Below are 72,089 nucleotides of genomic sequence, written 5' to 3' on the forward strand. Positions count from 1 at the left end.
ACACCGCACTCCACCATAAAGCCCCATTGTGCATGGCATGAAGAATTCAGTCAGGCACACATTTGCAACCACTGCAGCCGAGTCTGCACGTCTCGAATCGGCAGCAAGCCTACAGTCGACGTGGACAACATCCTTCATAATAATATCTTCGTTCGCAAAGTTAAGTCAAGAGCCAAGAAAACATTTAAATATTTGATTTATTTTCAATAAACATTTCAGCATTTATTTCAAAAGATTGATGAAGGTGTGTCCATCACTAAATGTTACCTATACAAAGTAAAATAAAATTCTGTACAACTTAAAACAGTTAGTGCCTTATTAAATTAATGTCACAAAAAGAGAAAAGATGACCATCATTCAACTACACACCAATGGTAAACCATTTGTCAGAAGTGTCTTTATAGTTTAAAATATTATACACAATAAGATGTAACAAACAGTTAAACCAACTTTTTTTCAATATTAACAATAATAAAATAAAATGTCATTACATAACTTATATATTTTAAAGCTTCTTTCTGGATTGTTTCCTTTTTTTAAAAAGTGGTAATAATTAAAATAGTGAAAACAGCTTCAAAATTGGTAATTTACAACAGGTAGTGTAAAGTTTTACAAAGAGCCTTAAATGAAGTAGTGCTACATAAACTTTAAAGAACGAAAGTGAAGCAAAGTAATTAATGCTCATCCAAATACAGTATCAAGTCACTGGCATTTTAATAATAATGCACTTCACATACTGATCCAATGTAAATACATTCATTTCCAAATCATTTCTTCTGTACGACAATTTAAAAACCACTCTTTACCAAAATGCAAATAGAATAGAAAGCTTAAGGAAGACTCTTGGATAAATATACACCAATCAGCCATAACATTAAAACCACATCCTCGTTTCTACACTCATTGTCTATTTTATCAGCTCCACTTATCATATAGAAGCACTTTGTAGTTCTGTTTCTCTGCATGCTTTGTTACCCCCCTTTCATGCTGTTCTTTAATGGTCAGGACTCTCCCAGGACCACTACAGAGCAAGTATTATTTGGGTGGTGGATAATTCTACGCACTGCAGTGACACTGACATGGTGATGGTGTGTTAGTGTGTGTTGTGCAGTAGCGCTGCTGTGTCTGATCTAGGGCTGAAACGATTCCTCGAGTAACTCGAGTAAATCGATTACTAAAAATCATCGATTCAAATTTTTTGCATCGAGGAATCGTTTAATCCGCACAACCATATAGGTACAGCTCACGGTGTTTTACACGGACGACTTTCACTTTTGCGCAGCGTGTTTAACGCTGTGTGCAGGTGACGTGAAGAATCTGAGGGCTGCGTCCCAAATATCTTAAACATAAACAGAACTTAACAGGACTTAATCCGGGTTCTTTTTGCGGACAGTTTAATGAACACTACGTATTTGGACACGTTCGCCGCTCCTGCGAACTGAACGTATCAGTTTAGGACGCAGCCGAGATTTGATAGCGCGGACTGCAAAATATAGAGAGAAAATAGCGAACAGGAGGAGACTGGACAGAGAAAACCACAGAAAGTTTGAGATCATTTTAAGCTGATAAAACTAAAACTCAGTATAACATCCACACCATCAGAGCGTCGTGTTTACTTTACTCATGTTTACTGACTTTACTTCGTTTCAACCACCACAGGCTTTTATGAAGATTTAGGCAAACACACACACACACACACACACCAGATCTACCTCATCTAGAGACACAATCCTGACAGATTTTTATCCCCCTACAAACACCACAAAACCTCCCAACAAAATATTAAAGCTTTATGTTCTGCATGAGCTGTAGCTGAAACTTTGAGTTTTGAAAGTTGCACAAATTACAGGCTTATGTTCATGTATTTTTGTTTATTATTATTTATGACTTGATGACCTGATGTTTCAGGTTGCCTGTTTACATTTTAAAAGTAAATTGATTTATTTTTGATTTATTTATTTATTTTTGCATTTAAAAAATGTTAAACTGTCCTGTATGCAAGGAATACAAATGTACAGTTTGGTTTAAGAAACATGTCTTATTTAATCTAATATGTATTTGTTTTTGCTCTTTGTTAAAGCAAAAGTATTTCTTATCCGATTACTCGATTAATCGCTGGAATAATCGATAGAATACTCGATTACAAAAATAATCGATAGTTGCAGCCCTAGTCTGATCAACTCATACCAGCACAACACACACACCACCACCATGTCAGTGTCACTGCAGTGCTGAGAATGATCCACCATCTAAATAATACCTGTTCTGTGGGGGTCCTGTGGTGGTCCTGACCACTGAAGAACAGGATGAAAGCAGGCTAAAAAAGAACTACAGTAGAACTACAAAGTGCTCCTATATGGTAAGTGGAGCTGATAAAATGGACCGTGAGTGTAGAAGCAAGGAGGTGATTTTAATGTTATGGCTGATCAGTGTATATCACTTATTATTTTGACAATTTGTCATTTTCCACAGATACATGCTCTAAATGGCAACATTTGTATTTGGAATTGGGAGAACTGGTAGTATGGTGGCGATTTGGTCGGAGGGTGGCTATAAGGTCCTGGGTTTGATTCCTAGGTGGAGTTTGCATGTTCTGAATTAACCAGACATGCAGTTAGGTCACTTGGTGGTGCTAAATTCTCTTTAGGTATGAATGTGTGATTGAATGTGTGTGTATGTTTGCTCTGTGATGGACTGGCGACCTGTTTGGGATGCTTCTTACCTTTCACCCAATGGACTGAACCCACTGCGACCCTGAGTAGGATGAAGCTGTGGTAAAACAGACAATGGATGAATGAATGAATGTTTATTTTACTCTATCCAACACTATCCAATAAATATTAAATCCAGAGGAACCAATAAGTCAGAGTTGTGTATATGCAACTATCCTGCTCTGGAGATGTTGTGTAACTTGGTTACTGTTATAGATCAGTATTGGTATTGGTCATATGTCATATACTGTAGAATCAATCAAACCATTTACAACGCATCCAGATTCCAAAAAACATTCCATTTGAATGGACATAACAAAACTGGTACAGTAATCAATAGTAACATGTATAATAATAAATGCTCCAGGATCTCAAGTTGTCGATCCTATAGAACTGGGGTTAAATGCTAAATACCTCAAAGACTGTGATTGTGAGTTTCTAAAATTGTTCATGCTCCCTTCGATTTCTCCCTTAGCGTCCCTCTGTCCGGTTCTCCCCTTGTTGGGCGAGTGCGCTCCTGTCCATGTGCTATGTCCTGTTAAAATCAGCTCAGGTGAGCGTTTCCCGTCTCGCCGATGCTCCCGACATCCCTTTTCTGAGCCGCATTCGCTCAACCCTAATTCCGACCCTCTCCTGCTGCTACTGCTGTTCTTTCTGGGCGACCCCTGATGCAGGTCGGTGCGTGACGTTTTGTGTTCTGAGGCCCGTCGTAGCGCCTGAGGCTCCCGCTCAAAATGCGTGAGGGGGAAATGTGGAAGCAGGATGATTTGGCGCTCCTGGGCGTCGGATACGAGCGAGAGAGCCGAGGCACGGCGCGGACTCCTGATGGGGCTGGCTAACGGCGTCTCGTCGATGAAGTTTATCACCTCGTCGCGGCTGAAGCAGCCCAGATCGTCCTCAGAGCATTGCGCGCGCGGGAAAGAGCGCGTGCCCTCGGAGCTCCTGCGCACGCACTGTGTACGACCGCTCTCCTCGTGACAGGAAGCCAGGCTGCTCCGCCGCCTCTCGTGGCGGTTCGAGGTGTAACGCGACACACCCATCATGTCCTCGGTGGAACCCCAGCGGTGCAGGTAGGATGGAATCGGGCCTGTGGTCCACATGTCGGTTTCGTCGTGGGAATATCTTCTTGTAGGAGGTACCTGACGTGGAGACACGCACACACAGACCACATGGTCCGTTTGTTATGCAGAATTATCATACACTGTTATATCACCGAAATACCAGGCTGCAAATGATATGCATGCTCTTAAAGCTGTATAATCTTATTAATGTTATATACATTCTTAAAATTTAGGGTTTTGTGGAAGGATACCATTAATGCCATTTTGGTTTCCTAAGGAACCCTATAGTACATTGTTGTTTTTCACAAAAACAATGGTAGAAATGGGTCGTTCGACAGGTACATGCACTATGAACTACAAAACAACAAATTTTATAGTTCCTTGAGGTGTCATAAAGTGTTTTATACACCGATACCTTAAGTGCCACTTGGTTTCCTAAGGAACCTTTTAGTACATTCTTCTTTTACACAAACACAATGGTAGAAATGGGTCTTTTAATAGGTAAATGAACTATAAACTAAAAAAAAAAGCAGCTTCTATAGTTCCTTGGTGGCACCAACCATCCAGTAATTAGTTCTTTAGAAAACCAAAAACAAACCAAAACAAACAAACTGCCAAAAAAGAGGTTCTTCAGGGCATCAGTCTGGAACTGATATTTTTTTTTAAATCTGACATAAGCCATAAGAGATACACAATTGTAAAAATTCAAATATAAATACAAAAAATATACAAAAATGAATAAAATATGATGAACCCTTTGAAATGACCCGGATTTCTGCAATAATTGCTCATATGATCTGATCAGATCTTCATTCATGTCATAATAATAGACAAATCCTATTTTTTTAACACTAACAGCTGTAATTTAAAGAAGTTCAGCCTAGTCTAAAGGTGTGGGTTGTAATTTTATTCATGTGACATAACCTGAAATAAAACACAATTTTAAAGCCCTAGAAAAAAACTCCAGACCCAAATCTAATTTAACTGTGAAGCATGGTGAAGGAAGCATCATGGTTCCGGGCTAACTGCTGACTCAGAACCTGCTTGCAATAACTAATCAGACATTATTTAACACATTCATATATATTCAACTAACTTTAACTGCTTAATTCTGATAAGGGTCACCCCCATAAACACTGGGTGCAATAACACCTAGCAATTGTGGGCACCTATTTTATTTGCACCTACATAGGGGCCTTTTAGAGCAGCAATTCCATTTGCATATTTTAGGGAGGAGAAACATAACTGCTCACAGCAGGATTGAAGATGAGATATGTCGGTGCCCAGGTAGCACACCAGCGCCGAGATTTTGAACTCCTTGGTTCGAAACTCGGCATTGCCATCAGTCGGTTGGGCGCCATCTGGCAGGCATTATTGGCAGTGCCTGCAGCAGATACTAATTGGCCACTGTATCTAAAGGGCAGGGACCGGACTATGTGTGTGTGGGATCCTGGACTATGTGTAAGGACCCTGATTGGCGGAAGAGACGCCTTTGCAGAACGCAGTGGCGAGAAGAAGAGGGCTGTGCATGTGTCGGAAGAGGCATGTACTGCGACATGCTCTCCTCCGATGCAATTGGGTATCCCTCAGCAGCGGAAGACAAATTGAGTGGGAGGAAAATGCAATAAAAAAAAAAAAAGATGAGATCCCCAGGGTTTGGTGCAGCACCCACACCATGTCACCCTTATTATTTACTCATCCATTTATTTATTAGAATTTTAATGTCATGTTTTACACACTATGGTTACATTCATGACATAAATGGTAGTAACGCGTTACACAAGGTTCATCACTTCACAAGTTTAATGTCAAACACAGTCATGGACAATTTAGTGTCTCCAGTTCACCTCACTTGCATGTCTTTGGACTGTGGGAGGAAACCGGCGCACCCAGAGGATTTTTCACCTGCACGATTCGAGTTTATAAACTTGACGTGCACGCCGCTCAGGTGGCGCAGCGGTAAAAAGAGACGCGCTGCAACCAGGGCTGTATTCTGAGAACGTGGTATCGAATCCAGCCTTGCTTTACCGGTTCGAAGCTGAGTGGCTATATGAGCAACGATTGGCCGGTTGCTCATATGGGGGGGTGGGACAAAGAACCGGATGTGGGTCTCTCTCTGTCAGAATGCGATTACGTTCTCTGCCGGCTGATTGGAGGCGCTTACACAGAGATGGGAGAGGGTGCCCTTAGGGTGTGTCTCTCCGCATGCAACGCTGGGTGGCGCCAAACTCGTCAATGTGTGGGTGGCAAAGATGCATCTGGCTGCTGCTCGTGTTTCGGAGGGGATATGGGTTAGCTTCAATCACCTCCGTTGGGGCAAGGTTCGGCATAGACAGAGAGGAAGCACGATGCTAATTGAACAATTAGATGCGCTAAAAAAAGGGGAGAAAAAGGGGTAAAAAAATAAATAAATTTGCAGGCGCCATCAGTCAGCCAGCAGGGGCCGCAGTCGCACCAGTTATGAGGACCTATGATCCGACTTTCTTACCCTCTAACCCTGAACAACAGCCAATCGTTGTTCATGCTGCCGCCCAGCCCAGTCGGAAAGGCAGAGCTGAGATTCGATATGATGTATTCGAAACCCCAACTCTGGTGAGCGGCTACCATCACTTCACAAGTTTAACGTCAAACAGTCATGGACAACTTTGTATCTCCAGTTCATCCTCACTTGCATGTCTTTGGACTGTGGGAGGAAACCAGAGCTCCCGGAGGAAACTCACGCAGTCATGGTGAGAACATGCAAACTCTACACAGAAAGGACCCAGACCCAAATAAAATTTTTATTGTATTAAGGATATCAGCCAATCTTAAAAGAGTTTAATAGAGGATGATGGAACAATACAATGGCCAAAACTAAAGTTTCCCCTCACAACTGTGCTCATCTTGAGATAAAATAGGTTTGACTAATGTTATTATAACATGAATGAAGACAATTAATGCAGATATCTAGATGCTTCCAAAGATTTCCCAAACTATGTTTTGCAGTTGTTTAGTCACAAGCTTTTATGAATCCATAATCGTTCACTCTATAAATGAATACTCACATTCCACATTGTTCTGAGTACTACACAAGAAAAAGAGAACTGTTTAGTATTGGTGAAAAGCTCTTTTGACCATGTTCTTGAAAACATAAATGCATGAAAAATGAGGGAGCAGCATTACAGATCTACTGTTGCCTTCTCACAGAATTAGTGTGCAAGCAAGTTGGAAAGGACTTTATCCAGCAGAGGGAAGCAAAGCATTGTTATATGAGCAATGGAGCAAAAATGCATTGCTTGGTTGAAGCAGCCAGAAGCAGCCGACAGGCTGAATGTGAGTGAGTTGATTTTATAGAGCCAGTTAAATAATACACAAGGTAAACAAATACCACAGTGTGGTAAACCAACTATTCAACCACTCTTGATTTGTTTGAGAGTATTTAAAATTCTTTAAGTGCTTGTTTCGGCCATGAGACTTTTGACACTGTCCATTGTATCAGCTCCACTTACCATATTAAAGCATTTTGTAGTTCTACAATTACTGACTGTTGTCCATCTGTGTCTCTGTATGCTTTGTTAGCCCCCATTCACGCTGTTCGTCAATGGTCAGGACCCCCACAGGAACCACCACAGAGCAGGTATTATTTAGGTTGTGGATCATTCTCAGCACTGCAGTGACACTGACATGGTGGTGCTATGTTTGAGTGTGTTGTGCCCGTATGAGTGGATCAGACACAGCAGCGCTGCTGGAGTTTTTAAACACCTCACTGTCACTGCTGGACTGAGAATAGTCCACCAACCAAAAATATCCAGCCAACAGCGCCCTGTGCGCAGTGTCCTGTGACCACTGATAAAGGTCTAGAAGATGACCGACTCAAACAGCAGTAATAGGTGAGCGATCGTCTCTGACTTTACATCTACAAGGTGGACCAACTAGGTAGGAGTGTCTAATAGAGTGGACAGTGAGTGGACACAGTATTTAAAAACTCCAGCAGTGATGCTGTGTCTGATCCACTCATACCAGCACAACACACACTACACCACCACCATGTCAGTGTTACAGCAGTGCTGAGAATGATCCACCACCTAAATAATACCTGATCTGTGGTGGTCCTGGGAGAGTCCTGACCATTGAAGAGCAGCATGTAAGGGGGCTAACAAAGCATGCAGAGAAACAGATAGACTACAGTCAGTAATTGTAGAACTACAAAGTGCTTCTGTATGTTAAGTGGAGCTGATAAAATGGACAGTGAGTGTAGAAACAAGGAGGTGATTTTAATGTTATGGCAGATCGGTGTACATTTATATTTACAAAATACAGTGAAGTTGGTCTGTTAAAACATTTAAGTTTTTTCTTTTCACCAGAATTTACAAACTACAGAATCTTGTTTGTCTTGCACTTTACAAAATGTACCAACTTTACATGATGGTATTAAATTATTATAACTTTATTTTATTGAATTACCTGGCTAATGTTTGTAACACTATTTAAACAACTGACAATGCATACTATTCTGCTGGCTCAATAGTACGTCAAAGCAATACAAGTTTGGGTTTGTTTCAAGTGCATCAGCATTTTATTGCAAAACGTCTCTGCTACAATATTTTTTTTAGTCTATTTTGCAATAAAACGAGATGTCACAATGGTAAAGCCACAAGTTCTCCATTTTAATGCTTCTAAAAAGATTTTAGCCCAGACTTCAAATCATCAGCCATGTGTGCATCTTCTGACTGCTGGTTACCTATAATGAATGGGTCATACTCCTATTAGTGAAACCGAGGCACACATGTAAAGAAACACAGTTACAGCATCAGGAGCATCTCACAGCTCTAAACATAAACATGTGGTTTCTTTCATTCCAAAATGTTTCAGTAGAGCGTCTCATTATAGCAACAAGACATGATTCAAGGGTCACCCTAGGTGTTGGTTTTTATAGATCAGCTTTTGTAACATATACAGTATCACCTTGTGTTCATTTTGAATCATAGTTGCTCAACAGCAGATGAGTATATATCAGTGGCTATGACAACAACAGAATATACAGCTGAAATCTAAAATGTACATACACACATATAAAACGTATGTCGTGGCAGTTTTGAGATTTTAATTCTTTTTGCAACTGTTCTTTTCAGTAATAAAGAAAAAAAGTGAGTGGGTCAAAATGTACATACAGAAAGTTTGATTATTAATGGAACTGATGCACTTTAATGCATTACAGTTTATATGCTGAATTTACTGTATTGTAAAATAATAAATGTGTCATAACATTTATACACGATTAATGTTTTTTTCCAACTTTCCTCCTAATCTAGTCGTATCCAATGACCCGATTGCATTACGCTTCCTCTCTACTGATGCTGATCTCCACATCTGATTGAGATGAGCGAGACTGACACACCCTGATCAGCGCATTATTCCCATCAATCAGCCAGCAGAGGTCGTAATTGCATCAGTTATGAGGTCCCCTCCGGCTCCCACCCTTTATGAACAACAAGCCAATCGTTGTTCATGTAGCCGCACAGCCCAGATGGATGGCAGAGCCAAGTTTCAAACCAACGAGTTCGAAATGTCAGCTTTTTTTTTTTTTTATTATTAATTATTGTATATTTTGCTACCATACATTAAAATGTCTAAAAAAAAATCTGCATAAGTTTGTTCTTTCCAAACCCTATTTTTTCCTACATTTTAATGTGTGCAGTCAAACATATTTACACAGATCAGCCATCTACACTCACTGTCCATTTTATCAGCCCTTTCATGCTTTTCTTCAATAGTCAGGACTCTCCCAGGACCACCACAGAGCAGGTATTATTTAGGTGGTGGATCATTCTCAGCACTGCAGTGACACTGACATGGTGGTGGTGTGTTAGTGTGTGTTGTGCTGGTATGAGTAGATTAGACACAGCAGCGCTGCTGGAGTTTTTAAACACCTCACTGTCACTGCTGGATTAAAAATAGTCCACCAACCAAAAATATATCCAGGCAACAGCGCCATGTGGGCAGCTTCCTATGATCACTGATGAAGGTCTAGAAAATGACCAGCACAAAGATCGTCTCTGACTTTACATGTACAAGGTGGACCAACTAGGTAGGAGTGTCTAATAGAGTGGACAGTGAGTGGACACGGTATTTAAAATCTCCAGCAGCGCTGCTGTGTCTGATCCACTCATACCAGCACAACACACACTAACACACCTCCACCATGACATTGTCATTGCAGTGCTGAGAATGATCCACCACCTAAATAATACCTGCTCTGTAGTGGCCCTGTGTGAAAGCAGGCTAACAAACACGCAGAGAAACAGATGGACTACAGTCAGTAATTGTAGAACTACAAAGTGCTTCTATATGGTAAGTGGAGCTGATAAAATGGACAGTGTGTGTAGAAACCAGGAGATGGTTTTAATGTTATGGCTGATCAGTGTATATGGACATAGAGATTAAACAAACAATAATCATAAGCACTAATAAGAAATGAATAGGCCATCATTTAATCATAGAAATGGACAGTTGCATAAATGAACGACTGTCAAAATACAGATGTTCTATATAATTGTATGTAATCTTTGACTTCAACTGTAGTCAAGAATTGTGGCCCACTGCCGCATGCAAAATGTTATCATGATACACTACATGACCAAAATGTGTGGACACCTGGCACCTTAACATCACATTAAAAACATACTGAGAAGGCGTTCAGCTGGCATTTCTGAGGTACTGTGGATAATGCTTTTACAGAGCTCCAGGGTCCAATTGTGGCATGCTTTTACGAATCCAGTCAGACAGTGGATCACAGCTCTGCTTTGTCAGAGCTCCAGGGTCCAGTTGTGGCATGCTTTTATCAATCCAGTCAGACAGTGGATCACAGCTCTGCTTTGTCAGAGCTCCAGGGTCCAATTGTGGCATGCTTTTACCAATCCAGTCAGACAGTGGATCACAGCTCTGCTTTTTCAGAGCTCCAGGGTCCAATTGTGGCATGCTTTTACCAATCCAGTCAGACAGTGGATAACAGCTCTGCTTTGTCAGAGCTCCAGGGTCCAATTGTGGCATGCTTTTACCAATCCAGTCAGACAGTGGATCACAGCTCTGCTTTGTCAGAGCTCCAGGGTCCAATTGTGGCATGCTTTTACCAATCCAGTCAGACAGTGGATAACAGCTCTGCTTTGTCAGAGCTCCAGGGTCCAATTGTGGCATGCTTTTACCAATCCAGTCAGACAGTGGATCACAGCTCTGCTTTGTCAGAGCTCCAGGGTCCAGTTGTGGCATGCTTTTACCAATCCAGTCAGACAGTGGATCACAGCTCTGCTTTGTCAGAGCTCCAGGGTCCAATTGTGGCATGCTTTTACCAATCCAGTCAGACAGTGGATCACAGCTCTGCTTTCTCAGAGCTCCAGGGTCCAATTGTGGCATGCTTTTACCAATCCAGTCAGACAGTGGATAACAGCTCTGCTTTGTCAGAGCTCCAGGGTCCAATTGTGGAATGCTTTCACCAATCCAGTCAGACAGTGGATCACAGCTCTGCTTTTTCAGAGCTCCAGGGTCCAATTGTGGCATGCTTGCACCAATCCAGTCAGACAGTGGATAACAGCTCTGCATTTTCAGAGCTCCAGGGTCCAATTGTGGAATGCTTTCACCAATCCAGTTAGACAGTGGATCACAGCTCTGCATTTTCAGAGCTCCAGGGTCCAATTGTGGCATGCTTTTACCAATCCAGTCAGACAGTGGATCACAGCTCTGCATTTTCAGAGCTCCAGGGTCCAACTGTGGCATGCTTTGTGGCATACCAATCCAGTCAGACAGTGGATAACAGCTCTGCTTTGTCAGAGCTCCAGGGTCCAATTGTGGCATGCTTTCACCAATCCAGTCAGACAGTGGATCACAGCTCTGCTTTTTCAGAGCTCCAGGGTCCAGTTGTGGCATGCTTTGTGGCATACCAATCCAGTCAGACAGTGAATCACAGCTCTGCTTTGTCAGAGCTCCACGGTCCAATTGTGGCATGCTTTTACCAATCCAGTCAGACAGTGGATCACAGCTCTGCTTTTTCAGAGCTTCAGGGTCCAATTGTGGAATGCTTTCACCAATCCAGTCAGACAGTGGATCACAGCTCTGCTTTTTCAGAGCTTCAGGGTCCAATTGTGGAATGCTTTCACCAATCCAGTCAGACAGTGGATCACAGCTCTGCTTTTTCAGAGCTCCAGGGTCCAATTGTGGCATGCTTTCACCAATCCAGTCAGACAGTGGTGATCTTAGGCTGGTGTGCAGATTCTAATGCTATTGCTTGGTGGTCTATCGCATCACAGCTCTCTACTAGATATTTGATACCTGACCAAGTTTGCCCTGGCAGAGCAGAATTTTGATGAACTGGCTTGTTGAATCAACTCTGAAAGTCAGTAAGCTTTTCAGTATGACCTTTCTACTGCCAGTGTTTGTCTAACGAGGTTGCAGTTCTGAATAGACAAGACTAAAATAGCTAAACTGACCCGTCAGATGAGGTATCTACATACGTTTGGCCATGTAGTGTATGTTTTAAAAAAAAGATTAGTTGATGAGGAATGGAAATATACCTGCAAATAGTGCATTTTATCTTCCTGAAGCTCCCTCAATGGATAACCCTGGGGGACCCCCCTTTCTAAGGTCGGGAATTTGTACTTGGCAATACGGTCTATCGTCATGATATCAGCAGCCGAGCTATAGTCATATGGTCTGTCATATATTAAGTCCGGATGAATGCCCCCATCCTGGCTGTTTTCTGCAAACGCAGAAAGCATATGTATCAGGATTAAAAAAGATGTGTTTAGATACACAGACAGACAGACAGACAAACGAATAGGTAGAAAGATACAATTTATGTTTAATTTTCCTGGGGGGCCCATGTTAAAATTTGAGTTTTGAGAGCATAATGGACTGGAATCATTAGCAATTTGAGATCTTTTAATGATAATATGATCGTTATTGATGTTTATTGAAGAAAAAATACTGTATGTAATGTGTGGCTCAAATCGCAAGCTTCCCTACAGACAATGAATAATTCGGACAGTCAGTTTACTTCAGGAGTAGCACATTAGTAATAGTTTTTACTAAAACTGGAAATAAACAGTTCTAACGCAGCGTAAAATGCAAATCTTAAGCAAATGTGGACTGTTTGCAGCATGAAGGATGGCATTAGCTATCAGCTCAGCATAGCACAGCATCAGCATGCAAAATAATGGCAAACAACAAGAAGAAACGACCCTTATACATACACCCAAGCTGTGTTATACGCGGCAAACCCTCTGAAAAGAAGCAGAAGCACTGATAATATCACATTACAGCAAAACGTATTTGTTGCAGATTTATACATAAACTAACCAGAAAGTACAGACATACAGGCAACAAAGTAACATTATACAGTTAACACCCTTCCATGCGCTGTGGCTTGTACATGAATGCTCAGCAGGACCAGCTGATCCTGATTTTGTATCAAGGTCAACAAGAAAACATTTAAGGATTCATCCACCCCCCTCCGTTCAAAAACAATTCTGGGACCCCCTTGAGCTGTAAGCAAGGATGACAAAAGCTATTGTGTTCTTGCTTATGGGAAATTCAATGAATCTGTGATGAAGGTATCAATCTTGGTATTTTTTGATTTTGGTTGATGTAGCGGGTTTACTTCTGGTGAACTGATGGTAGGAGCTTCCTCACCTGAGTTTACTTAATTGAGATCTACTTCTACAACTACAACCCCAGATCACAGTTGGGACAGTATGGAAACACAGTGTTCCTTACATTTACTTTGACTTTTATTTCATTGCAGACAGGATGAACTTGAAATATTTCATGTTTTGTCTGGTCAACTTCATTTCATTTATTAATAAACATCCATTCCTGCATTGCAGACCTGCATTACATTCCGAAAAAAGTTGGGACAGTAAAGCATTTACCACTCTGTAATGTTGCTATTCCTTTTCACCACACTTAAAAGACATTTTGGCACAGAGGATACCAAGCGAGTCTTAAGATGTGCAACAGTACGGGGTTGTTGTTGTCGCATTTTCCCCTTCAAAATTCTCCACGCATTGCATGGCAGGCCAGTCCCCGTACCCTCTTCTTCCACAGCCATGCCTTTGTAATGTGCGCAGCATGTAGTTTTGCATCGTCTTGTTGAAAAATGCATGAATGTCCCTGGAAAAGACGACGTCTTGAAGGCAGCACATGTTGCTCTAAGACCTCAGTGTACTTTTCTGCATTAATGCTGCCATCACAGAAGTGTAAATGATCTTCGCCAAGGGCACTGACACAGCCCCATACCATGACAGACCCTGGCTTTTGGACTTGTTGCTGATAACAGTCTGGATGGTCCTTTTCGTCTTTGGTCCGGCGCACACGGCGTCCATTTTTTCCAAAAAAGACCTGGAATGCTGATTCATCTGACCACAATACACATTTCCCACTGTGTGATGGTCCATCATAGATGCCTCAGAGCCCAGAGAAGTCGACGCCGCTTCTGGACATGGTTAACATAAGGCTTATTTTTTGCACAGTAAAGTTTAAATTGGCATTTGTGCATGTAACTCTGTATTGTAGTGCTTGACAAAGGTTTGCCAAAGTAATCCCTCACCCATGTGGTTATATCAGCGATTGTTGAGTGGTGGTTCTTGATGCAGTGCCGTCTGAGGGATCGAAGATCACAGGCGTTCAGCTTAAGCTTGCACCCTTGGCCTTTACACACTGAAATTCTGATTCCTTAAATGGTTTAATGATATTATGCACTGTAGAGGGAGAAATATGCAAATCCCTTCCAATCTTTCTTTGAGGTTCATTGTCTTTAAACATTTCAATCATTTTCTCACACATTTGTTGACGAACTGGAGATCATCTGATCATCTTTGCTCATCAAAGACTCAGCCTTTCCTAGATGCTGCTTTTGTACCAAACCATGATTACAATCACCTGTTTGGAATCACATCATTATTTTGTTTTTTCACCACATTACTAGCCCTAAATTGCTTCGGCCCCAACTTTTTTTGGAATGTGTTGCAGGCCTGAAATGCAGGAATGGATGTTTATTAATAAATGAAAAGAAGTTGAGCAGACAAAACATGAAAGATCTCAGGTTCATCCTGTCTGCAATCAAATAAAAGTCAAAGTAAATGTAAGGAACACTGCATTTTTATTTTATTTGCATTTTCCATACTGTCCCAACTGATTCAGGGTTGTAGGATCTTGATCAGATCAGATATAAACACATTATTTAAGAAATAGTTTTGGTTTTATCATGTTTGTCATGAAGGGAGACTTTTTGCATCAAGTACTTAGGAGTAAGATGGAAATGTCCTGAGTTTGAGGTTACCAGCTTTATGTTGTCCTTTAAAATAATACTTTCTTTTTTCTGGATGGTGGTTTGCTGCTAATCACGTGTCCAAAAAAGCAGTAGCTGGGGTTTCTTTGTTGTTGCCAATTTTTCTTTCAGGGTGGGATTATGTTACCTATTGAATGCCTCTAATCATTTTGCACAAAGCAATGTAGCAATTTAGATGCAGAATGTACCCCAGTCTTCTTTACAAATTCTACCTTCAGTGCAGTTCTGTATTCATTTCTAATCAATCGCTGGATGTGACCCAACGTGAATTCACGTTTTCAATGTCTGCAGCCAAGCGAAAATCCAATATTCTGCTATTTTCTTACTTCGTCATCATCTTTCCCTCCCTTGGCACCATACAGACGTTTTCACAGTGGCGCTTACCTTCGTCCACTTCGTCGTTAGACATGATAGCGACACATTTCTCCCAGATGACCTTGACGTCGGCCCGGTAGCGATCGCAGGCCCACAGGAACATTGGGAGAAGGATGGACTGGGCTATGGAGCACCATAGCACGCACAGCACCATCCAGGTGTCGGAGTGGTCGTACTTCAAACTGGCAAAGCTGACCACCTGAAAAAAAAAGAGGAATGGATCATATCAAGTATGGTTAAGTGATTAGTATGTTGTTTTACTATTAGAATGAAGTGCTTAAAACACAATACAAGGACAAAAGTATGTAGAAACCCTTTTTTAAATAGTGATTATTATTTCAGCCACATCAACTGCTAGAAGATGGATAAAATTAAGCATACAATGAGTAATACTAAGGAGATGTGATGTTCAATAACAAACAGTGGCACTACCAATCCACTACCAGTCTCCATGAGCAACAACAGCTCATCTGCAAAAGTAACATAATGCAAGTTCACAGCTTTTATATATTTTTTCCCATTTTCTCCCCAATTTAGCATAGCCAATTTGTGTTCCTCTGCTGGGGGATCCCTGATTGCAGTCAAGGTGGGTATATTGCTGCTCACGCCTCTTCGAACCAGCGTGCAGCTTATACCGGAACCCTTTTTCACCCTCTCTGTCTGTCAGTCAGGGTCCTTACACAGCATTCGAAGACCCACCCACATAGTCCGGTTATCCCGCTCTAGCAGAGACGTGTCCGCTGCAGGCACTGAATCTTGGCGCTGGTGTGCTAGCTGAATATCCCGCTGTGCCACCTGGGTGCCAGTTTACAGCTTTTAGAAGTAATGTCGGCACAAAACTGTTCATCTGGGGATTATGGATTGGGTATCCATTGCCAAGGAGCCACAGGCAAGACTTTTACACTGTTAATTACACGTGCCAAGAGTCACTTTTGGGCCTGGAAGGGATTTGCATATTTCTCCCTCTACAGTGCATAATTTTATTAAACGTTTCAAGGAATCTGTTGGAATTTTAGTCCGTAAGGGAAGCTGAATGCCTGTGATCTTCGATCACTCAGACGGCACTGCATTAAGAACTGCCACTTAGCTGATATAACCATGTGGGCAAGGGATTACTTTGGCAAACCTTTGTCAAGCACTTTATTAAATTATTGAAAGATTATTACACTGTGCCAAAAGTCAAAGCTGATGCAAAGCAGACCAGTATTGGACTATTGGACTCTCTAGAAATATAACTCACACTGCAATAATTCTAGACTGGCAATCAACCTAATAAATCTTACCTGTGCAGGTATGTTCTTTCTGTTATTACATATTATTATATTATTATATATTATGTTTTTATTATCATTTTATCCATTGCATAATCTGTTTATCAGCTAGAAGGAACAAGTAGCCCAAAAGCAAGTCCCATACATGGCAAAGCTGCATACACATACTAGATAGTTTGAATGTATAGTAATAACAGTACAAAATCCAGGCACATAGTTCCACTGGTCCCTGGACACAGATACTGTGTAAAAAGTGCCAAGTACTTTTATCCAAAGCCTTGGAAACTTGCCAAACTACAAAAGGAAGGAAGACAGTTTTGTACCTGAGGGTTAAGATATTGGCTCGCAGGCCCTTAAGTGTCTCTCTGTGTCTGTCTCAGCTATTTCTAAACTTAAATAAAAGTAAATGTTGTGGGTCTGGAACTGCATCACACATACCTAACATGTATCAGTCACAACCAGTTGTATAATACTAGCTAATGTTGCTTTATTAATTGGATTTGGCAAGTTGTTATATAATCTGGTATATACACCGACCAGGCATAACATTATGACCACTGACAGGTGAAGTGATTATCACCCTGACTGGTCTGCGGCTATGCAGCCCCATACACAACAAACTGTGATGCACTGTGTATTCTGACACCTTTCTATCAGAATCAGCATTAACCTCTTCAGCAATTTGAGCTACAGCAACTCGTCTGTTGGATCGGACCACACGGGCCAGCCTTCGCTCCCCACGTGCATCAATGAGCCTTGGCCGCCCATGACCCTGTCGCCGGTTTACCACTGTTCCTTCTTTGGATCACTTTTGATAGATACTGAGCACCCCACAAGAGCTGCAGTTTTGGAGATGCTCTGACCCAGTCGTCTAGCCATCACAATTTGGCCCTTGTCAAACTCGCTCAAATCCTTACACTTGCCCATTTTTCCTGCTTCTAACATCAGCTTTGCGGATAAAATGTCCATACACACAAATTAAGGCAGTTGTAGCCTACGTTAAGGTACCGGACTAGTAATCAGAAGATCACTGGTTCAAGCCCACCACTGCCAGTGTGCTGCTGTTGGTCCCTTAAGCAAGGCTCTTAACCCTCAATTGATTAGATTGTATACTGTCACACTATTGTAAGTCGCTTCAGATAAAGGTGTCTGCTAAATACCGTAAATGTAAATTATATAATAAAAATGATATCATAAATTATATAATAAGCATATAAACAATTAAACAAGTAGAAAATATGAAAATAAACATTGATGAGTTGGGTTATAATAGGATGTGTATCATTCTGTGACTTACCAGAATGGGGAAGCCAGTGAGAAAGTCGTAGATGAACACGATGCCACTGATCAAGTAGGTTATCTGCAACGAGGTCTTAATGGGCTCCGAACCGTCAATGGACGAGCGCCGCTTACCCTGCGCGTCCTCCACCACGATGGTAGGTACGTTGAACTTGTTCTTGTCCGAGCTTTGACCCATATGCATAGTGAAAGTCTGAAAAAGGGCAATGCCAATGCAAATGACGCCCATGGTCACGCTGCCGCTGATCAGCAACAGGAAGCAGACGCCAAAACCTAGGCCGATCTCGGTCACGATGAAGCGGCAGTCGTGGGCGTAGAAGCGCTCGCTGGTGTCGTGCCAGCCCACAGCGGGTAGCGTGGACAGGATAAAAGATACCATCCAGATCCCCATGACGGTGTGAACGGCCTGCTTCTTTGTGTTGCTCAACCTGGGAAGGAAAAAGAATGGAAAATAAGAGAATAGCTTATAAACCAAGAACTGCCAATACATGATCTGCCAGGTTGATTAATAAAAAATAAATTCAACCCAAACTCAAATGAGAAAAAGTTGGGAGAGTATGGAAAATGCAAATAAAATAAAAACACAGAGTTCCTTACATTTACTTTGACTTTTATTTCATTGCAGACAGATTAACCCAAAGATATTTCATGTTTTATCTGCTCAACTTTATTTCATTTGTTAATATACCTCCATTCCTGCATTTCAGGCCTGCAACACATTCCAAGAAAAGTTGGGGCGGGGGCAAATTAGGTCTAGTAATGAGGTGAAAAAACTAAATAATGATGTGATTCCAAACAGGTGATTGTAATCATGGTTTGGTACAAAAGCAGCATCCATGAAAGGCTGAGTCTCTGATGAGCAAAGATGATCAGAGGATCTCCAGTTTGTCAACAAATGTGTGAGAAAATGATTGAAATGTATAAAAACAATGAACCTCAAAGAAAGATTGGAAGGGATTTGCATATTTCTCCCTCTACAGTGCATAATATTACGGAGCCCCTTAGGGGTCACTAAGGAAAAAAATATATATGAAGAGCGTAATCCGTACCCTCGGTTTAGTAATCCGTACCCTCGGTTTAGTAATCCGTACCCTCGGTTTAGTAATCCGTACGCACGGTTTAGTAATCCGTACCCCCGGTTTAGTAATCCGTACCCTCAGTTTAGTAAATCGTACCCTCAGTTTAGTAAACCGTACCCTCAGTTTAGTAAACCGTACGCACAGATTGTCTGCGCTACAAGTTTTACTGTGCGCCCACACCCCGTTTTACGGTAATACAGTTGCGAAGCATTGAAGAGAATAAAGCATCTTTTTACAGCTGGGGTGATGGGATAGCAAACTTATTAAAAAGTCAAATCAAAATCTTATCAAATGCCACCCCACAATCATAAATAACACGAGTACTTAGCTTGTGATTTGAGAGTATTTTACCTTAGGAATTTAGAATAATAGGATTGCAAACCAACGTAAAGTGAAATGTACAGTATAAATGTCTGAGACTCATAAAGTCAGTAAGTAGAAGTAGGAGTATTCTTTAAGAGTCTGATGGGGTGATTTGATAATAATTTGATTTGCATTTTACTTTACGTTGGTTTGCAATCCTATTATTCTAAATTCCTAGGGTAAAATAGTCTCAAAATCACAAGATGAGTACTAGTGTTATTTATTGATTTATTTATTGTTTATTTGTTGTTATTGATTTGACTTTTTAATAAGTTTGCTATCCCATCACCCCAGATTACTACAGTAAAGATGTCTGAAATGTATTCCATTAATAAAAGAGTTAATGCTCTTAAAGAAAAAAGTGGAGTGCTTTGATAATAATTTGATTTGCTTATTTTAGACCTTTCAAATTGGTCTGTAACAATTCCACTTGTTTTAATGGAATTTTTAAATTTTACATTTGCATAATTTTACCAGGGTATGTCTTTTGTTGCCTCTCTCTCTCTCTCTCTATATATATATATATATATATATACTGTATATATAGCTGCGAAGCATTGAAGAGGATAAAGCATCTTTTTGCAGCTTAATATACTATATATTAGATATAACACACATACACACACACACACATATATATATATATATATATATATGTGTGTGTGTGTGTTATTATATCTAATATATAGTATATTAAGCTGCAAAAAGATGCTTTATCCTCTTCAATGTTTAGGCGCGCAGTAAAACTTGTAGCGCAGTTAGCGTGACAGTTTACAAAGAGTACAGTTTACAAATCCGTGCGTACAGTTTACTAAACTGAGGGTACGGTTTACTAAACCGAGGGTACGGATTACTAAACCGAGGGTACGGATTACTAAACTGAGGGTACGGATTACTAAACCGAGGGTACGGATTACTAAACCGAGGGTACGGATTTTGTCTTCACATATTTTTTTTCCTTAGTGACCCCTAAGGGGCTCCGTATAATATCATTAAACAATTAAAAAAATAAGGAGGAATTTCAGTGCATAAAGGCCAAGGGTGCAGCTTAAGCTGAACGCATGTGATCTTCGATCCCTCAGACGGCACTGCATCAAGAACCACCACTCAACAATAGCAAACCTTTGTCAAGCACTACAATACAGAGTTACATGCACAAATACCACTTAAAACTTTACTGTGCAAAAAAGAACCCTTATGTTAACCATGTCCAGAAACGGCGTTGACTTCTCTGGGCTCTGAGGCATCTAGGATGGACCATCACACAGTGGAAACGTGTATTGTGGTCAGATGAATCAGCAATTTAAGACAAAAAGGACCATCCAGACTGTTATCAGCAACAAGTCCAAAAGCCAGGGTCTGTCATGGTATGGGGCTGTGTCAGTGCCCTTGGAAAAGGTCATTTACACTTCTGTGATGGCAGCATTAATGCAGAAAAGTACATATGCTACCTTCAAGACGTCATCTTTTCCAGGAACGTCCATGCATTTTTCAACAAGACGATGCAAAACTACATGCTGCACACATTACAAAGGCATGCATGTGGAAGAAGGGGGTACGGGTACTGGACTGGCCTGCCTGCAGTCCTGACCTGTCCCCAATAGAGAATGTGTGGAAAATGTGACATGAAAAATGCGACAATGACGAACCCGTACTGTTGCACATCTTAAGACATGTTTGCAGGAATAATGGGAAAAAATAAAAGCTAAAACACTAAATCACTTGGTATCCTCGGTGCCAAAATGTCTTTTAAGTGTGGTGAAAAGGAATGGCAAACATTACAAAGTGGTAAATGCTTTACTGACCCAACTTTTTTTGGAATGTGTTGCAGGCCTGAAATGCAGGATTAATAAATGAAATGAAGTTGAGTAAATGTAAGAAACTCTGTGTTTTTTTTATTATTTACATTTTCCATGATGTCCCAACTTTTACTGATTTGGGGTTGTAATAATCCAAAGTATCCCAGCATTATTTACAACATTCCAAAGAGCGTCTTGTGATGTTACTGAATGCTTGCTTTTCTCAGGTGCCCCTAAAATCTCTCAACAGGGTTTAGGTCCAGGAAAAACCTTCACAGTCAGCTCTGTTTGATCTTCTTTGACCCTCAAGTACTTGTACAGCTTTTATCGTAGAGCTGATGGTCCCATAGGAGGATGCCTTTAATAAGAGATATGAAAGGAAAAAGCTGCAGGAGCAACCTCCAGCAGGGTGGGAGCGTGAGGTACATCTAATGGAGGTGCACTGTAGACTGGCTTTGTAGCCAGTTCTACCATAGAGTTTAAGAATAAAGGAGACATCAGAGGTCGGGCCGAACAGAAGGCTATCAAAGAACTTGTCACTGCCGCTGGAAGGAGCCGTCACCAGCTGTGGATGAAACAAGAGGAGACAGTGTTGGCTGACAAATGATCACTCAGGTCTAATCAGCCTGCCGTGGCCGGCCTCGACTATGGATGTCTTGTGATTAAAGGCCGGAACACCTTATGAGGTAGGGGTACACAACTGATGATCTTTCATAGTGGTGGAAACATCTCTGAGAGCTCATCTCCAATCCCACTCAAGTCTTCAGGGATTTTAACACCTAGTCATATTAAGTATTCTATGGTTCTAAAAAAAATGCATTTCAGAAGTGTTCTTAGACTTTTGGCCCACACTGTAAATACAATCCCAAATCAGAAAAAGTTGGGACGGCATAAAAAAAGCAAATACTAAAAAACCTTACATTAACGTTGACTTTTATCTGATTGCAGACAGGATGAACCTGAGATATTTCATGTTTTGTCTGGTCAGCTTTATTTCATTTATTAATAAACATCCATTCCTGCATTTCAGGCCTGCAACACATTCCAAAAAAATGTTGGGACAGTAAAGCATTTATCACTTTGTAATGTTGCCATTCCTTTTCACCACACTTAAAAGACGTTTTGGCACAGAGTCAAAATTCTCCACACATTCTCTATTGGGGACAGGTCAGGACTGCAGGCAGGTCAGTCCAGTACCCGTACCCTCTTCTTCCGCAGCCATGCCTTTGTAATGTGTGCAGCATGTAGTTTTGCATCCCTGGAAAAGATGACGTCTTGAGGGCAGCATATGTTGCTCTAAGATCTCAATGTACTTTTCTGCATTAATGCTGCCATCACAGAAGTGTAAATTACCTTTGGCAAGGGTACTGACACAGCCCCGTACCATGACAGACCCTGGCTTTTGGACTTGTTGCTGATAACAGTCTGAATGGTCCTTTTCGTCTTTGGTTCGGATCACACGGTGTCCTTTTTTTTTTTTTTTTTTTTTAAAAGACCTAAAATGCTGATTCCCAGAGAAGTCGACACCGCTTCTGGACATGGTTAACATAAGGCTTCATTTTTGCACAGTAAAGTTTTAAGTGGTATTTGTGCATGTAACTCTGTATTGTAGTGCTTGACAAAGATTTGGCAAAGTAATCCCTCACCCATGTGGTTATATCAGCTATTGTTGAGTGGCGGTTCTTGATGCAGCGCCGTCTGAGGGATTGAAGATCACGGGCGTTCAGCTTCCTTTACACACTGAAATTCCTTCAGATTCCTTAAATCTTTTAATGATATTATGCACTGTAGAGGGAGAAATATGCAAATCCCTTTTGATCTTTCTTTGATGTTTATTGTTTTTTTAACATTTGTTGACAAACTGGAGATCATCTGATCATCTTTGCTTATCAAAGACTAAGCCTTTCCTGGATGCTGATTTTGTACCAAACCATGATTACAATCACCTGTTTGGAATCACATCATTATTTAATTTTTTTTACCTCATTACTAGCCCTAAATTGCCCCTGCCCCAACTTTTCTTGGAATGTGCTGCAGGCCTGAAATGCAGGAATGGAGGTAAATTAGCAATTGAAATGAAGTTGAGCAGACAAAACATGAAATATCTTGGGTTCAAACTGTCTGCAATGAAATAAAAGTCAAAGTAAGGAACACTGTGTTTTTATTTTAGTTGCATTTTCCATACTGTCTCAACTTTTTCTGATTTGTGGTTAAAGATTTTTAACTGTTTTCAATTGTATTTAAATCTTTTTATATATTATACTATATTTGTGTTATTTTCAGTGTATAAGTGTCAAAAACAACCCCATTATTTTATATTAGTTCCTTGGGACCATGGAACGCATTAACATGTCTCCCATACATTCCTCTGGGAAAAAATTCCTTGAAATGCCACTCCCAGAATTAATTGTCGTAGAGTTTCAAGGTATCACTGTAGTTAGAACTATGACTTGTGTATAAAAGAATGAATGAGATATAAAAATTGGTGTATCAGAATTAATGTAAAACCATCTTTCCTGTGTTTGTGTACTCAGCTTGACGCTGTTGGTGGTGGAAGGTAATAAACAAAGCAGTGAGAGGCTTCGGGAGGCATATATGAAGGTGTGGATGAGCAGGAGGGAATGAAAAGTGAGGCATCCTTCATGTCTGATGAACAAACCATGTGGGTGGACATTTTTAGTGAGCTCACAGTCAGCTAACCTCTCCTACTGAGAATGCCACAAGAGAGAATTACAAACCCCATTTGCAGAAAAACTGATAAAAATATAAATAAATATCACTGTATTTTTGTAAATTAAACAAAAAACAACAGAATGTGAAGCCTGAAACCTCCTCAAAAAGTTGGGACAGAGGCAAAATAAGATTAAGGTTCTACAAGTACACTGTTCTGGAAGGTTCCACAATTATAACAGTAGTTTAACTGATAACAGGTGTGGTCATGAAGATTTAGAATAAAAAGAGCATCCACCCAAGGCTTAGTCTTGCAAGGAAGGATGGGTCGTGATTCACCACTTTGTGTCAGTCAGTTCAAAGACGATGTTTCTCAGCGCAAGATTTTCTACCGTCACCAAGATTTTCTAGTGACTTTCTACTTTCACCATCTACTGTTCATAATATCATAAAATCATAAGTATCAGGGAGTCTGGGGAAATCTCGGTGTGTAAAAGCCAAGGCCAGAAATCGCTGCTTAATGTGCATAAACATCGAGCCCTTAGGCAGTACTGTATGAGAAATAGTCACATGGGCTGAAGTACATCAAGAAATGCAACCTAGGGCCGCTCAGGTGGCGCAGCGGTAAAAATGTACGCTAGCTCACCCGAGTTGGGGTTTCGAATACATCATATCGAAGCTCAGCTCTGCCTCGCCGACTGGGTTGGGCGGCCGCATGAACAACGATCGGCTGTTGTTCAGGGTTAGAGGGTAAAGAAAGTCGGATCATAGGTCCTCATAACTGGTGCCCCTGCTGGCTGACTGATGGCGCCTGCACAGGGCTGAGGAATAACGCTGGTGGGGGTGTGGCCCTCCGAGCACAGTGCCCGTCAAGTGTATGAACTCGACTCGTGCAGGTGAAAAATGCACAATCCGTACTGACTATGCGTGCCGGAGGGCATGTCAGTTGGGAGGCATCCTCAGTCAGCGGTGAAGGGTCGAATCAGTATAGAGGATGCATTCAGGGTAAATTTGACACGACTAGACTAGGGGATAAAATTGGGGGAAAAAAGTGGGAAAAATAGTAAAAGAAAAAAAGAAAAAGAAAAAGAAATGCAACCTAAATCTGTATTATGCAAAGAGCCAGTCTATTATAGTATATTAATTTCTCGGGGCCCGACCTCATCTGAGATGGACCGAAAGACAGTGGAAAGATGTTCTGTGGTCAGACGGGTCCATGTTTCAGCAGATTGGAAGGGAAGAAAGATCGGAAGAGATTTGCATATTTCTCCCACTACAGTGCATAATATCATTAAACCATTCAAGGAATTGGGAGGAATTTCAGTGCAAAAGGCCAAGGGCGCAGGCTTAAGCTGAATGGCCATGATCTTCGATCCCTCAGACAGCACTGCATCAAGAACCGCCACTCAACAATAGCTAATGTGATTACACAGGCAAGAGATTACTTTGGCAAACCCTTGTCAAGCACTACAATACAGAGTTACATGCACAAATGCCACTTAAAACTTTACTGTGCAAAAAAGAAACGTTATGTTAACCATGTCCAGAAGCGGCGTCGACTTCTCTGGGCTCGGAGGCATCTAGGATGGACCATCACACAGGAAACGTGTATTGTGGTCAGATGAATCAGCATTTCAGGTCTTTTTTTGGAAAAAAATGGACACTGTGTGCTCCAGACCAAAGACGAAAAGGACCATCCAGACTGTTATTAGCAACAAGTCCAAAAGCCAGGGTCTGTCATGGTATAGGGCTGTGTCAGTGTCCTTGGCAAAGATAATTTACAAATTCCTGATGTCAGTTTTTATAGCATTTTAGGAAGTGTCCCAACCTTTCTGGAAATGGAGGTTGTACATCATCTCACAACTTGAAGCAAAAACCAGAGAGAGAAAAGAGGAGAAAATGAGAATGTGAGAGACAGAAGGAAAATCCAGACAGTTTGAAGAGCAAAAAAACAGATGTTGAAGCATTTGTTTCCAGAGCCCAGACAGCTGTCGTATGTCAAGCCTTCAGACTTCCTTCAATCTATCCATCTGTCTATCTATCCATCCATCTATTAGTAATATTATTTTACCACTGCTATATTTAGATCAGGGTTGCGGGAAGTCCAAATTCCCTGTAATCACTGGGCACGATGCAGTAACACACTCCAGACAGGAGGCCAAATAATCAGACCCCTTGGCTTTGTGCACACTTAATTGTGTTGTGATTTGATTTTAAATAGTGATGATTGCAATTTTATTCATCAATCTTTATTGATTATGACCACTGACAGGTGAAGTGAATAACACTGATTATCTTTTCATCACGGCACCTGTTAGTGGGTGGGATATATTAGACAGCAAGTGAACATTTTATCCTCAAAGTTGATGTCTTAGAAGCAGGAAAAATGTTCAAGTGTAAGGATTTGAGCGAGTTTGATAAGGACCAAATTGTGATAGCTAGACAAATGGGTCAGAGCATCTCCAAAACTGCAGCTCTTGTGGGGTGTTCCCGGTCTGCAGTGGTCCAAGGAAGGAACAGTGGTGAACCAGCAACAGGGCCAAGGCTCATTGATGCACGTGGGGAGCGAAGGCTGGCCAATGTGGTCCGATCCAACAGACGAGCTACTGTAGCTCAAATTGCTGAAGAAGTTAATGCTGGTTCTGATAGAAAGGTGTCAGAATACACAGTGCATCACAGTTTGTTGTGTATGGGGCAGCATAAGGGGGACCAACACCATATTAGGAAGGTATAATGTTATGCCTGATCGGTGTATTCACTTCTATTAAATTGAATGCTTTCTAGAAGCCACCTTAGGTATTTTTGCATACATCTACAAGCTTTGTACTCCTGGATTTGGGTAGTTTCCCCTTTCCTTGCAGATCATTTAAAGCTCCGTCAAATTAGATGTCCACTTTCAGTGAACTGCCACCTTCACGTCTCTCCACAGAGACACTTGATGGGGTTAAAAACTGGGCTTTCACTGTGACACTCACTGACTTTCAGAGACATACCGTAGTGTCACTCCAATGTTAATTTGGCTTTTTAAGGGTGAAATGCCACCCCAGTCGGAGAAGGAGGGAAATTCTTTCCAGTCTCCCTGTCCCTGCTACTGAGAAGAACACAGCACTTTCTGTTCTACGATTGCTAAGGCCTCTGGGTAAAATGTTGGACTTTCTTCCCGAGGTTTGCCGCTCTTCTAAGGTTCCACAAGTTTGGAACTTCTGGAACTCCCAATGATGTCTCTAGGAATGTTTGAGGTCTTGGAAACCTTATACCCACTGCCCCTTTTGGTGCCATAAAATGATCTGCTCCATCAAGTTTCGTCACAGCTCTTTAGTTTTCACCATGATGAGGACGCTTACGCTAACATTAACATACAGAAATGTAAACACTGTCCACTAGAGACACATTTAGGGTCTTTTCTTGCAGTTTTGCATTGAACCCAAGTTAAGAAAGCTTGATAATGTGTTAAAGCGGTTTTTACAGCTGCATCTTTGGTCCATCTATAAGGGTCCCTAAAGTGTCGCCAAAGAGTTGGCAGCAGATAAATGACTTAATCAACTTAATGGTATACTTCCAACCTTGTAGCAACCTTGTAATTTGTTTTAACCTATTCCAGCATGACAAAGCAAGGTCCAGGTTTGGCGAGGAGGAACTTCAGTGGCCTGCACTCAGCCTCTTCCTCTTTATTTAGGATGAACTGGGAACTAGATGCGCCTTTGACGAAATGGTTACAATTTCCAACCCCCTCCTTGTTTCTACACTCACTGTCCATTTTATCAGCTCCACTTACCATATAGAAGCACTTTGTAGTTCTACAATTACTGATTGCAGTCCATCTGTTTATCTGCATGCTTAGTTATCCCCCTTTCACCCTGTTCTTCAATGGTCAGGACTCTCACAGGACCACTACAGAACAGGTATTATTTAGGTGGTGGATCATTCTCAGCACTGCAGTGACACTGACATGGTGGTGGTGTGTTAGTGTGTGTTGTGCTGGTATGAGTGGATAAGACACAGCAATGCTGATGGAGTTTTTAAACACCTCACTGTCACTGCTGGACTGAGAATAGTCCACCAATCAAAAACATCCAGCCAACAGCTCCCTGTGGGTAGCGTCCTGTGACCACTGATGAAGGTCTAGAAGATGACCAACTCAAGCAGCAGCAATAGATGAGCGATCGTCTCTGACTTTACATCTACAAGGCAAACCAACTAGGTAGGAGTGTCTAATAGAGTGGACAGTGAGTGGACACGGTATTTAAAAACTCCAGCAGTGATGCTGTGTCTGATCCACTCATACCAGCACAACACACACTAACACACCACCACCATGTCAGTGTCACTGCAGTGCTGAGAATGATCCACAACCTAAATAATATCTGCTCTGTAGTGGTCCTGTGGGGGTCCTGACCATTGAAGAACAGCATGAAAGGGGGCTAACAAAGCATGCAGAAAAACAGATGGACTACAGTCAGTAATTGTAGAACTTCAAAGTGCTTCTATATGGTAAGTGGAGCCGATAAAATGGACAGTGAGTGTAGAAACAAGGAGGTGGTTTTAATGTTGGCTGATCGGTGTATAACTGAATTAATACAATGACCCAATGCATTAACAATTATAAGTGTACTGCTATACACTTCTAAAAGGAACTGATTGTAATAAAAGAGGAACAGAACATAAAAGAAATTTAACTTTGAACTACCTAATTAATAATTACAAAGGCAGCTACTCTCTGAGTCATTCATTTGAATGACAAGTCTGCATTGCGTGTTAGCTATAAAAAGATCTGACATCAGTACTTTGATGTAAGGTATTAAAAAGCAATGAGGGGATTAAATAAATGCCAAGGAAACCAAGCAGTCAGGTGTCTAAACTGCAAAATGACTCAATGTGCCAGCTAAAAGTCATTTTAAGGTGCTCAGGTGGCGGTAAAGCACACCACTAGCACACCAGTGCTGACATCTCTAGCTAGTGAGTTTGAATCTTAGTCCTGCTAACAACCAGATGGGCACCTAAACAGACAATGATTGGCTAGTTCGAAGGGGGGAGGACCATAGGGGTTCCTCATAAATGCTGCATTACAACCTCTGCTGGCTGATTCAAGTTGCCTGCACAATATGACAGGGTATAATGGATATCAATGTGTGAATCTCCATCTGCGATATGGGGATAAGAATCCACTTCATGCAGGTGGAAAATAGCAGGTCGGCTATAGCACGTGTTGGAGGGGATGTGTGTTAGTTAAGACCCCCATCAGTCAGGAGTGGAAGTCTGCAGCAAATACAAAACGAGTAATTGGATATGACTAGATTGGGAAGAAAATTAGGGGAACTGCATAAAAAAGTAAGATTTTATTATTTGCTAGATTAGATAGATGGATTAGATGGATGGATGGATTAGATAGATAGATTAGATAGATGGATTAGATGAATGATGGATTAGATGGATAGATTAGATGGATGGATTAGATGGATGGATGGATGGATTAGATGGATGGATGGATTAGATGGATGGATGGTTGGATGGATTAGATGGATGAATGGATTAGATGGATGGATGGATTAGATGGATGGATTAGATGGATGGATGAATTAGATGTATGGATGGTTGGATGGATTAGATGGATGGATGGATTAGATGGATAGATTAGATAGATGGATTAGATGAATGATGGATTAGATGGATGGATGGATTAGATGGATGGATGGATTAGATGGATGGGATGGATTAGATGGATAGATTAGATGGATGGATTAGATGGATGGATGAATTAGATGTATGGATGGTTGGATGGATTAGATGGATGGATGGATTAGATGGATAGATTAGATAGATGGATTAGATGAATGGATGGATTAGATGGATAGATTAGATGGATGGATTAGATGGATGGATTAGATGGATGAATGGATTAGATGGATGGATGGATTAGATGGATGGATTAGATGGATGGATTAGATGGATGGATGAATTAGATGTATGGATGGTTGGATGGATTAGATGGATGGATGGATTAGATGGATAGATTAGATAGATGGATTAGATGAATCATGGATTAGATGGATGGATGGATTAGATGGATGGATGGATTAGATGGATGGGATGGATTAGATGGATAGATTAGATGGATGGATTAGATGGATGGATTAGATGGATGGATTAGATGGATGGATGAATTAGATGGATGGATGGTTGGATGGATTAGATGGATTAGATGGATAGATTAGATAGATGGATTAGATGAATGATGGATTAGATGGATGGATGGATTAGATGGATGGATGGATTAGATGGATGGGATGGATTAGATGGATAGATTAGATGGATGGATTAGATGGATGGATTAGATGGATGGATGAATTAGATGTATGGATGGTTGGATGGATTAGATGGATGGATGGATTAGATGGATAGATTAGATAGATGGATTAGATGAATGATGGATTAGATGGATAGATTAGATGGATGGATGGATTAGATGGATGGATGGATTAGATGGATGGATGATTAGATGGATTAGGTAGATAGATAGATAGATAGATAGATAGATAGATAGATAGATAGATAGATAGATAGATAGATAGATAGATAGATAGATAGATAGATAGATAGATAGATAGATAGATAGATAGATAGATAGATAGATACTTTATTGATTTAGAGTCGTTTTTGTGTGCAGACCTTAATAAGTTGTATCCATTATGACTGCAATGTAAAATCTGTATGATTTTATATTTTGTATACAAACCCCACTACCAAAAAATAATTATCTTTAATTAACTGACAAAAGTACAAACAAATGATTTTTGATTCCCACTTGATTGTATTTTGTAAACATAAACAAATTCTGACCGCATGCTGTGGTCAGATGAGTCCAAGATTCAGCTTGTTTTAGTAAAAAGAAGGAATATCGAGTTCTCAGTGTTTCACAAGCTGCTTTCATCTGCCAGAAAGCTTAAACATGAAAAGAGATTTGTCTTACAGCAGGACAGTGTTCTAAAGCACACTGCCAAAGCAACTAAAGCCTGGGCCTTGATGGTAACGTGTCTGGCGAAACAGCAAACCTCAAACTTGCTGTACAGACCTGCTAAAAAACATGAAGTGGGTGGAGTCTGCAATGTAAAAACGTTGAGCATGAACTTTTGTAAAGCAGAAGGCCAAATGTGTCAATTACAATGTGCAAAATACATTAATACAAATCCAAGAAGTCTAGTAGCTGAAGAGTGGGTGCCAATAGTGGCTCCATTAAGTCCTAAGCAAGTGAAAGGCTTATGTATTCATGAAATTTAAATCGTTTCAATTATAAGAATATATACAGAGATCTTCAAAAAGTTTCTGCACTTTTATATTTTCATTGGAAACAGTGAGGGTGGGAGGAGTAGTAATTGGTCGTGTCTGAGAGACTGAGAGAGAGCTTATAGTCCAGATTTAGCACCATCTGATTTCCACTTGTTTTTTCTTTCTTTTTCTCCAATTGTTTCCCCTGATTTTCTTCCCTAATATAGTCGTATCCACTGCTGACTGAGGAGCTTCGCAACTGACACACGCCCCCTCCGACACGTGTGCAGTACCGACTGCATCTTTTCACCTGCATGAGGCGAGTTCATATGCGGATCAGCCTTGTGCATGGAGAGCCACACCCTGATCAGCATTATTCCTCAACTCTGTGCAGGCGCCATCAATCAGCCAGCAGAGGTCGTTATTGCACCAGTTATGAGGAACCCTGGTCCGGCTTGTTCCACCCTGAACAAGAGCCAGATTCAATACGATGTATTCAAGATACCAGCTCTGGTGTGCTAGCGTATTTCACCGCTACGCCACCTGAGCGGTGTAGATTTCCATCGGAATCTGACTATGTATAACAGTGATGTCATTTGATGTCAATAGAGTTTTTAAAAAAGTGTGGAAACTTTTTAAATAACCCTTGTAGTTTTTTTTTTGTTTAATACACTAGCCCACCATCACTAAGATGCAGGTTCGCATTTTAGCAGTGCTATCATATGGCAGGGTATCTACACAGACATGATTGGCATTGTTTGAAGGTGTATGGCCGTAGACCTGAAATGGACTGGAAGCCTGTACAAGGCATTTCTGCCATGTGCCCAGTGTTTCCTCCTTGTTTGCTGATTTCTATTATTGGTTATGAGGTACACCACCACCTAGCACAACACCATAACACAACAGAAAACCATAAAACTTTTGGCCTTACCTGTAATTGACAGGCCAGCGCACCATCCACATGCGATGGTAGGAAAGAGAGGTGACTGAAAAGCAGGTGACCAGCGTGAGGGTGTAGAAGGTGGACACAAACACCTTGCAGAGTCCTTCGTTCCACTCGTAAGTGGAGTGCTGTCGTCGAAGCTGGATGACGCAGTACATGGTGATAGGGATGCCCATGTTGAGGATGTGAGTGCCGGCCAGGGTACAGATTAGAAACTCCAGAGGCTTCCACTTCTTCTGCTTGGCGCTTACGCTTAGGATGCCCCAGGCATTAGCCAGGATGGACACCCCAGAGCAGACCAACCAGGCCAGTGCGTTGGTGCTGATGACTTCATCGTTCATGGTGCAGGAGACGGCAGGTTGCAGTGATGACAGTCTCAAGGGGTGGGATGGCGAGAGGATGAGCGATGGACAGGGCCGTGGATGGAGCCTGGCAACGTATTAGAGTGGGCATTCCTACAGGGACGGGTGGACCTTCTCCTGGATGGACTGGAAGGAGTCGACAATGGGCATTGTGACTCGTGGAAGGTTCCTGGGTTGGAAGGAGAATGAGGAGGACAGACAAGAAGAAAAAGAAAATGAGGAACTAAGGCAGCAAGGAGGACAAAAAAGGCAGGGAGGCCAGGACAAGCCAGTGTGCCAGGCAGAAGAGAAGATGATGAAGATGAGACAAATGGTAGACAGAAAAAAATTAAGGTGGGCTGAAGATGGCACAAGTGGGCTAAAGATGAACAGGGCAGATGGGACAGGATTAAATAAAATAGATATCTCTATCAGAGGAAAGAAAATGGAGCAGTTAAAGGAAGTGGTTGAAGAAAGGGACAAAGACAAGAAAGAAACAATACGACATTAATACTTTGCACTGCTTAAATAAATAATAATAATAATAATAATAATTTTAAACCATAGATCAACTACACTTTGTTAGGTTCAACACATTTCAAAAAGATTATAAAAAGTCAGAGGTAGCTCAGCAGTTAAGGTCTAGGACTAGTAATCAGAAGGTCGCTGGATCAAGGCACACATCTGCCAGGTTGCCAGTGTTGGGCTTAAAACTTCAATTGTGTGCAATGTATACAGTCAGTACAGTAACTACACGATTTTTGCCCTGATTTTCGCTCGCCGACAGGTCGCCGCTAGATGTGGCAGGATGGAAGCAACTCGGCGTTCACTCTGGGATCGAAACTCGGCTCTCGATCGCTACGTGAACTGTTCAACGACTCGATCCGAGCGCTCACAGACTTAAGAAAAATATCTAACATGCTAAATATCTGGACCAGTCGTCAAAATCCTGTTGTGTGTAAGGCGTTGTGAGCAGGTTGCGAGTAGCAGCAAGTGAAATGTCGAACTACAGCCAAGTCTAGTACTCCAGCCCACCATCACTGTGATCCAGGTTGGAATCTCAGCAGTGCTATTAGCCAGCTGGAAGCGGTAGCCAAAGCCCTCAGATGAACTGACAGCCTGTACAGGGCAAAGATGTTCACAAGTCACAAAATACGAGTCAAGTACGAGTCAAATACTGAGTCAAGTCATGAGTCTTTAGGCTAGAGTCCGAGTCAAGTCACAAGTCTTTAGGCTAGAGTCCGAGTCAAGTCACAAGTCATTAGGCTAGAGTCCGAGTCAAGTCACGAGTCTTTAGGCTAGAGTCCGAGTCAAGTCACAAGTCTTTAGGCTAGAGTCCGAGTCAAGTCACGAGTCATTAGGCTAGAGTCCGAGTCAAGTCACGAGTCTTTAGGCTAGAGTCCGAGTCAAGTCACAAGTCTTTAGGCTAGAGTCCGAGTCAAGTCACCAATCTTAAGGTTAGAGTCTGAGTCAAGTCACAAGTTTTTAGGCTAGTGTCCGAGTCAAGTCACCAATCTTAAGGCTAGAGTCTGAGTCAAGTCACAAGTCTTTAGGCTAGTGTCCGAGTCAAGTCACCAATCTTAAGGCTAGAGTCTGAGTCAAGTCACAAGTCTTTAGGCTAGAGTCAAGTCACAAGTCTTTAGGCTAGAGTCCGAGTCAAGTCACAAGTCTTTAGGCTAGAGTCCGAGTCAAGTCACAAGTCTTTAGGCTAGAGTCTGAGTCGTCACAAGTCTTTAGGCTAGAGTCCGAGTCAAAACACGAGTCAATATAATATACACAAAACATATATTGGAAATGTAGCGTAGAAATAAACAAATAATCTGTAAGTTCAGATATAAAACAACAACAGATTAGAAACTGTATTTTGCTGTTTTACTTAGTGCCTTTACTTTCCTAGTCATTGTGCAAATGAATGTAATTTCCGTAACAACAAGGTACCAGTTAAAAGCTTAAACTGATACGTTTTGTTTTCATTGCAAAACAAAAGCGCAAATTAAATCACGGCACAGCGGCAAAAATCCAAAACACAGCAAAAAAAATCATAACCACTTACCTTAGCTTATGTTCTTCCAGATGCTATTAAATTTATAACCGTGTGTTGTCCCATTAGGAATATAATCTGTTATTTTGTAAATGTGTGCTTATAATTTAAACCCTCCAAAAACCAGTTAGAAAGCCAATCAAGCGTTTCATTAACACATCATCTGTGTGATGCAAACTGAATAAATGCTAATAACAGCATTTCTTAATAAAAATTAAAATCAGAAGGTCTGATTGGTTCAGAAAGCAGTTCTTACAATCATTAGGGCCAATTCTGTAGGAGCGTTCCATTCACCTTAGTTGTTCCTGTGAAGTGCACTACGTAGGGTATTCCACCATTTTACGTGAGATTCCAATCCGAAGGTAATTAAAATGTTCAAATGAAGTGAACTTCAAACTGTGTAGGGAGTAGCGTTGCGGGTTAAGACGGCCGGAGCGTTATTAGAGAGCAGAATATTTATAATAATAATAATAATATTGTCACGCGTAACTAATGTTAACACATGCTGATGCTAGCGAGTCATTTTTTTGTGAGTCATGAGTCGAGTCCAAGTCATTTGAAACGAGTCCGAGTCGAGTCTGAAGTCGCTGTGTGTGCGACTCGAGTGCCCATCTCTGGTAAAGGATATTCTGACCTTGCGCCCAGTGTTTCCTCGTGGAACCAGGCCTGCCGTGACCCTGTCCAGGACAACTAACTCATGTAACTCTACATGCTAAAGCTTCACTATGAGTGATGGTTAGAGTAAAGAATTGCCAGTGACTAGCAGAATACAGACCCAACACAATGATGCTCATTAGATAAATGTGGTGTCTCAGTGCAAAAAAAAAGAGACATCCCTTGCAGTATGTCTAAGTGTAATTAGAGACAAAGAGTAAGAGACCACTACAGAACACCCATAAATATAGAAATTCAGTGAGTCATTACATTCTGCCAGGCTAACAGCTGACTCACTTCTTAGGCATTCATTAAAATAAGACAATATGTTCAGCATAATGCATGTGTGTCATCTACGGCTTTGTCTACTAAACACACACACGGGAAAACATCAGCCCATCTGCTTCCACTAATCAACAAATTAATACTGAATATAATATTATAATGAATATGATATTATAATCAGGTCAGTCATGAGCTGGTGGGGGAAGAACTGTCATTAATTGTGTCTTACAAAGAGGGTATATCCTAATGCCACGGACACACTACACAACTTTCAAAGCTGTCAAAGTGTTTGCCAATGTATTCTGACAGAAACTACACCGATCAGGCATACCATTATGGCCACCTTCTTAAATATGTTTTGGTCCCCCTTGTGCTGTCAAAACAGCCCTGACCCCTCAAGGCATGGACTCCACTAGACCCCTGAAGGTGTGCTGTGGTATCTGGCACCAAGATGTCAGCAGCAGATGCCCAGTTGTGAGGTGGGGCCTCCATGGATCGGACTTGCTTGTCCAGCACATTCCACAGATGCTCGATTTGATTAAGATCTGGGGAATTTGGAGGCCAAGTCAACACCTCAAACTCATTGTTGTGCTCAAACCATTCCTGAACCATTTTTGCTTTGTGGCAGTGTGCTGAAAGAGGCCACAGCCATCAGGGAATACCTTTTCCATGAAAGGGTGTACATGGTCTGCAACAGTGCTTAGGTAGGTGGTACGTGTCAAAGTACCATCCACATGGATGGCAGGACCCAAGGTTTCCCAGCAGAACATTGCCCAAAGCATCCCACTGCCTCTGCCGATTTGCTTTTTCCCATAGTGCATCCTGATGCCATGTGTTCCCAGGTAAGCGACGCACACACACCCAGCCATCCACATGATATAAAAGAAAACGTGATTCATCAGACCAGGCCACCTTCTTCCATTGCTCTGTGGTCCAGTTCCGATGCTCACGTGCCCTCTGTTGGCGCTTTCGGTGGTGGACAGGGGTAAGCATGGGAACTCTGACTGGTCTGTGGCTATGCAGCCCCATTCGCAACAAACTGTGATGCCCTGTGTATTCTGACACCTTTCTATCAGAACCAGCATTAACTTCTTCAGCAATTTGAGCTACAGTAGCTCGTCTGTTGGATCGAACCACACGGGCCAGCCTTTGCTCCTCATGTGCATCAATGAACCTTGGCCACCCATGACCCTGTCGCCGGTTCACCACTGTTCCTTCCTTGGACCACTTTTGATAGATACTGACCACTGCAGACCGGGAACACCCCACAAGAGCTGCAGTTTTGGAGATGCTCTGACCCAGTCGTCTAGCCATCACAATTTGGCCCTCACTTAAATCCTTACGCTTCTAACACATCAACTTTGAGGATAAAATGTTCACTTGCTGCCTAATATATCCCACCCACTAACAGGTGCTGTGATAATGTCATAATGTTATGCATGGTTGGTGTATATTTTGAAGCCCCCATGCTTGTTGACGTTTATACAACTCCTCATTCAGTTAACCCCCTCACTCCGTATGTTGCGTTCTTATTGGCTGTAGCTCGACACCGCACTCACTGCCAGTCACAACCTGGTCGGAACACTTTTATACTACAGGATCTGGAGTCGCTGACAGGTCTGTGAGCAATCGCTGTGTCTGTCAGATTGTGCTGTTGAACAATTCACACATAACAAGAGCCAATTATCAAGCCTTGAGCAAAGGCCCGCAAAGGCCGATTTGCCTCTGAGCTGGGGGATCTGTCAGTGACCTCTAAACCTGTCGACGAGTGGAAAGTCTGGGCTAAAATGGTGTAGTGTGAACTTTATTGTCAGGTTAGAGTTATTTTTGTGATCTGTGATTTTGTCAAGCATTGTCTGGATAAGTATAAATCACACCACAATTGGACAGCAGTGAAAACTTTATTGTCTGACAGTCTGACACATTTGGGTCAGAAGAATGGAAGTAAAATGCTACCTGCCCCATATAGAGTGCAAACATAAACATGTGCTGGAGGACTAATGGTTCAGACTGGGTTGATGCTAAAACATACAAAGATATTTAAAGAATGTATTGCATTTAGCTTTGTAAAAATAGGTTAAGGAAGGCATACCACCATGACAATTCCCTCATACACAATGTACACAGGCGAGTCACATTATTATGACCACCAGCTAACATCCAGAGTAATCGCTGTGTGCAGCACAGACAGCAGCTAGACAGGCTGGGAGTGACTCAATAAGGGCCTGGTAGGTTGTCACAGGTATCTGGAGCCATGCATACCACAGCTCTTGAAGGGGCGTGAGCAAGGATCCATAAAGCAAACACGATGATCAAGGTGGTCCCACAGATGCTCAGTTGAGTTCAAGTCTGTGGAATTAGGGATCCAGGTCATGCTCTTCCAACCAATGTCAGACATTTCTAGCCATGTCACAATGTCTTGCTGGAAGATCCTATTCACAGACAATTTTACCCATGGTACTTTCACCCATGACAGCAACGAGGGATATACAGTGTATCACAAAAGTGAGTACACCCCTCACATTTCTGCAGATATTTAAGTATATCTTTTCATGGGACAACACTGACAAAATCACACTTTCACACAATGAAAAGTAGTCTGTGTGCAGCTTATATAACAGTGTAAATTTATTCTTCCCTCAAAATAACTCAATATACAGCCATTAATGTCTAAACCACCGGCAACAAAAGTGAGTACACCCCTAAGAGACTACACCCCTAAATGTCCAAATTGAGCACTGCTTGTCATTTTCCCTCCAAAATGTCATGTGATTTGTTAGTGTTACTAGGTCTCAGGTGTGCATAGGGAGCAGGTGTGTTCAATTTAGTAGTACAGCTCTCACACTCTCTCATACTGGTCACTGAAAGTTCCAACATGGCACCTCATGGCAAAGAACTCTCTGAGGATCTTAAAAGACGAATTGTTGCGCTACATGAAGATGGCCAAGGCTACAAGAAGATTGCCAACACCCTGAAACTGAGCTGCAGCACAGTGGCCAAGATCATCCAGCGTTTTAAAAGAGCAGGGTCCACTCAGAACAGACCTCGCGTTGGTCGTCCAAAGAAGCTGAGTGCACGTGCTCAGCGTCACATCCAACTGCTGTCTTTGAAAGATAGGCGCAGGAGTGCTGTCAGCATTGCTGCAGAGATTGAAAAGGTGGGGGGTCAGCCTGTCAGTGCTCAGACCATACGCCGCACACTACATCAAATTGGTCTGCATGGCTGTCACCCCAGAAGGAAGCCTCTTCTGAAATCTCTACACAAGAAAGCCCGCAAACAGTTTGCTGAAGACATGTCAACAAAGGACATGGATTACTGGAACCATGTCCTATGGTCTGATGAGACCAAGATTAATTTGTTTGGTTCAGATGGTCTCAAGCATGTGTGGCGGCAATCAGGTGAGGAGTACAAAGATAAGTGTGTCATGCCTACAGTCAAGCATGGTGGTGGGAATGCCATGGTCTGGGGCTGCATGAGTGCAGCAGGTGTTGGGGAGTTACATTTCATTGAGGGACACATGAACTCCAATATGTACTGTGAAATACTGAAGCAGAGCATGATCCCCTCCCTCCGGAAACTGGGTCGCAGGGCAGTGTTCCAGCATGATAATGACCCCAAACACACCTCTAAGACGACCACTGCTTTATTGAAGAGGCTGAGGGTAAAGGTGATGGACTGGCCAAGCATGTCTCCAGACCTAAACCCAATAGAACATCTTTGGGGCATCCTCAAGCGGAAGGTGGAGGAGCGCAAAGTCTCGAATATCCGCCAGCTCCGTGATGTCGTCATGGAGGAGTGGAAAAGCATTCCAGTGGCAACCTGTGAAGTTCTGGTAAACTCCATGCCCAGGAGAGTTAAGGCAGTTCTGGGAAATAATGATGGCCACACAAAATATTGACACTTCAGGAACTTTCACTAAGGGGTGTACTCACTTTTGTTGCCGGTGGTTTAGACATTAATGGCTGTATATTGAGTTATTTTGAGGGAAGAATAAATTTACACTGTTATATAAGCTGCACACAGACTACTTTTCATTGTGTCAAAGTGTCATTTTGTCAGTGTTGTCCCATGAAAAGATATACTTAAATATCTGCAGAAATGTGAGGGGTGTACTCACTTTTGTGATACACTGTATGTGCAGACAGATAATGCACACCTTATATACCCACCAAGCCAGCTCGCGAAACGTGACTTCCTTCATTAGCTACACGCTGCCGCTGTCGAAAGTTGGATGTGGTTCTTTTCACCTGTCTAATGTGAAGCAAATGTCGTACTGCCTTTCAGACACTCTGGAGGAGAGAAATACTATTTAAAGCAGTAAAAACCCCACTCGCCAAAGTTTTGGATATTTATCGTCTTTTTGTTATTTATTTGTCTCTAAAAAATTTATTTTATTTATCTTACTTACACTTGTAAACAGAGGACTTAGTTTTCCGCTATCTTTCTTGTTTCTTATTCCGCTTCAATCGCCTACGCAGCTCCAGTTGCATTACGGCAGCTGCTGAATGTAACTAATAAAGTAACTTGTAATCTAACTTAGTTACTTTTAAAATCAAGTAATCAATAAAGTAACTAAGTTACTTTTTAAATCAAGTAATCAATAAAGTAACTAAGTTACTTTTTAAAGGTAATTATTAGGGCTGGGTATCGCCACTAATTTCCTGGATCGATTCGATTCCGATTCACAAGGTCCCGATTCGATTCGATCTTCGATTTTCGATTCGATTTTCGATTCAATTTCGATTCAACACATTTAGGCATATTTGAGTTACATTAACAGGTTTTGTTTAAATATGTAAAGATGTTCAGAGAATGAATGTGATAATTGTACAAAGAACACTCATTATTACAAATATTTGTGTATTTTGTTTACATAAATTATTAATCCAAAACAGAAAACAGTAACATTCATTTTTTATTATTATTTTATATGTCTGAAACGCTACAACATTGTAAATGTAATGTAAACATACACCTGGCTGTTGAACAGCTTATGCCAAGTTTACACTACACGACACTCTGATTAACACCTGGTCGTTGTAATGTTCACACTACACGACTGATCGGCGATGGGGGGTTTTACACTACACCATCTATCACCAGGGGGAATCACAGGCAAGCTTCTCTGGTCTCCAAAACTACATTTTGTCACGAAAACACACGTGAGAAGTGATGAAAGGTTTAATGATACCACGTCCAAACATGCACATCAACAAGTAGCGAATGATCAAAGTTTGTGCGCTGATGAAATAAATGAATCTGAGTGGATTTGGCAACACGAGCAGCATGGCTTGTTCTATAGTGAGTTGGAGGTTAATAAATATTTTGTTTTGTAGAGAACGATTAGGTCAGAAATACTGTAAAACTCGCGTGTGCTGATGTATTCTGATAGAAACTATATTGCGCTCCACCTGTTTACAACCTCTCCCCTGTGTTTCCCCTCGCTGTTTCTCACATTGATTGAGAGCCGAGTTTTGATCGAGTTCCTCCCGAATCCAGCACCGACTCGTCGCCGAGCGAAAATCAGTGCAAAAAGTTGTGTAGTGGTCATAACTTGAGCTTCTGCCATGCTAAACTAATGTGCAGGTCAGATCTCGTTGCATGAAAAAACACTGGCTGGTCACGCAAAATTAAAGGGGGTAACAGATTTCTGTGTGCACCGTAAAAAGGGGCGTATTTAAAAGATCGATCTCGCGTTTATATGAATCGATATCGGATCGTTCAAATAAAGATCGATTCGAATCGAAAAATCGATTTTATAAACACACCCCTAGTAACTATGCCATCACTGGTTGTAGCTCACTGGTGAATCGAGTAGCTGGCATAGTTATTTCTTGTCCTGTATATTTCCTGGATTATCCTTTTTATTGTTGACAGGGTGACTTATTCCATCACAAATGTTTTTCATTTGCGTAGCATTTAAGTGCCTCTTGTTTACAGGTTAATCTGCACTATGAGGCAGTACTAGTGTAACTGAGCATCTTTAGAGTTTGCTAAGTTTATAAAAAAAGAAATAAACTGTACATAGACAAACTATCGTGAGCATAATACTTTACTGGCTTGTTCTTTGAGGCACAGCACAGACTACACAGAGATGATCACGTGTGTAGAGAAGCACATTTACATTGATTACATTACATTGATATGCTGATTATGGAATTCCAACCAATTCTGTGGATGCAGAGGGGGGGTGTATCAAAACACGGACAAGTATTTTCTAACATGAAGCCTTGGACTGTTGCTGAATGTTTAAGGTTTACTTTCAACCATTAATGTAGGCTGTGCTGTGTATTGTAGCTTCCATTTATTCTATATTTTAATTTATGAGTGTAATTTAATGACTGCCATGAAATGTGGCTCTTTTCTTAAAAAATCTGTGAAATCTGTGATTTTTGAACAACAACGTCCATGAAATTAAACATTTACTTATTAACATTTGTCAGTATTGTAATAGAGCGCATTTTTAACTAAACATAACACTTTTATAACCCCTGACCATCAAAAAGTCTAGATATGAGAAGTCATATTATCCAAGTCATTTGAGAACGGTGTGATTCATGCACTGAAAAAGGACCACCTTGCTGTTTCAAAACACCTTGACCCATCTTCATAATTTAGGTTAAGGCAATGAGCCAGATCACCCCATTTCAGGACATTTAGCCTCCACCAGGTGCAGACTAATTTATGTTCACTGGTTCAGTGGTGTAGTGGTCCACAATGTATCTAACCTGCACAATATGGCAAAAAGTTTTTAATTATTGGGTCCCAAAGTTTTAGCCACACTCTCTACCAATGAGTTTTTGTAGTCTATCTAGGGTATCAATAATCTAGTTTCAGACAGGTATGACTCAGCAGTAACACAAAACGGACCATTATCCAGACCAAAACAAGGCATCACACGCTCCCCCCCCCCCCCCCTTCACAATAACTCAAAAATCCTTTTACACCAGTTTTTCCTGCACTTGACTTTACATTACATACAACAGGCATACAGTAACAGGCGTACACTGATCAGACACATTATGACCACCTTCCTAATATTGTGTTGGTCCCCCTTTTACTGCAAAAACAGCCCTGACCCGTCGAGGCATGGACTCCACTAGATCCCTGAAGGTGTGCTGTGGTATCTGGCACAGGTAGGTAATTGGTACGTGACCCAAGGTTTCCCATTTGAACAACTATTGGGACCAACGTGTTATCATTAATGGAAAGACTAACTGAGGGAGTATATTCTGGAAGAATGATACTCCACCCCATCAGTAAAGTGCCATTGACCTGTAGCCTGTTATAGCAGCACATGGAGGCCCAGCAACGTGCCAAGCCATTAAAGTCCATCATTAAATACTGCCTATATTTGTATTCGTACCCTAATGTGTATCTAGAAACAAACCCATGATGTATTAAAGATATTTGACGACTCCTGGGAAATGCATATCCGGAGCTGGAGTTTCCAAATCTAAATTTAGCACTACAGTCCTTTAATATTGTGCTAACCCCCACCCCTCCCAACATATTTTATTTTTGTGACAGGAAATTGTATGATCTTATCTCACAGACACATTAAGCAAAGTTTTATATGTTTTAATTGACCTTAAACTTATTAAATATAGTTTTATGTCTAATTTTTAAGCCAAGGTTAGCTTTGCTTGAAGTTCTGATTACAGAAAAGTTAACGTTTAATAGTATCTCCATTATGTCATAGTGTAACGCTGGGCTAGGATGAGACAAGAGGGGCAGACACACACGCAGAGATGGTTAAAACAAAAGTTTTTAATAATAACAAAAGACAAGACTGGAGAGAACAAGACATACAAACACACGACCTATGCTAAAGCTAACTGCTAAATCTAAACACACAAGAACAAAGCCAAAGCTAAATGCTAAACTTGAAACGGGAACCTAAACCCTAACCAAAGCTAACAACATGGTACAAGACAGAATCACTAAACAAACAATGAACAAAGCTAAACAAGAACTAGACAAAGACAAACAAGACTTAAACAAGAATCATGGAATGGCAAAGCAAACAAAATCAAACAAAACCAAAATAGTCTCCCACAAATGTTCCCCAGCTTCTTCCTTAAATGCACAGAGCATTAGCCCTCAACAAGGTTCAGCTGTGGTTAATTAGCCGAGGACCAATCACAAAAAGGGGCTTTGGCTGGAGACAAAGTTGGCAGAATTTGTGACAAATACAGTGATCTGTGGTACCATTAGTATTTTTAAACTGTCCACTGTCCATTTTATCAGTTCCACTTACCATATAGAAGCACTTTGTAGTTCTACAATTACTGAATGTAGTCCATCTGTTTCTCTACATGCTTTTTTAGCCTGCTTTCACCACAGAGCAGGTATTATTTAGGTGGTGGATCATTCTTAGCACTGCAGTGACAATGACATGGTGGTGGTGTGTTAAGTGTGTTTTGTGCTGGTATGAGTGGATCAGACACAGCAGCACTGATGGAGTTTTTAAATATCGTGTCCACTCACTGTCCACTCTATTAGACACTCTTACCTAGTTGGTCCACCTAGATATAAAGTCAGAGACGATCTCTCATCTATTGCTGCTGTTTGAGTTGGTCATCTTCTAGACCTTCATCAGTGGTCACAGGATGCTGCCCATGGGATGCTGTTGGCTGGATATTTTTGATTGGTGGACTATTCTCAGTCCAGCAGTGACAATGAGGTGTTTAAAAACTCCAGCTGCGCTGCTGTGTCTGATCCACTCATACCAGCACAACATACACTAACACACCACCACCATGTCAGTGTCACTGCTGTGCTGAGAATGATCCACCACCTAAATAATACCTGCTCTGTGGTGGTCCTGTGGGAGTCCTGACCATTGAAGAACAGGGTGAAAGCAGGTTAGAAAGTATGCAGAGAAACAGATGGACTACAGTCAGTAATTGTAGAACTACAAAGTGCTCCTATATGGTAAGTGGAGCTGATAAAATAGACAGTGAGTGTAGAAACCGGGAGGTGGTTTTAATGTTAAAATTAGATAGATAGTATTTATTCTTTCCTACATACTGTTTAAGAACTAAAACAGAGCTTGGTGCTAGATGTGTTTCTTAGTGATTAGCATTCTGGCTATTTTTAGTAAGTCATATCACTTGGCCTAGCTAACCAGTAAAAACAGACTCATTTCGACTCCCAACAGCCTTGCCAGGGTTTTAAAAATGTGCATTTCAACATTATATATTCCTATTTTAATCTGACAATCCGTCTGTAACAAATTTAAATAGGTGTTTAACCAACAACAAAGACAAACAGCTGCAATTTTGACAGTAGAATATTAAAACATGTTTGTATTTATGAGTGAACAAGAGCTGAATTAGATTTGATACCATCTCACCGTTTCTGAGTAACACACTGGAATACTAATCAGTTTCGCAAGAGCTGGCGGTTGAACTGCAGTTGCATAAATGTGGACATTTCAGACTATTAGGACTATTAGTAAAAAATAATAATAATAAAATAAAGAATGAGGATAACAAAATGAGATGATGGAAAGTATAATACAAAAACTGAGACACATTTACACAAAAGTTGAATGATGACTCCAAAAATGTATTCAAGTAAAAGTAAAAAGTATATAAAGGGTAAAAGTATTTTCATAAATACACTATATTACCAAAAGTATTCGCTCGTCTGCCTTCACACGCATATGAACTTGAGTGATATCCCATTCTTAATCCATAGGGTTTAATATGATGTCAGCCCACCCTTTGCAGCTATAACAGCTTCAACTCTTCTGGAGGCCAGTAAAGTTCTTCCACACCAAACTCGCTCATCCGTGTCTTTATGGACCTTGATTTGTGCACTGGTGCGCAGTCATGTTGGAACAGAATCTGCAGAAAGTTGGCGACCTCTGCGCACTATGCTCCTCAGCATCCGTTGACCCCGCTCTGTCATTTTATGTGGCCTAACACTTCGTGGCTGAGTTGCTGTCGTTCCCAATCGCTTCCACTTTGTTATAATACCACTGACAGTTGACCGTGGAATATTTAGTAGCGAGGAAATTTCACGACTGGACTTGTTGCACAGGTGGCATCCTATTACGGTACCACGCTGGAATTCACTGAGCTCCTGAGAGCGACCCATTCTTTCACAAATGTTTGTAGAAGTAGTCTGCATGCCTAGGTGCTTGGTTTTATACACCTGTGGCCACAGAAGTGATTGGAACACCTGAATTTAATAATTTGGATGGGTGAGTGAATACTTTTGGCAATATAGTGTATGTTTTTCTATTGGAACAGTTTTTAAAATGTTTACATTTTTTACAGTGTTAATAGCTTTTCCGAAAGTCTATACTACCAAATGCTACCAGACGTAGCATAAAAGAAGGCATAAGTACGGTATTTAAAAACTCCAGCAGCACTGCTGTGTCTTATCCACTCATACCAGCACAACACACACTAACACACCACCACCACGTCAGTGTCACTGCAGTGCTGAGAATGATCCACCACCTAAGCACTTTGTAGTTCTACAATTACTGACTGTAGTCCATCTGTTTCTCTGCATGCTTTGTTAGCCTCCTTTCATGCTGTTCTTCAATGGTCAGGACCCCCACAGGACCACTACAGAGCAGGTATTATTTAGGTGGTGGATGATTCTCAGCACTGCAGTGACACTGACATGGTGGTGGTGTGTTAGTGTATTCTAAATCCAAGCTCTGGTGTGCTAGCGTGTTTTTAAAAAAACTAACCCAACATTCAATTTTTCAACAAAAGTATTGTGTTATGATCATTCAGTGACAGATTAAAAACAGCTGCAGCATCATTGAAATCATAACACAGCCATGTACATGTTCTTGTAAGACCGTATTAATTTTTGCTTCCTAAATAAGACAAACGAGAAAAATTTTAATATGTTTGAAGATCGAACCGAAAGTGTGTTAGCAGGAAGCAGAAGTCTAACTGTGACTGACACCCTAATAAAGGCGCATCGAAGTGTGGCATCCTGAGAAGGAACCGGAATTTTATCATCGTTCCAGGCTCATTAACTCACGACCATCTGTTGATACGCTAACGCTCACCACTGTTGCGGGCGGCGAAAAACGTGGCAGGGAAAGCAAGCCGAGTGGAAACGCTTTGCTTGTAATTGCAGTGTCAAGTGAGTTTCCAAAACAAAATTAAAGGGAGAGGTGCCTGGCAAAGCTGTGACAAAAAGCAGGACCGTATCAAAAAATAAAATAAAAAATAAAATAAAAAGCTCGGTCGGGGGCAGTGCCAGCCTGTGTATCTGTGATAAGTGGAAATTTTGTCTCAATTAATCTTGCCCTCTGTCCTCCATGTGCTTGAGACGGCACAATGTAATTGATTTGTAAACGTATTATGATGTAATATTGAGTGCCAGGGCACCAAATTGCTAACGGTGAAAACACACCATGGCGCCATTAGGCTTTATTACAGAACAAATTGATGGGTTTCGAGCAAGCCTACATTAGAGGAAACACATATTCAATTCCTTTTTATGTTCAGTGCCTAAATTTACTTCAAATTTACACACAGAATGTCTATTGATTTTGTACTTTTAGATATACGCAAAAACATAGTCATGATCAAAGATATGTAAAAAAAAAACAACACACATTAATAACATACATACTGTGTTACGAGGTCACTTCCAGCTTCAGGGCGTCTACAATATTCCCCAAGGACACAAGGGTCCCGCCAATAGTCTTGCAATTTCAAAAACTATCCGCACTCTGGCTGTAGAATTTTTTTTTTTTTAATTTTTTTTAAATATATTTTGTTTATGCATTTTCTCCCCTATTTCTCTCTTTTTAGCGCGACCAATTGCCCGATTGCGTCATGCTTCCTCTCCACCAATGCCGATCCCCGCTCTGATTGAGGAGAACGAAGCTAACCCACGCCCCCTCCGACACATGTGCAGCAGCCAACTGCATCGTTTCACCGGCACTTTGACGAGTGCAATGCGGATCAGCACTGTGTACGGAGAGACACACCCTGATAGCACTCTTTTGCCGTCTCTGTGCAGGCGCCATCAATCAGCCAGCAGAGGTTGCAATCGCATGAGAGTGTCCCTATCCAGCTTTTTAATATCCCACCCCTATCTGAACAACAGGCCAATCGTTGTATATGTGAACACTCAGCCCAGTCGGCAGGCAGAGCTGAGACTCAATACGATGTATTCGAGATCCCAGCTCTGGTGTTCCAGCGTGTGTTTTTACCGCTGCACCACCTGAGCGGCAAGCTTTTGAGCTTTTTTCAAGTGTTGTTTAATAATACTGTCCCTGAGAACTTACCATTATCATAATTTCTACTCATTTTATTGAATAACAACACCGTAATACAACAAAAAATTATTATTTAAAATTATTTATATTAGTAGTATTAAATATATTTAAAATATTATTATTCAATAATAATATTATTAAAAATGTATTACATTTATTTTATTTTAATATTATTATTTTTAAGTATTATTTATTACATTATTACTATTATTATTACTTTTATTAGTCTTATTATTTTTTCTAAATAAACTAAGCTGTTTATGCCTAGAAGTCATTCTTTATTAAGAATTGGATGTAGATAAATGCACTGGAAGTTCATTCAACAGAACTAGTATAAAACTAGACTGATAACTGGTCAAACTAAATTGCCCCAGCTGATGTAATTACTTTATACGTTTTATGTCCACTCTTTTCTAACCCCCTGCACTCAGTACACTCAGTACAAAAAAGGACATTATAAATTAGCATCTGTATGAACTGATCCACTGATGACTCCTTTCGGCTGCTCCCGTTGAGGGTCGTGACAGTGAATCAATTGTCTACATATTTGATTTGGCACAGTTTTTACACCAGATGCCCTTCTTGACACAACCCTCCTATCGGGGTGCACTGATATGTGTCCCCCCCACTGGCTATGTTCACTTTACGCCATGTGTCCTCTGTATTTGCGAACCCAGCCTGGGATGCGAACCTGGGATGTTACCAGCAGCATGGCTCTTACCATTACACCCATATAAACCGAACCTCTAAACACTGTAAACACATCTGCCCTGTGTCCTTCTTCCCCTCTTGATAGTTCTAATGAAGTAGTGAGCTGTGTTTGTCAGAATCGAATTGCAGTTCCCAACGCTTTCCATGTAAGGCCTAAAATGAACATGATGGGCAAAATGATTTAGGTTTCTGTCTTTTCCTTAAGTGTCACTGGCAGTTCCAGGAAAGGGCTGGGGGGAGAAGGGTGTTAGGGTGGCCGTGTGACAACCAGCTTGCCCCGGTTGCCCTCTCAAATGCAGTGTAAAGTAAATTATAATCCTGTATTTTTTCAATGTACATGTTTAATTTTTTGCAGATATACCAAATATATGCACGTCAAATACACAAACACAAAAGTCAGAACAAAAACAACCATGGACGTTACTACTTTTCACGTTATTATGTTATTATTACTTTTTCAACACTTGTGCTTGATTTACACTGTCTATATACACTGCCATAACATTAAAACCACCCCCTTGTTTCTACACTCACTGTCCATTTTATCAGCTCCACTTACCATATAGAAGCACTTTGTAGTTCTACAATTACTGGCTGTAGTCAATCTGTTTCTCTACATACTTTTTAACCTGCTTTCACCCTGTTCTTTAATGGTCAGGGCTCTGTTCTGCCACCACAGAGCAGGTATTATTTAAGTGGTGGATGATTCTCAGCACTGCAGTTACACTGACATGGTGGTGGTGTGTTAGTGTGTGTTGTGCTGGTATGAGTGGATCAGACACAGCAGTGCTGCTGGAGTTTTTTTAAATACTGTGTCCACTCACTGTCCACTCTGTTAGACACTCCTACTTAGTTGGTCCACCTTGTAGATATAAAGTCAGAGACGATCGCTCATCTATTGCTGCTGTTTAAGTTGGTCATCTTCTAGACCAGAGGTCACTAACAGGCGGACCGCGGTCCGGATCCGGACCCAGAAGCTGTCCCATACGGACCCGGACCTACAGCCAAAACAGAAAGTTATGATTTGAAACCTGACGGAGCGCTTCTATTTTAACCGGCGCAGCTTTTGTAGTCTTTACGGTAGCGGTTTAGCGGATGGGAAAACGCACATACCAATCACGTGACACCACTCAGCCAATCAAGTCTGTGCATTCCAGCCGGTAAACACTGCGACTCTACAGTGCAGACAGATGAGAGAGTTAGAGGCGACTTACATGTGAAAAGACGGTGGAAAGAAAAAGAAAGATAGCGAACGTAGAAAAAACGAAGGGAGAGATACAGACGACTGTGCAGGAGAAAGCTGAGAAAAAGACGAGTGAGACAGGAGACAAATGGCGCTCTCCAAAAAAGAAACGTGTACAGCGAAAATACAGCATTTAATCCGTGATGGAGAGACTCATTTCTGTTCTTACTTCCCACTGGAGCACAATTTATTTTTATTTTCTCTTAATTTGATAAGAGAAAGGTTTGATAAGGTGGGGCAGTCCGGGTCCTCTCTGTGTGGAGTTTGCATGTTCTCCCCGTGTCTGTGTGGGTTTACTTCGGGAGCTCCGGTTTCCTCCCACAGTACAAAGACGTGCAAGTGAGGTGAATTGGAGACACTAAATTGTCCATGACAGTGTTTGATATAACTTTGTGACCTGATGAATCTTGTGTAATGAGTAACTACCGTTCCTGTCATGAATGTAACCAAAGTGTAAAACATGACGTTAAAAACCCTAATAAATAAACAAACATCTGATTTGACAGTCAGTTATTGATTACATGCAGATGTTGATACAACTACTAGGCTACTTATATATAACAAATATAGATAGCTCAGTGGTTAAGGTACTGGACCAGTAAACAGAAGGTTGCTGGTTCAAGCCCCGCCACCACCAAGTTGCCACTGTTGGGTCCCTGAGCAAGGCCCTTAACCCTCAGTTGCTCATTGTGTAAGTCGCTTATATATATATACAGTGTATCACAAAAGTGAGTACACCCTTCACATTTCTGCAGATATTTAAGTATATCTTTTCATGTGACAACACTGACAAAATGACACTTTGACACAATGAAAAGTAGTCTGTGTGCAGCTTATATAACAGTGTAAATTTATTCTTCCCTCAAAATAACTCAATATACAGCCATTAATGTCTAAACCACCGGCAACAAAAGTGAGTACACCCCTAAGTGAAAGTTCCTGAAGTGTCAATATTTTGTGTGGCCACCATTATTTCCCAGAAGTGCCTTAACTCTCCTGGGTATGGGGTTTACCAGAGCTTTACAGGTTGCCACTGGAATGCTTTTCCACTCCTCCATGACGACATCACGGAGCTGGCGGATATTCGAGACTTTGCGCTCCTCCACCTTCCACTTGAGGATGCCCCAAAGATGTTCTATTGGGTTTAGGTCTGGAGACATGCTTGGCCAGTCCATCACCTTTACCCTCAGCCTCTTCAATAAAGCAGTGGTCGTCTTAGAGGTGTGTTTGGGGTCATTATCATGCTGGAACACTGCCCTGCGACCCAGTTTCCGGAGGGAGGGGATCATGCTCTGCTTCAGTATTTCACAGTACATATTGGAGTTCATGTGTCCCTCAATGAAATGTAACTCCCCAACACCTGCTGCACTCATGCAGCCCCAGACCATGGCATTCCCACCACCATGCTTGACTGTAGGCATGACACACTTATCTTTGTACTCCTCACCTGATTGCCGCCACACATGCTTGAGACCATCTGAACCAAACAAATTAATCTTGGTCTCATCAGACCATAGGACATGGTTCCAGTAATCCATGTCCTTTGTTGACATGTCTTCAGCAAACTGTTTGCGGGCTTTCTTGTGTAGAGACTTCAGAAGAGGCTTCCTTCTGGGTTGACAGCCATGCAGACCAATTTGATGTAGTGCGCAGCGTATGGTCTGAGCACTGACAGGCTGACCCCCCACCTTTTCAATCTCTGCAGCAATGCTGACAGCACTCCTGCGCCTATCTTTCAAAGACAGCAGTTGGATGTGACGCTGAGCACGTGCACTCAGCTTCTTTGGACGACCAACGCGAGGTCTGTTCTGAGTGGACCCTGCTCTTTTAAAATGCTGGATGATCTTGGCCACTGTGCTGCAGCTCAGTTTCAGGGTGTTGGCAATCTTCTTGTAGCCTTGGCCATCTTCATGTAGCGCAACAATTCGTCTTTTAAGATCCTCAGAGAGTTCTTTGCCATGAGGTGCCATGTTGGAACTTTCAGTGACCAGTATGAGAGAGTGTGAGAGCTGTACTACTAAATTGAACACACCTGCTCCCTATGCACACCTGAGACCTAGTAACACTAACGAGTCACATGACATTTTGGAGGGAAAATGACAAGCAGTGCTCAATTTGGACATTTAGGGGTGTAGTCTCTTAGGGGTGTACTCACTTTTGTTGCCGGTGGTTTAGACATTAATGGCTGTATATTGAGTTATTTTGAGGGAAGAATAAATTTACACTGTTATATAAGCTGCACACAGACTACTTTTCATTGTGTCAAAGTGTCATTTTGTCAGTGTTGTCACATGAAAAGATATACTTAAATATCTGCAGAAATGTGAGGGGTGTACTCACTTTTGTGATACACTGTATATACTGTATATAGTTAAACATTCCGGACCTTTGCTTCAAGAAATTTTCTCTAACTGGACCTCTTTAAATTTTAGTTGAATACCCCTGTTCTAGACCTTCATCAGTGGTTACAGACCGCTGCCCACAGGGTGCATTTTTGGTTGGTGGACTATTCTCAGTCCAGCAGTGAGAGTAAGGTGTTTAAAAACTCCATCAGCACTGCTGTGTCTGATCCACTCATACCAGCACAACACACACTAACACACCACCACCATGTCAGTGTCACTGCAGTGCTGAGAATGAGCATATGCAACTCCTCACATTGTTCGGAGGCATGGATCAAACTTAGCTTCTCAGGACCCATGTTGTTCTGTGGCACCCTCTTCACCAACTACAAAGCTGTGCTGCCATAACAGACATGACATTGCTGTATGTCAGTCTTCTTTATTTTAAACATCTCCTTGATAATATTACAACATGACACCATTATCTGCATCTGAAAAGCTGCTTCTAACCCTACATTCAGACAAAGCAACTGATCTCTACTGATGTTGACCACCACTCTGACTGAGGAGAGCCGTGACTAACACACGCCCCCTCCGACAGGCATATTTTTTCCTGCACGAGGCGAGTTCATATGTGGATCAGCTTTGTTTATGGAGAGTCATGCACTGATCTCCATTATTCCCCATCTCCGTGCAGGCGCCATTAGTTACAAGGAATCCCCTCTGGCATCCAACTCAACGAACGAGCCATTTGTTGTCCTTGTAGGCGGGTCTTCAGGTAGCAGAGCTGAGATTCAAACTCCCTTGAGCAAGGCCCTTAACTCTCTTGGCTCTAGGGTCGCCGTACGATGGCCATTGTACCGTACAGTTGTAGATAAATAAATGACAAATAAAGGTGTTCTATTCTATTTAATGCTTCCTTTAAATCCTACTAAAGATTTTCTAAGGGATTTAAATCTGGACACTGAGAAGGTCACTCCAGAATATTCCAAGACTGATTCTTTTAACCAAGCTTTGGCTGACTTGGAACTGTGGGAACTGGGATCATTTTCTTGCTGGAAAGTCCAATTACTGATATTTTGATCAAATCCAGGATGCCAATCAGAGATGGGCAATTCATGCAGCAGAAAAACATCACATATTCACTGACTCCCACCATGCATAACCGTGGAGATGGTATTATTCTGCAACATGATTAAACCATTGGGAATTCAATAAGCACACTTAATTGGCATCAGCTGTGATGTGTTATATAAACACCACTCTGAGATCCAAGTGTTCAAAAGTCTCTAGAAATGATCAAGGTACTGGAAATCTTTTTATACCCTTCACCCTTCTGGTGAAATGAAATGATCTCCTCTGCCAGCTGTTGTGAGAGCTCCTTAGTCTTCACCATGGTTGCAACACACCTTGAACACTTGAATCTCAGGGTGGTGTTTAGATAACACATCACAGTTGAAGCCAATTAAGGGTGGTTATTGAATTCCCAATAGTTTAATCATGTTGTAACCCAGATTTAGGTAATACAGACTAGCCCTAGGTTTTATGATCAGCATTATTATTATGTTTGTTTGTTTGTTTATTAGGATTTAAACGTCATGTTTCACACTTCTGGCTGCGTTCATGTCATGGACAATTTAGTATCTCCAATTTACCTCGCTTGCATGTCTTTGGACTGTGGGAGGAAACCTCACTTGTTAACCAGGTAGCATTAGCATAACAGTGTTAACAGTTGTTGGAAAAAAGCAAATGGTTAAGCAACGTTACTACTGGGGAGAAAGCAAGACGCAAGCTGAAAGCATAGATATATTAAGTCGTTCACTTTTCTACAACAGACCTGTGATCAAGTTGTACCATCAGTGGAGTCATACCTCAGTATAACGGTTTAACTGTGCACTTCATCAGTGGTGACTGGGAGACTGCAAATGTTGTTTTATGTGTTACAGGGAGAGCTAAGACACAGCAACACTGCTGGAGTTTTTAAACACCTCACTGTCACTGCTGGACTGAGAATAGTCCACCAACCAAAAATATTTCCAGCCAACAGCGCCCCTTGGGCAGCGCCCTGTGACCACTGATGAAGGTCTAGACGATGACCAACTCAAACAGCAGCAATAGATGAGCGATCGTCTCTGACTTTACATCTACACGGTGGACCAACTAGGTAAGAGTGTCTAATAGAGTGGACAGTGAGTGGACATGGTATTTAAAAACTCCAGCAGCGCTGCTGTGTCTGATCCACTCATACCAGCACAACACACACTAATACACCACCACCATGTCAGTGTCACTGCAGTGCTGAGAATGATCCACCACCCAAATAATACCTGCTCTGTGGTGATCCTGAGAGAGTCCTGACCATTGAAGAACAGGGTGAAAGTGGGCTAACAAAGCATGTAGAGAAATAGATGGACAGTCAGTAATTGTAGAACTACAAAGTGTTTCTATATGGTAAGTGGAGCTGATAAAATGGACAGTGAGTGTAAAAACAAGGAGGTGGTTTTAATGTTATGGCTGATCAGTGTACTGTATATCACAGACCTGTGGCTTATTCTGTTGTCGAAAGTACATAAAATATCATTTTAATTTTATCACGTATATAATAAAGGTTTTAAGTAGTATAAGGTTTGCTTGGTCCCACAAAATTACAATATATGAAGACATTAGTTTGCATGAAACAGCTGTAAGCAAAATGTAAGCATTTTTTTATTGGGCAAACTGTAACGTAGTGACAACAGAACTCATTCACTCACTTTATTAACCGCTTATCCAATCAGGATCGCGAGGGGGGTGCTGGAGCCAGCTTTTCAATGGGTGCAAGGCACACACCTGGACGGGGCGCCAGTCCATCACAGTGCAGACACCTATACACACACTAATTCAGTGTCTCCAATTAACCTGACTACATGTTTTTGGACTGTAGGAGGAAACCGGAGCTCCCGGACGAAACCCACAGACACGGGGAGAACATGAAAGCTCTGCACAGAAAGGACCCAGACCGCCCCACCTGGGGATTGAACCCAGGACCTTCTTTGCTGTGAGGCGACAGTGCTACCCACAGAGCCACCGTGCCGCCCGACAACAAAACTTGGATGCCAAAAACTTTTAATATTTAGTTTAATATTTAATTCCAAATTTTTTACTCAGTTATAGCAATTTGACTTTAGTACTTTCACCTTGGAGACTCCAAAATGCTGAAACAATGATTTCTTTTTATAGAGGAGTCATGTCTTTGCATAGGTGGATTGTCATTGCATTCGTAATGCCGTTCAGCTGTTAGCTAGTTTGCAACAACCATTGCTCGTCAAAGCTTACAGTATATAGTCTTTTGGTCTGTGTCGGATTATTAAACCAAAATAAATTCTAAACTGCATACACTGCTCATCTGTTGTTCCTCTGGAGCATCTCTGGTATCTCTGTCTCTTCATACTCCATCTGTTTTCTGTTTCTATTTTTCCTTTCTTTTATTCACCGTATCAACAAAGCCTCGGCCATCTGTTAAGACTGTTATGCTTATGCTACCTGGCTAACTGATGCACAGCGCTCCATAGTGAACATTATTATATGATGTGCAGCCTACTGAACCCTACAGTTGTTGTATAAACTATGCTAGAGTATGACGGTATATAAAAAATCCATACCATACAGGGATTAGAATCCGCCCTGCACTAAGTCACAGTAGATAATACCTGTTATAATACTTGGTTCATTCAACTCTACATTAGTTCTTCTTTCTTAAGCAAACCCTTGGACGCAAACACTGTGTTTTGAATGGCTGAGCTGTCTTTGTAATCCCTGGCATGCGTATCACAATGGGCTTCTGGCAACCTCGCTAGAAAAATGCCATCTAAAGCGTGGCACTAACAGATTGAAATCCTGAAACACTGTCTCAACAAAACAGATTGGTGTGAGTTTCAAGGCCTTTTGTATCAGATTCCAAGGGGCGAAGAAGCCTGCCAAAAATACAAACAAAACCCTGAACGAAAGAACAAAAGCTGCAGGCACTAAGCTATCTAAACACAGTAATGTATGAGTCAAATTTTAGACGTTTTCCATTTGGAGGAAGCCAAAAGATGCATTTAGTCCACAAGGTCTGCTGCCAATGATGTCTGTGTCAAAGGTCACAGGTTTGCTTTGCGTGGTTGTATAAAAGCTACCAAAAGATTTATTTGACCATATTGCAATGTACAGTCCTGTAAAAAAGGTATTGCTCCATTTCTGATTAATCTTTGCCGGACTGAATGATTCTAGATTTAACAAAACATGAACTTATCCAAAGCGACTTACAGTACTGTAACAGTATACTGTCTAAGCAATTGAGAGTTAAGGGCCTTGCTCAAGGGCCCAACAGTGACAACCTGGCAGTGGTGGGGCTTGAACCAGCGACCTTTTGATTACTAGTCCAGTACCTTAACCACTAGGCTACAACTCTTCCTGCGTTCCATGGTTCCATGGTCCTGAGGACTTGCATATACGTATTTTAGGCTAATGTAAAATAATGGGGTTGTTTTTGACACTTACACACCGAAAATAAGACAAATATAATATAAAAACACTGAAATACTATTAAAAACAGATTAACATTAATCAAAAATACAATAGAACCTGCACTTTACCTTTAATTCTTTATTGTTTTCTTATGACTCTTAATTAGTGGAGAGAACCTATAAGCAGTAATAATTAAGAGAGATTTAGAGATCCTGTGTCGTTCTTTTAATACATTAAGTTACTCTGAAAAGCTGATTTTTACAATTTCTCAGAACCTCAAGCTGTAACACAAGTTTAAAAGTGAAACAGGAGAAAAATCGCATGATGTTTTACTGCACCACTCAAGTCGAGCACTGAGCAAAACGGAAGTCACACGTTGAGTTTAAGGGTACAAATTTCTCAATGAAGGGTGTTGAGTTTCAAGGATTTTGAGTTTAGGGGAGGTTGAGTTACAAGGTACCACTGTAATATTTTTATTTATCAAGCAAAACTGTCTAACCCATATCTCCTTTGTTAAAATGTTACTGTAAATGTTGCATTTTCATTGGTCCATTGATTGACCAATTCATTTAACAATTATTTAATTCCCAGGTAGTGCAGCGGGAAATTCCACCAACACAATAACGCTGGGATTCTGAATTATCAGAGTTCGACTCTTAGCTCTGCTACCAGTCGGCTGGGCGTCCCCTAGCAGGCACAATTGGCAGTGCTCAATGGTGATTTTACCTACGGTGCACAGTTTTGTTACTAATCACCCTTAAATTACACACATACTAAACTGGTAATGAACTAGGTCCAAGCACTTAAATAATGGAACTGTGCTGTGATCTGAGATATACAGGACCAGATACTGGTTTGCCTGCCTTTTATAAAGACCCTTGTGACAGCTTAATATAAAAACTGCCCTCTGAGCCCATGGGAAATAAAACACCTTCTGTAACTGTCCATCCATAAGCTTTGAACTGACTTGGTTTTATCATGTCATATCATTTTACTGACAACTTTATCCTTCTTCTGGGGTGGCATGGTGGCACAGTGGGTAGCACTGTGGAAACACAGTGGGCTGGATAGAAAGCTGTAGCCATGAACTACATGCTTGGGAGGGGTATATATATACACACACATACACCGATCAGCCATAACATTATGACCACATCCTTGTTTCTACTTTCCCTATACATTTTATCAGCTCCACTTACCATATAGAAGCACTTTGTAGTTCTACGATTACTGACTCTAGTCCATCTGTTTCTCTGCATGCTTTGTTAGCCCCCTTTCATGCTGTTCTTCAATGGTCAGGACCCCCACAGGACCACTACAGAGTAGGTATTATTTGGGTGGTGGGTCATTCTCAGCAGTGCAGTGACACTGACATGATGGTGGTGTGTCATTGTGTGTTGTGCTGGTATGAGTTGATAAGACACAGCAGTGCTGATGGAGTTTTTAAACACCTTACTGTCACTGCTGGACTGAGAATAGTCCACCAACCAAAAACACCCAGCCAACAGCGCCCCATGGGCAGCATCCTGTGACCACTGATGAAGGTCTAGAAGACAGCAGCAATAGATGAGCAATCGTCTCTGACTTTACATCTACAAGGTGGACCAACTAGGTAGGAGTGTCTAATAGAGTGGACAGTGGACCATTGAAGAAAGTGCTTCTAATGGTAAGTGGAGCTGATAAAATGAACAGTGAGTGTAGAAACAAGAAGGTGGTTTTAATGTTATGGCTGATCAGTGTATATGTGATAGTCAGGTATAGAGGTAACTGTTAACTTTGCATTCTCAACACACTGAAGCATTTACCAGGGTTTTGGATAACTAAGTGCTACATGACAGTATGTCTCAGGGGCCACAGGCAACCGAATTTTTCCATCAGCATTGCCAGACTAAATTGTTTCCAGCCCAGTCGTGGTTTAAACCCACGTGGTTTGAAAGTTACTACAAAACAGCTGAACTCGTATCTATCGGTCCGTTGTTCCAACACAGTGTAGCTTAAAATCCCACTATTTCTAAAAGCAGTTGAACATTTGCTTGAGTTTTTAATAATGCAAATAATTTATGGCCTTTCTTGCTTTTTGATCTGAATTAACATAAGCTGGGGTTTGCTGGTTTATCACTTTAGGATGTTTACCTGCAAACGATGACAATCTGATCGCAATGATTCACTTAAATGATTCGATTCTATAAATGATTGTGAACAACTGAATCAAACCCCCAATTTTGAATTAGCTTAAGTACCGCTCAAAACATGACACACAGAATTACAGTATATGCACACTATATACAGAATTATGGCCAAAAGTATCTGGACACCTAACAATGAGCTTTTTAAAATTGATTTTATAAAACCTTTAGTAATTGGTGTAGAGGAAACACCAAGCTCAATAATTAGGATTGGTTTCTGTATACGTTTGGCCATACAGTTTATATCAAGCAAAAACATCATGGCAGACTATACTAAGGTCAGGACCCCCACAGGACCACCACAGAGCAGGTATTATTTAAATGGTGGATAAGTCTCAGCACTGCAGTGATTGCTGTGTTAGTGTGTGTTGTGCTAATATGAGTGGATCAGACACAGCAGTGCTGCTGGAGTTTTTGAATACCATGTCCACTCACTGTCCACTCTATTAGACACTCTTACCTAGTTGGTCCACCTTGTAGATGTAAAGTCAGAGACGATCGCTCATCTGTTGGTGCTGTTTGAGTTGCTCATCTTCTAGACCTTCATCAGTGGTCACAGGACACTGCCAACAGGGCGCTGTTGGCTGGATATATTTTTGATTTGTGGACTATTCTCAGTCCAGCAGTGACAGTGAGGTGTTTAAAAACTCCAGCAGCATTTCTGTGTCTTATCCACTCATACCAGCACAACACACACTAACACACCACCATCATGTCAGTGTCACTGCAGTGCTGATAATGATCCACCACCTAAATAATACCTGCTCTGTGGTGGTCCTGGGAGAGTCCTGACCATTGAAGAACAGGGTGAAAGGGGGCTAACAAAGCATGCAGAGAAACAGATAAACTACAGTCAGTAATTGTAGAACTACAAAGTGCTTCTATATGGTAAGTGGAGCTGATAAAATGGACAGTAAATGTAGAAACAAGAAGGTGGTTTTAATGTTATGGTTGATCGTTGTATTGTACGAGGGTTCTTCAAAAAGTTTCCTCACTTTTGCATTTTTTATGCTTTTTTCTCAGCGTCATACCCACTTTTAAATGTTTAACTAAGATATAGTTTGGTGCTGATCTTTTAAAGTAACCATATTATATACAGTGAGGAAAAATATTTAATAAGTATTTTCCTTTTTAATAATATATTTCGTTTTTACGAATTATTCTACTATCAGTGCATTTGTTTACACATAATTTATTTTAACTTTGTACAAAAACTCTGTATGTGCAAGCATAATCAAAATATATACTTTATCTTGGATGGGTGGAGTCATGGTGGATTCAGGTTCCACCCACAAACAATGGGAATACCCAAAACAAAGCAACAATCGATCACATGGCTCGGGCACATCCGCTACTGATGGGCTAGCATAATAGACTAAGTGCAGAAAAATATTTGGTTACTGTATTAGGATTGTTGGTAGGATCCTAAGAACATCATACCAGCAGTGAGATACTGGAGGTAGACATATGATTATATATGGCTACTTTTCTGGAGATCATACAGACATGTTCCACTCAAATGAAATATGATACTGTCATTGGACAAAAACATCTGTTCATGTGTCAAAAAGACAAACTCAAACACTGAACCAAAGTAACTCAAGACATAGTCTAGCAAATATCCTGATCTAAATGTAGGGCAGTTTTTAAAATGATACATTACAGATCCTGGGCCCATAGAACCATCATGGAAGTTAAGATGGCTTGCGAATAGAACCTGTCAAAATTGAACACCAATGCTACATAATGCAAGTTATTTCTTACCATAACAGTCTTAAAGCTGTAACTGCCAGTGACCGACACAAAGAGCCAACACTAGTACTATTTATTTACAGTGCATTCAAGAAAGTGTGCTAATGCTTTTCAATTTTCACTAATTTGGTTCATTCAAATTAATGTTCTAAAGTGATGTTTAAATTTGATCATCACACTTGTATGTTTACATATGACACTATCATTTTTGAGATGTGCAAGAGAGAGATAGTTACACAATTTCTCCATTATGTAAATACAGATGTGTACATGATTACTCAATAATCTGTAAAATCAGTGTTAAAATCACACTTGTGCATCACAGTACAGCACCAGCCTAAAGCTGTGGGTTTGTAAAGTAGCAGGAAATTAATCAAAAATAAATTTTAAAGATTTGAAGTAGGTAACCACACTTTAATTTGTTCTGTTTGTCTGTAATTGTCTGTAATCGATTTAATTAAGCTGCTCATGCTGTTATTGGAGCACCCTGCATCAAAGTACACATAAGCATGCAGGCACAGAAGAAGCAGTTTTATAATAGAAAGAATAGAAAAAATAAAAATAAAAATTGATAATTACTCTGCCTTGTTTAAAACTGGAAGTATAACAAATAACAACATTATTAAAATTGTTATGAGGCGCCCAGGTGTCACAGCGGGCTATTCCGCTTGCACACCAGCACTGAGTTTCTGAACTGCCCGGTTCGAAATTCGGTGTTGCCACCAGTCGGCATAATTGGCAGTGCCTGCAGCAGATACTAATTGGCCACCATATCTGCAGGATGGGGGCCGGACTATGTGTGGGTGGGTGGGTCTTCATACGCTGTGTAAAGACTAGGGGTGGGTTTATAAAATCGATTTTTCGATGCAAATCAATCTTTATTTGAATGATCCAATATCGATTCATATAAACGCGAGATCGATCTTGAACATGAACCCCTTTTCACAGTGTTCACGGAAATCTGTTACCCCCTTTAATCTCGCGTGACCAGCCACTGTTTTTTCATGCAACGAGATCTGACCTGCACATCAGTTCAGCATGGCAGAAGCTCAAGCAATGCCTAGTTCACACTACACGATTTTTGCACTGATTTTTGCTTGGCGACGGGTCGGCGCTAGATTTACCGGTTCGAGAGGAACTCGGTGTTCGCACGGCGATCCAAACTCTGCTTTCAATCAATGTGTGAAACAGTGAGGGGAAACACAGGGGAGAGGTTGTAAACAGGTGGGGCAGGGGCGTAATATAGTTTCTATCAGAATACATCAGCACAGTGTATGTTTACATTACATGTACACTGTTGTAGCGTGTCAGACATATAAAATAATAATAAAAAAAATTCATGTTACTGTTTTCTGTTTTAGATTAATTATTTATGTAAACACAAATATTTTTAATAATGAGTGTTCTTTGTACAATTATCACATTCGTTCTCTGAACATCTTTACATATTTAAACAAAACCTGTTAATGTAACTCAAATATGCCTAAATGTGTTGAATCGAAATCGAATTGAATCGAATCGGAAATCAAATCGGGACCTTGTGAATCGGAATCGAATCGATCCAAGAAATTAGTGGCGATACCCAGTCCTAGTAAGGACCCTGATTGGCGGAAGAGAGGCCTGTGAAGAATGCAGGGGCGAGAAGAGGAGGGCTGTACACGTGTCGAAAGAGGCGTGTACAGCGACGTGCTCTCCTCAGACGCAATCTGGCATCTCTCAGCAGCGGAAGAAAATTGAGTGCGCTAAATCGGGAGGAAAATGGGGAGAAAATGCATTAAAAAAAATAAAAAATAAATAAAAAAGTGTTGCAACAACCCCAAACATGTAAATAGATTTAAGAACAGGGCCGGCGCTAGGGGGGGGCTGAGGGGGGCATTGCCCCCCCAAATTGTGTCTTTGCCCCCCCCAAGCACAATGCAAGCAACGGCTATTTTTAAAATTATCTCTGAACCAATCACAAAAATGCATTTTGTTTTACAGTGTGAAGATATTTCCTTGCTTATTCCTGATTGGCTCTTTGAGTCATATAAAAATCGGCAGACTGCCCCAAACAGTTCAGTTCGGCAGTATATGTTCTGTTAGTGTGAGCGAGAGGCAGGTATACTGGTAAACACTTTTTTTACAGAATTAGTATTCTTTTGTTTTCTTTATATTTTAATTTCCCAATAATATAAATATTCTCACTCATTCCTATTTCCACGTTTGAATATTCTCAGTCTGTGTGTAGGTACATTTGTCAGCTTTGACTTAAATTTGTATTAAAGCCTTTCAAGAAATAGAGTTGTTCTATTAGTAATGGCAATTTAATTAAGGGGGCGTATTAAAATGAAATACAATTAGATAATCTTTTTTCTCCATTTACATAATCAACATGTATTTTTTAATCATTGGGTTTTAAGTTTAAGTTCGAAAACATGCATTTTTATTTCTTTACCTCATACATCACTTTAAGCCAGTATCAATAGCTTGGCTGTCATCATTCATGCACAAATCAAGCCTTGAATATATTTCTGGCTTCAAAAACATGACTATCAACATGCCCCCTCATTAGGTTTTACTGCCCCCCCAAGCAAAGCAGTCCAGAACCGGGGCTGTTTAAGAACCATGAATACTACGGTATTTTTATGACATCACTCTAATACCTAAAAACTATCGCATTTAGCTAAGAGAAAATTGTCCAGATGGTCAGATATATTTACAAAACCACTGAAAACATAGATTTTTGTGTACTACCATGAACAACCTTAAATGGCAAGCTGCTAAAACACATGGCAATGGCTTAGAAGGCAAACAAAAATGTTTATTGCTGATCAAATGGACAAAGCTGCTTTCTGGATCAGAGTTTTGTGGTCAAATGAAACCAATGTTTGAAGAAGAACATGACCCTAAATGCAAGAGACCCTAAATGCAAGAAGAAACATGCTAGAATGGCTAAATCTAAAGTCCTGACCACAACCCTATTGAGAAGATATGGATTGGACTAAAAAAAAAGTCAGACGGATTTAGTTGAATTAAGTCAATCATGCCAAGTACAATGGTCACAGAATTGTGCCAAAAACGTGGTAATGGGAATGTAAAGTGGCTGATCAAGGTAAAAAGCTACGGAATGTATAATTAAATGTAATTAAAAGTGTTTACCGAGATCAAGAAATCAAAATTCAATAAGTGTCTGGTTTCAGTAACCTGTGCCCACAGTAGCCTCGGATTCCTGTTTTTAGATGACAGCAGTGGAATTTGATGTGGTCTTCTGCTGTTGTAGATCATCTGACTCGAGGTTTGTCATGTTGTCCGTTTTACTTATCACAATTATTTTTCAGAATTTATCAGACGCCTTTACCCAAAGCGACTTTTAATTGAGACAAGCAATTGAGGGACAAGTGACAGATGTGGGGCTTGATCCAGTGACCTTCCAGTTCTTAGTCTTGCACTTTAACCACTGAGCTACCACTGCCCTGACCTTTCTCATCGACAAGAGTTTCCGGCACAGAAGTGCCACTCACTGGATGTTTTGGCACCGCTAGAGACGATGTTTCTAGGGCATTAAAATCAGCAGTAAAGATGAGTTCTGATCTAGTATTAAACCTGCCATTCAGGCACTAACAACCATGACAACTAGTCAATGTAATTCTGATGTTTAATGTGAACATAAATCGAGGCTTTGTTATGCATTGTGTCATTGCTACAAGCATCTGTGTGCTCGTGTACACTTTTGAAGACCTCAAAATATACTTAGCCATAGAAGGACTTATATATACATAGCGGCTCCCTGATGCCCGCAAGTCAGATAAAATCTCCCGAAATCTAGAACGAGCGGCCAAGAGCGACACACGCAGGCGACACAGTCTTTTTCCCCATTGCGTGTTAAATCCGTTATCTGATATACAATTTAGTGCACTATGTAGGGAACATAAATCAATTGTCTAATATACTGTCTAGTGCACTATGTAGGGAACATAATCTGTTATCTGATATACAATTTAGTGCACTATGTAGGGAACATAATTAATTATGTAATACACTATCTAGTGCACTATGTAAGGAACACAAATCATCATCTAGTTATACTTTCTAGTGCACTATGTAGTGAACATGAATGCGTTATCTAATACACTATATATAGGTCCGGGGGTACCTCCCTGAAATGAGTTTTGAGAACTTGGGATGTAAAAAGTTGTGGTAAATACAGTACAAGGTAAAGCTCGAGTTATCCTGCAGTTCTATAAACTATATACACACTTAACTATAAACTATTCGCAATTAGAGTCTCGTATTTTACGCTGTACAGTTACTTTACTGAGGCAAAACACGATAAAACATAGACTGTTAATTGAAGTCAAAGTATAAAGTCTTTACTAGAAAACAATCATATATTAAACTGCCCAAACAGAATAAAATATTATAATTAAAGCGCGACACCAAAATACACAAAATGCATACTACCATACTGAGTAGTGTCTAAGCGTAGTAGGCTACGCTGCAATTGGTTACCATGGACACCACCGCTGCGTACTATTTGGGTACACTACTTAGTACGGTAGTATGCAGATTACACTAAACAACTGGAACGCAGCCCTTGCGTTAAGTCTTCCTCCCACTTACACTACTGCAAACACCGAAATTAATGTATAATGACATTAAATTATTATATATATTCACATTAATTATTATACAGGTGCATAGAGAACGATTCGTGTATATAATCTAAATTAAATGTGTGCGCGCGTGTGTGTGTATGTATTGGACGTACCTAAAAACAATGCTCCGAAATCCAATAGCCAATCCAAGCCGCTTCTCCAAAGCTCAGTTGGTACAGTGTTGTTAATATTTCCACAGACACGTCCTGCATGGCGTCGGAAAAACACGGATCAATTCTGATCAGTAGAAATGCCGAAATGATGCGGATTAAATGCGTGCGTGTGCAGGAGAAGTGAAACGTGTCGAGGCGGTGCGGTGGTCGCACACGGTCTGCTCACGCCGCCCATTGAGCGCTACAGGAGGAGGCGATGAATGGAACAGCGACAGCGGCTAACACACATTGATGAAACTGATGAATGTGTCATCATTGGAGGGGTGTGTGTTGATGCATTAGAAGTAAAATCGGTGGGTAATCAGTTGATCTATAATCCCAAATAAAAACACTGTGTTCCTTACATTTACTTTGACTTTTATTCGATTGCAGACAGTTTGAATCTGAGATATGTAATGTTTTGCCTGCTTAACTTCATTTCATTTCTTAATATACCTAAAAGTTGGGACAGGGGAGGTGAAAAAACTAAATAATCATCTGATTCCAAACAGGTGATCGTAATCATGGTTTGGTGAGAAAATGATTGAAATGTTTAAAAACAATCTACCTCAAACAAAGATTGAAAGGGATTTGCATATTTATCCCTCTACAGTGCATAATATCATTCAACCATTCAAGATCAAGGGCGCAAGCTTAAGCTGAACGCCCTTGGTCTTCGATCCCTCAGACGGCACTGCATCAAGAACCGCCACTCAACGATAGCTGATATAACCACATGGGTGAGGGATTACTTTGGCAAACCTGTACAATACAGAGTTACATGCACAAATGCCACTTAAAACTTTACTGTGCAAAAAAGAAGCCTTATGTTAACCATGTCCAGAAGCGGCGTCGACTTCTCTGGGTTTGGAGGCATATAAGATGGACCATCACACAGTGGAAATGTGTATTGTGGTCAGATGAATCAGCATTCCAGGTCTTTTTTGGAAAAAAACGGACGCCGTGTGCTCCGGACCAAAGACGACAGGGACCATCCAGACTGTTATTAGCAACAAGTCCAAAAGCCAGGGTCTGTCATGGTATGGGGCTGTGTCAGTGTCCTTGGCAAAGGTCATTTACACTTCTGTGATGGCAGCATTAATGCAGAAAAGTACATTGAGATCCTAGAGCAACATATGCTGCCTTCAAGATGAAGGTTGCTGTTTCGATTCTCACCACCGCCTGCCTCACCAAATTGCTGCCCCTGAGCAGGGCCCATAATTCTCTATTTGCTTTGGATGTATGACAACCGCTACATGCCATACATGTAAACAGAAAAACAGACTTTAAAACCACTGCTTAGTGGCAAGGTGGCACAGTGGTTAGCGCTGTTTACTTACAGCAAGAAGGGTCTAGGTTTGATCCCCCAGCCGGGCAGCCAGGGTCCTCTTTGCATTTCTCTTTTTGTCCTTGTGTGTTTCCTCCCTGAAGTACAAAGACATGCAGTTGGGCCAACTGGAGCTATTAATAATTGTGTGTGTAAATGTGTGTGTGTGTGTGTGTCTGCACTGTGATGGACTGGCGACCTGTCCACAGTGTTTCCTGCCTTTTGCCCAATAAATTAGACGCACCACAACCCTGACCAAGATGAAGCTGTGGTAAAACAGACAATACATTTATAAACCACTGCATTTAGAATAAAGAAGGTCCTGCAGTTTATTTAAGTTACAGTATACCAATACGCTAATTAGTTGTTGATGTTCATGTTTAGACTAAATTGCCGTTAAAGTGTTTTTATACAAATGACAAACACAAATAAAAAGTGCAAATTAACCCCCAAATTTAACAGCCACACTTTGTCTGTTGATTGGAATCATTGCTATTAATTGTGCTGCTGTGTAACATAGATCACAGTCTATGCATGAATATACCTTATATAGAAATAAACCATAATTTACACTAGTTTACTAAATAAAAAATTACCAGGCTGTAAATGCTAGCCTTAACCTTTATAAAGTAACCGTCCAAAGTAAACATGTGTAACATGAGCCGTGTTAAGGAACTTTGCTTCTTAATGTGTTTATTTTACTGTAATACATGGATAAATAGCATGTATTCAATTATGCACCTTTCAATGACTAGGCTATTACAGCCATCATTCCCCTCAGACATTAGACATTAGCTAAGATTGTAAGCAGTAGTGGGCTACCGTACATTACCACTGTGCCATCTGAGTGCTATTATAAGCCACTACATTTTACGCTATAACGCCAAGCGTATCATATTTGATACATGAGTTTTAGAGACCTCTACATCATAAGTATGTATATTGTTTTCCTGAAAAACTTCATGTATACAATTTGATACTTGTCCCTGGTGGATTTTTCATCTACTGTATGCACCAGAATTTCTATTTAATTTCTTTTTTTTGTATTTTACACAATGAACACTCCAGTTTTTTTTAAATGCATTTTCTCCCCTTTTTCTCCCCCTTTAGCGTGTCTAATTGCCCAATTGCATCAGGCTTCCTCTCCGCCTATGCCGATCCCTGCTCTGACCGAGGAGATCGAAGCTAACCCACACCCCCTCCGACACGTGGGCAGCAAGCCGGATGCATCTTATCACCCACATAGTGACGAGTGTTGTGCCACCTAGCGTTGTGTACGGAGAGACACACCCTAAGAGCACTCTTATCTCATCTCTGTGTAGGCACCTCTAATCAGCCAGCAGAGGTCGTAATTGCACCAGTCTGACAGAGTGAGACCCCATCCGGCTTAGTCCCGCCCATCTGAAGAACAGGCCAATCGTTGTTCATGTGGCCGCTCAGCCTCAGCCGGCAAGGCAGAGCTGAGATTCGATACGATGTATTCGAGATCCCAGCTTGTGTTTTTACCGCTGCGCCACCTGAGCGGCCTGAACACTCCAGTTTAAAAAAAATAATTGTGGGTTGTCTGACAGTTTACTGGATGGAAACCTGTGATGCACAAATGGGTGCAACATGACAGATGTACCTAGTAAAAAGAAAAATAACATTTAATAATGAATACAAAGCTAAGTAGTTAAGTTGAATGATCATCAGGTCAATATAATGAAGTGTTGTTGCAGTCTCCTTAAGAATTACAGGGCCGTCATAGTTGCACACCAGTGGAAGCTTTTAAACAATGTGTTAGGCAGTGCTCTCCACCACCATCATCAAATCCTAATCCAAGGATATACACAGTCGAGTCACATTACTCTGACCACCAGCTAATATCCAGAGTAACCGCCTGGGAGTGATTCAGTAAGGTCCTGGTAGGTGGTCACAGGTTTCTGGAGCCATGCCGACTGTAGTGCATCCAACAGCTGCTGGAGGGTGCGTGGGGGAGGATCCATAAAGCGAACAAGATGATCAAGGTGGTCCTACAGATGCTCAATTGAGTTCAAGTCTGGGGAATAAAGGGGACAGGGTAGTACTTGGAAGTCTTGGTCATGCTCTTCCAACCAACGTGGGACATTTCTAGCCATGTGACATGTCGCATTGCCTTTCTGGAAGATCCTATCCGCCCCAGGGAAGACAATTTTACCCATGACAGCAACAAGGGATATATGCACAGACCTGTAGGCTTGATCCCAGTGCACATTATAGCTCTTGTGGTAACTCGTGGTGGACCAACATGAAGTAACTTTCAGCTCACAATTACAGACTAGCTTCTGGATGGATTTTAATTTATATACTCAGCACAAAATGGACTACCACAGTGTCATGTCAGTTTGTTATGTATAACACTCCCTTCTGTAATAATGTATGCATGCAAGTTGCTGTTTGAAGTTAATTACAAAGGGTATTAAAGCCCCTCGGGGGGTAGGCCTGTCCCATTAAATCCCCTTTGAAGCGCACCAATGAACATGGACTAGCACTTTACAGCGCATCAAAATTCAGCAGTGTTTATTGTTAGGTAGAGGCCACATCCTCAGGTTCCTGTATCAATTAAGGTTGGGTTAATGGTGTCGTCAATGCATTTTTAAAAATACAACAAAGCCTGTTAAGTAACAAACGCTCTATTTGTATTCTGCTTCATTTACAAAAATACCTTAAAAAGGAAATAAATAAAAAGGGCATAATTTAGCAACACCCAGTTACTCTAAGTAACATAATACAACTGCAGCATTAGTGGGTCCAGCATCACTCGGAATACACTTGGTGCAAGGCAACCCTGAACACGGCAGCAACATTAACATCCAACGTGACAAACGAATGTGACTGAAAACAATCCAAGCAATTATGGGCTGATGGCCTTGTTCAAAAGCCCAGCAGTGGCTTCTTGGCAGTAATGAGGATTGAACAAGTGACCATCTCATGTTCCGATGTTAAGTGTTATTTTACATGTTGCACATACACTTACACATGTACTTACTTACCCTTATCTAGGGGCAATTCAGAGTAGTCAAGTCACCCTTTGCTTGTTTTGGCAAATGGGAGGAAAGCAAAGATCAATTTTAAAAGATACACTTTCCAAACTAATACAGTTTGGTTGACTTATACAGTATTTTTTGACCACTAGTGGAACCACAAATCAATGAAGGATAAAGTGCATCTCTGTAAAGTGTGCATCACAAATGTCACTGCTCTTCACTGGTGCATATCAAATAAATATAACGATGAGGCTTCGAGGATCTGTAATAAAGTTTATTGTGCAGAGTACATTATATAACTAAAGGTATTTGGACACCTGACCCTGAGCTCTTTGGACAACGTATTTCAAAAACAAATGGTATTAAAATAGAATGATCTCTTTATGATTTTTACAGCTAGAACAACAGTCACTATTATGATGTGCCCATTTAGTCAAATAGAATTTGTATTGCTGATCAATCAAGAAAGTGGTTCCAATTCATTCCTAAGCTGTTCAGCGGCTGGGGTCAGGGCTCTGTGCAGGCCACTGGAACCAAGCTTTTCTACTTGTCTTTATAGACCTTGCTTTGTGCACAGGGGGCACAGTCATGTTGGAACAGAAATGGACATGCTTTAAACTTTTATAAAATGCAGTTTAGATTGAAATATATCCTGAAAAACAACCAAAGCACTTATAAATGAACTTGTAAACCTATTGTTGAGCTCCTGAAGTAAAACTGGTCTGTTTTGGATATACACTGATCAGCTATAACATTAAAACCACATCCTTGTTTTTACACTCGCTGTCCATTTTATCAGTTCCACTTACCATATAGAAGCACTTTGTAGTTCTACAATTACTGACTGTAGTCCATCTGTTTCTCTACATGCTTTGTTACCCCCCTTGCTGTTCTTCAGTGGTCAGGACCACTACAGAGTAGGTATTATTTAGGTGGTGGATCATTCTCAGCACTGCAGTGACTCTGACCTGGTGGTGGTGTGTTAGTGTGTGTTGTGCTGGTATGAGTGGATCAGACACAGCAGCGTTGATGGAGTTTTTAAAACACCTCACTGTCACTGCTGGACTGAGAATAGTCCACCAACCAAAAAATATCCAGCCAACAGCACCCCATGGGCAGCGTGCTGTGACCACTGATGAAGGTCTAAAAGATGAGCAACTCAAACAGCAGCAATAGATGAGCGATCGTCTCTGACTTTACATCTACAAGGTGGACCAACTAGGTAGGAGTGTCTAATAGAGTGGACAGTGGGTGGACACGGTATTTAAAAACTCCAGCAGCACTGCTGTGTCTGATCCACTAATATCAAAACAACACATACTAACACACCACTACCATGTCAGTATCACTGCAGTGCTGAGAATGATCCACCACCTAAATAATACCTGCTCTGTGGTGGTCCTGTGGGGGTCCTGACCATTGAAGAACAGGGTAAAAGCACTGTAAAAAAGTATGTAGAAAAACAGATTGACTACAGTCAGTAATTGTAGAACTACAAAGTGCTTCTATATAATAAGTGGAGCTGATTAAATGGACAGTGAGTGTAGAAACAAGGAGGTGGTTTCAATGTTATGCCTGATCGGTGTATATATATACAGTATATATATACATATATATATATATATATAGGAGCCCTGTGATGGAGTGGCAACCTGTCCAGGGTGTTTCCTACCTTTCACCCGGTTAATTAATCATAAAATCATAAAACCATTCACATTAATCATAAAATGAAGTTAAGCCTTCACCCTAACAATTTCATTCAGTCTTCATCAGATAGCATTTTATTTTAGGTGCAGCAGATCCAGAATAAAGATTGGCATCGGGGCTGATGTGCAATGAATAAAGAAGTACAATTAAACAATTGGGGAGATACAATAAGTGATGATCCGCCGAGAGCCGACCCCGCAATCGAACGGGACAAAGGCCGAGGAAGAAGAAGAAGAAGATTACTTATTTGTAATTTACTTGAAACTTATATGATTTCCCCTTTTTGTAGATACTTGCTTGATGTTTAATTTGGTCTGGGTGGCCCTAATTCTTTAGTTGCTAATTTATCTGATTACTACGACAACTGAATGGCATTTCCCTTAATGACTCGAAGGAGTTGCTCCGAACTGAGGAAATGGAAGTCATGGTCACGAGATCGCTACACCAGGTTAGGTGTGATGCAAGCACGTAAGTGCGAGCCCTCCCGGAACCCATACAGATTGTATTGCAGTGCCTACAGTTCGAAAAAAAAGTGCCTTAATATGAGAGTCTATGAGAGCAATCCGGTGCAATTTTCAATCAGACTGAAATCGCCCAAAAGGGGCGGTACTGTACGGAACACAACTCGACGCTGATTGGACTACGATATTCAGAGGCAAGACAGACTGTCCAGAACAGTCACAGCTAGTTTAACACTGGTTGAATGTGATAGAAAAATTTCTTCCCTTTCGCCCTTTGGTGGTGTGTTGCCCGGTCGCCCTAGGGAACGAGCCGCCCATCGTACCTAGCCTTGTGCACAGAG

At 41.1% G+C, this 72,089-nt stretch overlaps 1 protein-coding gene across 1 annotated transcript; it reads right to left on the reverse strand.

The window, feature by feature from the left end:
- Positions 1-3,044: 3,044 nt before the first annotated feature.
- LOC134317799 (probable G-protein coupled receptor 153) lies at positions 3,045-32,675 on the reverse strand. The gene is made up of 5 exons (XM_062998530.1): positions 32,140-32,675; positions 18,033-18,462; positions 15,474-15,663; positions 12,316-12,500; positions 3,045-3,850 (listed from the first exon to the last, which is right to left on the reverse strand). The coding sequence occupies exons 1-5, from the start codon at positions 32,490-32,492 to the stop codon at positions 3,083-3,085; spliced, it is 1,926 nt and encodes a 641-aa protein (XP_062854600.1). The 5' UTR covers positions 32,493-32,675; the 3' UTR covers positions 3,045-3,082.
- Positions 32,676-72,089: the final 39,414 nt, after the last annotated feature.

The sequence above is a fragment of the Trichomycterus rosablanca genome, chromosome 7 (assembly GCF_030014385.1).
Source record: "Trichomycterus rosablanca isolate fTriRos1 chromosome 7, fTriRos1.hap1, whole genome shotgun sequence".
Taxonomy (NCBI): domain Eukaryota; kingdom Metazoa; phylum Chordata; class Actinopteri; order Siluriformes; family Trichomycteridae; genus Trichomycterus; species Trichomycterus rosablanca.

Excerpts from the sequence above, each read along its gene's own strand:
- LOC134317799 (XM_062998530.1), bottom strand. The coding sequence starts at position 32,492 with ATGAACGATGAAGTCATCAGCACCAACGCACTGGCCTGGTTGGTCTGC. Across the intron at positions 18,463-32,139 it reads CGCTGGCCTGTCAATTACAG|GTTGAGCAACACAAAGAAGC; the intron begins GTAAGGCCAAAA and ends TTTCCTTCCCAG. Across the intron at positions 15,664-18,032 it reads TCACTGGCTTCCCCATTCTG|GTGGTCAGCTTTGCCAGTTT; the intron begins GTAAGTCACAGA and ends TTTTTTTTTCAG.